General features: G+C 37.0%; 6 non-coding genes across 6 annotated transcripts; all 6 read right to left on the minus strand.

Moving 5' to 3' along the window:
- Positions 1-25,266: 25,266 nt before the first annotated feature.
- Positions 25,267-25,403, minus strand: LOC126828912 (U4 spliceosomal RNA). Its single transcript, XR_007683295.1, has one exon. It is a non-coding gene; the product is annotated as a U4 spliceosomal RNA (small nuclear RNA).
- A 2,421-nt stretch (positions 25,404-27,824) lies between these two features.
- Positions 27,825-27,961, minus strand: LOC126828916 (U4 spliceosomal RNA). Its single transcript, XR_007683299.1, has one exon. It is a non-coding gene; the product is annotated as a U4 spliceosomal RNA (small nuclear RNA).
- Positions 27,962-62,834: 34,873 nt separating this feature from the next.
- LOC126828922 (U4 spliceosomal RNA) lies at positions 62,835-62,971 on the minus strand. Its single transcript, XR_007683305.1, has one exon. It is a non-coding gene; the product is annotated as a U4 spliceosomal RNA (small nuclear RNA).
- A 3,514-nt stretch (positions 62,972-66,485) lies between these two features.
- LOC126828921 (U4 spliceosomal RNA) lies at positions 66,486-66,622 on the minus strand. The gene has a single exon (XR_007683304.1). It is a non-coding gene; the product is annotated as a U4 spliceosomal RNA (small nuclear RNA).
- Positions 66,623-68,704: 2,082 nt separating this feature from the next.
- Positions 68,705-68,841, minus strand: LOC126828920 (U4 spliceosomal RNA). Its single transcript, XR_007683303.1, has one exon. It is a non-coding gene; the product is annotated as a U4 spliceosomal RNA (small nuclear RNA).
- A 703-nt stretch (positions 68,842-69,544) lies between these two features.
- Positions 69,545-69,681, minus strand: LOC126828919 (U4 spliceosomal RNA). Its single transcript, XR_007683302.1, has one exon. It is a non-coding gene; the product is annotated as a U4 spliceosomal RNA (small nuclear RNA).
- Between the last annotated feature and the right edge of the window lie 2,408 nt (positions 69,682-72,089).

Here is a 72,089-nt window from a genome sequence, read left to right on the forward strand (position 1 = left end):
TGAGTAAACAACAATATATTATGACGTGCAAAATAATGTATCTTTTGGACATTAACATATATTTAAAGTTTTTATCAAAATCTGATAAAAAAAAAGTGAATTCCTAAAGTATGTAATATCAAGGTCGCAATTGTTTTTCCGATTTTTATAATTCTCATAAAAATCGGAAAAAAATTGTGACCTTTAGAAGGCCCACAACCTTGGTATTACATACTTTTACACTATTTGCGCACAAGGAGCGGCCATTTTGTCAGGCAGTGTCGGTCCAATTTTCACGAAATTCGAACTCAGCAATGATAAATTTTAAAAAATGTTCAAAATCGAACAAAAGTTGCGACCTCAAGGTGACCCACAATCTTAAAACGTGATTTTTCGTAAAATCAGGTGCCATAATCGAAGAAGTTACGATTCGATATGCGCGAATATGGAAAGGATCCGAGATCTTTGGTTTATAGCCATACATTTTAACTTTCATCTAAATCGGATAACAATTGTGACCTCTAGAGTGTTCACAAGCTAAAAACGTGATTGTTTTCGTACAATCTACAACGAAGTACAGAATGAAGTAATTTGAATAAAAGTTTTAATAGTCTCATTTTACATTATCTATTTCTGAGCTGTTATAGCAAGAATGGTCAATTCTTTACCTAAATCTTACATAATGTATTTTTAATTTCAAATTAGATTTATGAAGAATCGTGTCAAATTGTATGCCTGTCTTATTTAAAGCGATAATTTCATATTTTCTAAGTAAGTCAAAACATAATTATTTCTATGTCTTTTGCTCAATAGGTTGTCAACTCACTATTATACGATCATAGGTATTATTCTCCCTCTTAAAAATCCTTTGACCCCGGAAATAATAACACAATAACCTCCCTTGTTTTTCTATCCACCCCCCATGGAATAGCTATCTTCAAACGTTTGAATTTGAAGTTGAAAATGATATTTTTGCCAATTTCTCAACTGGCAATAGTGAATTATAGGATTAATAGGATTATTCTTTAACAAGGTAGGACTGTTTATAAATACCATCTATTTTAAGGCTTTATTTTAATAAATTTTAAAAATATAGCTTAAAAATATGAAATTGCAACTTTAAACTTACCTGTCAAACTTTGATCAACATGTAGAGAATTTATGTTGATGGAGTCCAACCCTTTATCCACCATATTTAAAATATAACACGTACCATCACCACCATAGTGGAATAATTTACATCCAGGGTTAGAGGCACATTTCATGCCACATTTGGTCAGAGATACATCTTTAAATGAAACAGAGTAATCCACTCTAACGGTATTTTCTAATTCGATTTTTTTGTATAAATTATCTTTCGCGTCTGTTGTTGAAATGAATAAACAAAACAAGCTAATAAACGAAAGGCCGAAGCCTGACATTTTTAATTGAGTTTGATTATAAAAATTATCTTTTGCACGAGTCAATTAATACACTTAGTGACCATATGTAACAGTTATTATCAAATGATCTATCGAAACACTTAGTGACCATATGTAACAGTTATTATCAAATAATCTATCCAAACACTTAGTGACCATATGTAACAGTTATTATCAAATAATCTATCCAAACACTTAGTGACCATATATAACAGTTATTATCAAATGATCTATCCAAACACTTAGTGACCATATATAACAGTTATTATCAAATGATCTATCGAAACACTTAGTGACCATATGTAACAGTTATTATCAAATGATCTATCCAAACTCTTAGTGACCATATGTAACAGTTATTATGAAATAATCTATCCAAACACTTAGTGCCATATATAACAGTTATTATCAAATGATCTATCCAAACACTTAGTGACCATATATAACAGTTATTATCAAATGATCTATCCAAACACTTAGTGACCATATATAACAGTTATTATCAAATGATCTATCCAAACACTTAGTGACCATATATAACAGTTATTATCAAATGATCTATCCAAACACTTAGTGACCATATATTACAGTTATTATCAAATGATCTATCCAAACACTTAGTGACCATATATAACAGTTATTATCAAATGATCTATCCAAACACTTAGTGACCATATATAACAGTTATTATCAAATGATCTATCCAAATACGAAATGTCAATTTAACAACGACACAGAAACAATATCCCGGCAAAGGTTAATGAAGCTGAGCAAACGACTTACGTATTGAAAACATAATCAATCAGAACATCTCCACTATAGATGAATGCGCTGGTGACAGATCAATAAAATTTTATAGGTTGTAACCATCTTTTTTCACATCTTTAAAAATTGATGCGGTCCTTTGTTATATTAAAATTAAATCTTCTGAGAATAGCTGGGAAGAGTTGCTATATAATAATATAACACGTCTTGAATACAAAGTAAAGGAACCCGCGGGAAATCGAATTATTACCAGTCTTATTGAGAAGGGCATTATATTCGAAACTGAGTCGTAATCCCCTTATGGTCGGTGCACAGAATGGGATGCATAGATGAACCATATATTACACATGGTAAAGCATAGAGTTGTATATAGAAACTAGAGTCCGCAATGATCACGACACGAATGGGTAGCAAAACATATAATAATGTAATCTGATTGTATATAAACTGATTTACATTAAGTTGTTTGTGTTTTGACTCTAATTTCTAATCAGTTACGTACAGCGAAATACGGCATGAGCCTCAACCGAATGGCAATTTCTAGAGTCTGGTTATTCCAGTCTATTGCGCATGTTCTCCAGATAAGATATGGCGTGACCGTTTGACATGAGATGTGGAATATGTCTCGCCTCATTCTTTCTGGTCACTTGTTACAAATGACGCCGAAACGCACTGTGGTACACGATCACAACATCAATGTTGATTTGAATTGACAAATAATTCGCGTTTTCGACGTGTAAGACTTTAGATGACATTGAGTTAGAGACTTAGGTACTTTAAGCTTATTGGGGGAGAGGTCAAGTCTCCACATAAGCACTGACCTAGGATGATGTAAATTTGGCAAGTTGGGATTAGCGCCAACCCTGGTTACATCTCGTGACCTTTGACCAAACTTGATGCTGGCCTTACGACTATTTTAGAACGTGCACAAATATTAAATTTTCTCACCCACATATTTAGTGATCTCGACCGCAGTGTCTCTACGCCTAGGCCTACTTCGCTTTATAATTAAAATACTGAACTGTTAAACGTAGTGCAATGTGTACAATATGTATTCCCATGGAACTAATTTATAAAGAGTCAATAGAAATGAATGTTCTTTTAACAGTAAATGTGAACAGAAATCAATATCCCGCAGAATTGTGTACCGGTTTTTTTATTTGTTTGTTAATTATTTATTATTATTTTTTTTTTATTTAGAAAATTAGGGAATAAAAGGTGAAGTAAGATAAATAATAGCCTACGTAAAAGTTTTATTTCTTTTTACCGGTATTAATATAATTTTTAAAGATAAATTATGGGAGATAAGATAAAGAGATGGCAGTTCTCGCTATAATAGTTAAAAACTAGATAGTGTAAAGGTAATTTGCTGAAAATTTCAGTCAAATTGATCCAGTATGGGCCGAGAACGAAGCGGGTGAAGTTTTCGCATTGTCTCGGTCATCATTACTAAAATCATTAATATAAACAGCATAGTCTCGATTATCCACTGTTTTGATTTAATCATCAATGGCCGTTAAGCGGCTAGCCTTGACATCGAGAGTTTATTATGGTCTGGATAAGTTAATTAATGTCCAATTGATAATTTAGATAACATTTCATGCCTAAAGAAAGACTTGTAATAAGCAGATTTTGCTCTTGCATAATGCATGTTTAATTATTTTAAACATACATTATGCAAGAGCTAAATCTGCCTATTGCAGGTCTTTCTTTAGGCATGAAATGTTGTATAAACTATTAATTGGACATTTATTAACAAAACAAGACCATAATCGACTCTCGATGGCATCGGATCCTCGAGATTTTAACTAGATTGAAACGGTTCGCCATTTAAAAATTTAATTTAAAAATGGGAAAGCGAGGCTAAGTCCCGATCATACCAGTGCCCTGGTTACCACTGTGCACAGATCTTGTCAAACCTACAAACAATGGTAACTTGGCTGAGAATGAAGTAATTTGAATGAAATTTTCAATATTTTCTTGTTTTATCATCTATTTTTGAATTATTATAGCAAGAATGACCAACTCTTTATTAAACTCGTAACTAATGTATCTTTAAGAATTTATGGAAATGTAAAGGGAATAGAAATGACAAACACCCGGCAAAAAATGTTGTAGTTCTATTTATTTATATCTGAATTTCTTTTAGAAAATTATGGAATGAAAAGTTTTGATAAATTAATAACCCGCAGAAAATATATTTTTATTTGTCGATTTATTAATATAGAATGAAAAGACAATGCTGTATTTTTATTTATTCATTAGTCCCGATGCGCCATTTTATCGCTATAGGAATTACTTGCAATCTACAATGTTGTGTAAAATGAATCTCTAATAGGTATGTTAATCAAAAATGGTTAAATTACGTTCAGTATTTATAAAGATATGTGTAATTGAAATGTCATCGATGTATGCTGCTTCGTTATGTTCTGTCAATATATTGGTTGGCCTCTTTGAAATCTGACTGAATCCAAACTGGGACATTATATTTTATTTTCGATTCCTTTATTCAATATCAAATAATCTGAGTACATATTAGCAACCCATGAGAAATTTTGATGTTATAAGATACGCCCACATTTAGCAAGAGATAGATAGAGAACAAATGAAATGGGGTTTAACGTCCTACTGTTCTGCTCCAAAGCTGGGCTAATGAAGACGGGCATACGCCATACAGTGTGCTATAAGGGAAATTTTGCCCGGGCAGCGGTGCTACGGCCTACTCTTATATCGAATTCAAACTGCCAAGGGATCTTTTACGTGCACACCAATATGTACACGGGACCTCAGTTTTTTGTCCCATCCAAACGACTAGACAGCTGTCCTTGGGTTGGGATATAACGAAATAGATAATTGGACAAAAAATGGTGACCTCTAGAGGGTGCACATCATTCGTATAACATACTTTTACACAATTTGCGTACAAGGACCGGCCATTTTGGAAATATGCTAAATTGGTATACATACCATCATTGTATATGACAGAAATCGAATCTACCCCCCCCCCCCCCCAAAAAAAAAACCCACCATATATTGACACCAAACACCACTACTTAATCAAAGTCAGTGGCCACTATCTTGGATATATCTTCATGAATTGATGGGAAAAAATCTAAATTAAAATCACGACCCCTGCCAAATCCTAAAGGGAGGTGATTGAGGACATTATTTCTTTATAGAAGTCATGCACAACTGGTTTCATTTTAATGCAGGAACGTCATCGTGCCCCGTATTGTATGATTTTGTGTGATATCTAATCCACCTAAACCACACGAGAATAATGACATTTATGATGTTGAATTTATATGGTATGTGCATCATTAAAGATGTATAAATTTATTATCTAGAGCCCGATTAAAGGAAGAAAGTCTTGGGATATATCTGTATAGGAAACATCAACCTTGACGTAAAATGAAATGATATGAGGTTTAACGTCCTATTGTTCTGCGCCCACTGGGCTAATGAAGACGGGTAACCGTGACATAAGTACTCAATGATTATCGAATAATCAAGAAATAAACCATGTATCATATATCACAAAACAGTAAATGGATTGACGATTGGTATTACTAATTAAGCGTCGTCTGTTCGAATGCTGTGATGCTGAACAGCAGAGCTTAAATACAGCATTCCCAGATGCCCAACTCCTGCTCTGTGTCTTCCACCTGCTTCAAGCAATGTGACGTTATGGGACAGTAAACATCGAATCTGCAAAGAACATAGACCACATCTCCTCGGCCTGGTAAAAGCTATGGTTTATGCCGATACTATTGACCTCTTGGAACAATCATATGCTGAACTTTGTGCTCATCCAAATGCGACACACTATGACCAGTTCCTTGTACACGCTGAAAAGTTTATGATCGTATTGGGCGATTTGTGTGCACAAGGACATTCCGATTCGTGGTAATAACACAAATAACTATGTTGAGGCGCGATGCGAATTCTGAAGGACCAGATATTCAAGCGTGTCAGGGCTTATAGACCAGTGCAACTGTTAAGACTTTCTCCTTGTCCGCTTGACTAGATATTATAAGAGGAGACTGGCAGACTTGGCAAACGGTAGACTGAATGTGACTATTATTCAGTCACATTACGAATGGGTTCTAGTCTCATTCATCCAATTCAAAAGGCGAAAAACATAGGTTATGTCATGGATGACTCTATGTCTGCAACTCCCCAAATAAACAATATTATTAGGAAAATATACTTTAAAATGAAACCAATAGCAAGTATTCGATGTTATTTGAACAAATCAGTCTGTGTGAGGACTGTGACTTCATTAGTTATTTCCTAACTTGACTATGCAAATGCTCTTCTAGCCGGAGCACCTAAATTCTCTCTGGATAGGTTGCAAGTTGCACAAAACAATGCTGCTAGACTAGTGACTAAAACACCGAGACGTGAACACATCAGTGACAAACTAAAGGAATTACATTGGCTACCAGTTAGATCGCGAATTGAATATAAAATCCTAACGACTGTATATAAAAGTCTCTTCTCTATATCCGCTCCCAGCTATATGAAACAGATGTTTACACTGTATAGTGATGTACAGATACGCCGCAACCTCAGATCCTCGAATGATAACACAGTACCGAAATATAATAAGCTACGTGGAAAATTTTCTTTCCCTGTTAATGGTGTAATTCTCTGGAATGATCGCCCAAAAATAATGCGGGAACTACCTACATTTACAGAATTTAAATCTGTTTTAAAAACTTATCTATTTAATAAGGTGTGATCATAAATATACTCTAGAGATATTTTCTATATAATATACAATGGACATAATGTAGCGCTATATAAGACATTTATTATTATTACTATTTCTAAGAGGTATCTTCCCCGAAAAGGGCATATTATGTCAGACTCGATCACTTCTGTACTGGAAGCATCACTGCTCTTCAACGTGAAGACTGCGACAGTCTCAGACAAAGTATGGTATGTGTACGTGTGCTGTTGGGTTGAACAGTGCTCCGTGTAAGCACCAATGTGCAGTCATGAAGCACCGAAACATAGCGTCAAACAATTTCTTTCCTATTCATAATGAAAGTCAGCGGCGTCATTTGTTCCACATGGCGACAGGATTGGAAAACTGCGTGTCAGATGGCTGGTTCACTCCACAGCAAGGCCTGTAGGAGGCAATAGTAATGTGGATGATTGTTTTGAACCAATGGATTGCGCTGATCCTGACGAACCCCCGTGCTGGGACACTGTAGTAGACTCTCTGAATGTTCAAAGGAACATGCAAAACATGTTTTAAAGTAGACATTGCTAGGGGATGTCACTAACAGGTCAACACTTGACTTTGAACCACTAGAAGATGAAATTAGGTTGACAGCAGACAAATTGATAAGTATGTTGAGTCAAGATCCATACGAACTCAAAGGGCCCATTAAAACATTCATATTCAGTTCAATGGTCTAAAAACAGAGACTTCTCTCATCTCCAACCCGAAAACAGAGTGGGACGATTTACCCAATACCACCCCAATATCACCACATACTACCCATTACTACAACATTTGGGAAGTACACTGGAGCAGCAGAAGCACTTGTGACAAAAAGCAATGACGAATTCAGGCAAGAACCGGTTAAACAGCAAATGTTTTTCCATTAATTTGTATGCTTGCTTAAAATTGATGCAATCAGTAAAACTAACACCCATTACATGTACTTGGTTTGTCATATGTTGTGTTAAATCTTAGTTTCTGTGTTTTACCAAAGTGGTCTCCATTTACCCCGGATAGATCATGTATACAAAGAAAAGAATTTCACCCCCCTCTTTCTCCCAGAAGGATCTCTGTTCGCCGTGTTGCTTGACCCAATGCCCGGAGGCCCTGTCGCGGGCCCTGTGTGCAAGGTTTCATTGACACCATAGTAGTCACTCTCAAAACCACAATGTTGCTCAACTTATTGCATGTTTATATCTGACCTCGAGTACAATTTGGTAGATGATTTATTGGGGTTTTATTAGTTAACATCCTACTTTTCTGCACCAACTGGGCTAATGACGCCAAGAAATTACAATTTAGTTTCGTTCTTTGCTGATAGAACTCAGCAAAGTCCCTTCAATGTCAAAAGAACGCATTTTAATCAAGGAAATGCGGTTACGTGTCCCAAAACAGGACATTGGCCTATTTCTGAACATAAAAATACAGTTTTATTCAAATAATTAGAGGTAACTAACACCAATCTATTATCGTCGGTTAAAACCTACAATTTTTTCTCTCGGTTGGCCTATATATTACATCTTTCATCTTGTTAATTAATTTGTTGCTTAATAGCTTCCAAAGTGTTCATCTATATATTGCACCACATTTTTGTTAACTATCATTATTGGCTTGATAACGATACCTGTATGTGTATTGAAACGTAGCATGTTAATAAATTTCTGAAGTAGTATATCTATATAAGTGTGTTTATCGCCATATAATTATATCTTATCATTGAGTTAGGACCTACTTTGTCTAGAAGGATCCAAAACAATATTAATATTATGCTATCATGTCTAGTTACCACTCGGCAAACCTCTGCAGATTCCATTACTCTACATCTAGCCTCGGCTGTATGACGGTAAGTGATATGTACCTACGCCTATACAATTGCGATGCGACACCGGTTTACTTATTAGGAAAAATTGCCGCTTTTTAAAAGAAGTTATCAAAATTGCGTCGTTTGAAGCGTGTGTAGAATGTTTAGTGCAAAGTTGGCCTTGTTCGAAGAAAATCGGATAAACTTGAAAGAAAAACAGCTTCAGACTTTGAAATATTTGTATGATAAAACATTCTTCAAAGGCGTCGTCATGGGCAACGCCGTTGGTAATCCGGGAACTTCAAAGTAGTTCCCATATACCTTACTTTAAGGATGATATCATTTTAGTTCGTTTAATACATATCAATTGTTTACCCCTTTAATGGAATTTCATCCGATTTATGAATTGTCTATTTGATGAACACTTGAATCAGTAAAACCCCCAGTCGAGCTTTTATAATATTTCCACCACGCCATTCATCTAAAAGGTTTGATTACAGTACAGGTTTGATTACAGTACTTAAAATAGTCTCTCAATAACTGAAAAACAACATGCCATTGTCGTCAACTGGTTTCGTGGAAGTGGGTGACCTTAAAGATACAGTATTAATCTTCCCGAAACATTAAACATACATTATGCAAGAGCTAAATCTGTCTATTGCAAGTCTTTCTTTAGGTCTGAAATGTTATCTAAATTATTAATTAGACATTAACTTATCCAGACCATAATAAACACTCGATGACATCGCTAGTCTGCGATATTTATTGGATTAGAACCCGGTCTGCTGTTCCTGATTCAAACAAAAAATGGATAATCGAGACTTTAATAATGATTATCGTGGCTAGGCCCAAAATTCAATCGCTAACAACTCGGTTCCGGGTGGATCAATTTGATTGAAATTTTCAGCAAATCCCCTTTACATTATCTAGTTTTTAACTATTATAGTGATAACTTCCAACTCGTTATCGAACTCCCATAATGTATCTTTATTGGATTGAAACTACAATTAGACTACGCTAATTACCGCAATTACAAGCTCTGGCTTTGTTAGACAAACCGTATGTGACAGCATCTTCAACAGCGGACTTGATCTCGCTTTACCTCCGTACATCTTATCGAACCCTGCATAATTCGGCACTAATTTCGATTGGCTACTAACCCAGCTGCGGCCCATCAGACTCCTCGATCATCACGAATACCATGTCCAGCACTTTCCCGCTAAAATGTCTACCTATGATAATCGAGATGCAAAGTTCAAGAGTCGTTCAATGTCAAGGTTTCCGTGGAGGTCTCCATGTTTGATTTGAGTGTGTTATGTCATCACATAAAAAATAATTTTTTGCTCACCGGCATTGGTATTAACGCGAGCTGAACCTTCGAATTCGGCGATATATTTGTGTATTTATCTCAAATTTTGCAAATAATTAATTTGAAAATGCTATATTGCACTGTACCGTTACATCGGAGGAAACCCATTTTCAGGTAATTCCCCTTTAACTTCCCCACTTCTAAATGTTCTATTTTTTGCTGTATATTGATTTTACTTTTTTTTTTTTACATCAATCGATTTTTCCGATATTATAATATAAATTGTATTTTGTGAGCATTGCGGACCTGAGGATAAGACGTACGTATATTATTCTAACGGCAGTTTGGATCATGGCGGCTGGGGATTATTCTAGAAATTCGGCCTGCATGTTTTTCTGATGTTATAATATGAATTGTATTTTGTGGAAATGGCGGGCCTGATGATAACACGTACGTGTATTGTGCTAGCCTTAGTTTGGATCCTAGCGGCTGGGGATTATTCTAGAAATTCGGTCAGTAATGCACAATTAGATTTTAGCAAGGACAGGACTTGGTTTTGTTTTGATAATATCTTAGAGTCGTTAAATATTATATTTACAACATTGAACTGGCAAGATGTCAATATTTTATACGAAACTATAGATGAGGAAATAGTTCAAAGAATAATCCGTTATATTGAACGAGAACGTGTGGGTTTCCAAACAACAGTTTATGACATCACAAGGGTGAGCTCATCAGACATTGAGAAACTTCTAGATCAAATTTATAAATTACGATTCAAGGAAGTTCGCATTATTCTCTTCCTTAGCAACGGAACTTTTGAACTTCTAAAAATAGCCAATAGTTTTGACAGCAATTCAAACAAAACAACGAATTATCGGACCTCTTCAAAGTGGATTATTTTGTCATCTCTAATTGTAAAGAAGAAATTGGTGGATTTTGAATTACAGAACGTTATGGTTTTGTCGTGTTGTCGCCATCTTGTTTACCATTGTACAATATCTGGCGGGGAGATAACTATGATAGACTGTTTAAACTATCGTAATACTCATGAAAAGAAATGTTCAGTGAATTACTTGTTTCCAAATATTAAATACAAATATTGCAGTCGCCATTTGCTGATAGGAAGTATGGTATCACACGTTCTGTACAGACATGTTGACAAAAACAATAAGACAACTTATTCCGGTGTTATTGCAGAATTGGCCGACATGTTGGCTGAACAATTAAATTTTACTTATACCTTTATTCAACCGTATGATGGAAAGTATGGAGGCATAACCGACGACGAAGCACAGGTGGGATTGGTCGGATTGCTACATCGTAAAGAGGTCGATATGGTCATTGCTGATTTTACTTTTACTGAGAGCAGGTCGAAGGTCATAGACTTTGTTCTCCCGCCATTTTTGGTCGATACATGGTCAGCTGTGGGTAAAAGAGGAATTCATATGGAGAGTAACTGGTTGAAAATATTTCGGCCATTGGATGTTTATGTTTACATAGCAACCATAGCAACAGTTTCTGGTGTAGCCATTTTGCTGTTCGTTGTACAAACGTATTCTAATGAAGAAAACAGGAACCTCGACGTCATTTTGGGACACGTTCTTATTAAAATATTCTCAAATATTATATTTTTAATTGGTTTTTTGACTGTTCGGGGAGACGGTGTTTCCACTAAGAAGGCTTCGGTTCGAGTATTAGTGACTTTTTTATGGTTGTTTTGTGTCGTGTTAACGGGTGTTTATATGGGTAACTTGACCGCGTCACTAACTGATATTAAATATAACAAACAATTTAATAATTTGGAAGAACTTGTTGAACTACCGGATTGGAAATGGGGTATGCGGGGATATGGATTAGCGAAGAAACTTTTGACAGAGTCTAAAAACACATTAATGAACACATTATGGAACGGTATGTTGGAGTTCAATAAAACAGACGAAAATATTTTTAATATGGATGCTGATGTCCATATTAACAGAATATTGGCCGAAGGTGAAAAGTATGTTTATATAGGTGTTGATGCCAAATATCGGATGTTGAAAAGAAACGACTGCAGTTTAGAAATTATCGACAGTCTCTACTCGAATTTCCCAATGTGCGTAGCAGTCACGAATAATTCCTATTTGACTTTCGATCTGGAATCAGTAATGGTAAGATTATCTGACAATGGATATTTAAAGAATTTGGATGACAGATTATTCGAGTATAACAGTATTGCACATTGTAAGACATCAGACACAAAACGGACTTGGCGATTGGAGGATTTAATGGGTGCTTTTTTGATAGCTTTAATTGGATTGGTCACCGCAGTGTTTGCTTTATTGATAGAAAAATGGCACAATTATCATCAACAGCGGACACTGGGAATTACATAATTTGTTTGGATAAGATTGAGATATAACTATGGAAACTGCCACCAGTTGACATATGGACAGAGAGAGTAAGATCTACGGTTAAACGCCCACTCAATATAGCTAGTTTAACGTCCACTCGACACGGACTAGGTGATTTTGAGACTAACACGGTTGAATTTTATATCAAAATATCCCTTGTGCGGGGGGGGGGGGGGTCTGTAGCAGTGGGGGTAAACAGGAAATGGGGCATGTGACCCTACCCATTGACACGTAGAAGTGTGAGATCGAAACAACACCACTTTACTCGACAATCTAGAGTACATAAACTAGCCCCCTCCCCCTAAACTGTTTGACATATGGATAGACGACAATAAGTAGGTGGTTGACTAACCGTTGTATTGTTTGTCGAGATTTCAAGGTGATTTATTTAATTTTTATATGTAATCCGTCGTGGACGAGGAACTAGTGTAGTAATATGGATGGCATCGATTTGTGCTAAAGATAACACATATGTAAAATAATATTATGGTCTTGATTATTCTCCATTGTCAAAATATTATCTATGGTATAAGTCTATTTTGAAACGCAAATTAAATTGTTTGTGAAATATTGTGACAATAGAACATGGGGTCTAAAGACAAATAATGGAGAAATATGACGACTAAAACAATATTGTTATCTTTCATATTATTGATTCTAATTTCATAACCAAAAATATAGAAAGTATATGCCGGTTATTTTGATACGTTAAGTGAGCTATAGATTAATGAACATGTTGGTCATTTCCATGTTTCTTTGTTTTTAAACATATATCAAATTTGTTGACTAAATTAGGTAACAATCCCTGTCCATATCAAGGTTGGGGTGCATGTCCATTCCATATTTGGAATTTAGCTGTTATCAGTCTTCTACGTAAACACCACAGACAAAAGGAAAGGCACCTATAAATAAGAGGGAGTGAGGGCTAGAATGGGCAGACTCGCATTGGATTCTTTAGACGACCATTTCACGATGTAGTGGTTTCCTGAGTCTAGCCTCGCTGGTTAGACTTTTACAGGAGTGAGGTTGAGAGAAAGAGATGTTAATTTTAAATATTGTAATGTAGACTATTGTGCAACTGTTGTGACATAAAAACGTATTGCAAAAAAAACCTATTATCGTTCCTGTTCGGTATCGTAAGAAAACACAATGGTGAAGTCCTTAAGAATAAAGATACAACAGTAGCAAGTCCATAGCCAGCCAACCCCCTACACGATCAAGGACTGTTGCAAAATATGTAGTAAGAAATGATGCATGGGTATACACCGGATGTGGCGACCGGTTTAGCAGTGGTCCACTCTCCACGTATGACGAGACGACCCATGGTGCCACATTAGTTCGCAAGCGCTACTCGTTTTGGTTTTTTTTACTCTTGATCGACGATCTTTGAAAAAAAGGGGCCTCCCTAATTTGCATGACGAATGACAAATGACAAGGAATTTCGAAGTAATAACTGCTCCCTTTAGGCCAATATAATTCAACTACAGTATTGGATTTAATAACTATAAACTTCATTTGTATTTTTTAAGGTAATTAATATTTTATTTCAATTTGATGAAACTGATCAGGGAACAGCCATAGCCTGTTTGCCCGAAAATTTTCTTTGTCTTCCGACATTTTAGAATGAGTCGATCTGAAACTAAAACGAGTTGTGCACAAAGCTCCACTTACGTTTTTGATTTTTGTCTTAATAATGAGTAATTGCTTCACCAATCTTCAAGACATTCAGTAATTCGTCGTGGCATGCTCCGATTTAACCGTCCAATACCGGTTTTAGGACAATCTGGCCAACTCATATGGCAGTGCCACGGCCAATTCTTGCAGAGTTGTCGGTTGACGTTGACGTCGACGAACACGTCTCTCGATCATGTCCCAGACATGCTCTATAGGGGAAAGGTCAGGACTCATGGTTGACCAAGGTATATGGACAATATGGTGACGCTGGAGGTAGTCCTTCACGACACGAGCGCGGTGGGCACGGGCATTATCATCTTGAAACATGAAACGTCGACCTGCACGTTGAGCAAAGGGCAGAACTATCGGTGCCAGGATGTAATCACGGTAGTACACATCAGTGAGCCTTCCTTGAATAATATGCAAGTCCGTTCTGCCAGTCATGGTCATTCCTCCCCACACCATAAAAGACCAACGCCCAAATATGTCATGCTGTCTGACGTTAACCTTAGCATGACGCTCATTTACACGCCTCCACACGCGAGCATGCCTATCGGTGAAATCCAGAGTAAATCTGGACTCATCTGAAAACATTACACGCCCCCATCGACGATTTCCCCAATTTCTACGCGGCCTACACATTTAACGCCTGTTTGCCATGTCCTGGCGAGTTAGTGGAGGCACAACACACTGTCGTCGCGCAGGACCTGTGTACGAATGTATCGATCCTGGGCTTCTGTAGTAGCTCTAGGACGACCCGAACGAGGTCTATCATCAGAATTGTGTTTGTTGGTACCGGGTCCACTGTCTGCTGATCACAGACTCTGACACATTAAGCATGTTGGCTACTGTTCGCTGTGTAGAACCCATTTGAAGCATGCCAATAGCAGATAGACGTTCATCATGTTGAAGACGTCTCATTGCAATTTAAACGTAACAGACTAAAGCAAAGACACGCTAAACATCAAATCTTATGCAGGAACCGATAGAAAAGCAAACATGGATAGGATACACCAGCACGCGGCAGTTTTCATCAATCCTTCCTTGAATTGTCAAATTTGACAATGAACCCCTTCTACGTGTATGCCGCTATTGCACGTCGCACATGCAGCTCAGTGGTTCTGTTGGGGAGATAAGTTCTTCATCTGTGACCATACTCTCAAAGCATGTCAAGTGTCCATGACTATTTATCATATCACAACCTGCATAGATATTTGCATTTTAATATTCCATACTTTGTTTTTTGAAGAGTATAGTATTTAAAAAGTAAACCGCGAGCGATTTCATTTGTCAATTATATGGTCTTATTTACTAATGTTTCTGCCCGAAGAACGGAAATACATTGCCCATTAATGGAACTGTATTACTACTGACATCCAACAAGTGCCACATGTTCACTAGTACAAGATGAAGATGATTGTAAAACTATGTCTTGTTGTATCCCGAGTATTGGTGACACAGGAGAGGAGAATTTTTCAATCAACAAGATAGTTTAGCTGTTTATAAAACCTGTTCGAATCTGCAATCATGTGCCATCATATCTCCTTACAGCCCTACTACTGGTTATAACTATGTATTGTATAACTATGTAAGTGAAAAAGGTAAGTGAACTATTTATTATAGTGGTGTTATGGCGTGTGTTCGTGTCTAAACACACTCCCGAGGGTTTGGGATCTCATATTATAAAACAGGCAACAGCAATGACATACATTTTATTCCACCAAATTCCGGACTATTTCAGGGCTAACGTGTGAACTTTACGTTGTGAAATATATCGACAAAGGCTATTAGCGATATAGAACCCTACATTGAAAATTCTGGGCTGGCTGCTCCCTATACAAGACGATTTTAACGCGAACCAGAAATCCGATTCAATCTATTCTGGGAAATTATCTACCGTTTATATTCCGATTTTGTTGTATTAATTAAATGTTACCTACTCAATCTGCACTGTAAAAGGGACATGTAAAAATGCGACCAAAAATTGGCAACCTAGTAATTCCTATGAACTCTAAATGAAAACACATTAATAAACCTGTCATCCACAAATCCATGTTTTTAGCACATTGGATCAAGAACAAGTTGGTGTTATAATATGGATAATAAGTTTTGCGTAAAAGATTTATGATTTTCCAGTCAATAAATTCTTAATGGTTTTAACTTATATAGACTATGAAGCCAAGAAATGTTAGCCCTCCATATAATTATATCTATCATTGAGTTATGACCTACTTTGTCTAGAAGGATCCAACATAATATTAATATGCTATCAGTCTAGTTACTATGTCAAAAATCAGTTACATTTTAACGACGGTGAGAATCGGTCTGTGTGAAAATAAGATATGTGTCTACTGTATAAACCTAAAACATCAATATTTTTGTATTGTGCTGGAAGCAGATGAATTTCTCTTCGCCGCTATAATAACGGTACTATGCCCGTTTTCATTAGCCCAGGTTAGGAGCAGAACAGTAGGACGTTAAACTCCATTTCATTTCATTTCATTTCTATTCAGGTTGCAGTAATTGTGCCAAGGAAAAACGTTAACGTTAGTCTAATTTAATAAGATTTACGGAAGACGATCTTAGGAAGATAAACCTAATGAAGACGGGCATAGTACCGTTATTATAGCGGCGAAGAGAAATTCATCTGCTTCCAGCACAATACAAAAATATTGATGTTTTAGGTTTATACAGTAGACACATATCTTATTTTCACGCAGACCGATTCTCACCGTCGTTAAAATGTAACTGATTTTTGACATAGTAACTAGACTGATAGCATATTAATATTGTGTTGGATCCTTCTAGACAAAGTAGGTCATAACTCAATGATAGATATAATTATATGGAGGGCTAACATTTCTTGGCTTCATAGTCTATATAAGTTAAAACCATTAAGAATTTATTGACTGGAAAATCATAAATCTTTTACGCAAAACTTATTATCCATATTATAACACCAACTTGTTCTTGATCCAATGTGCTAAAAACATGGATTTGTGGATGACAGGTTTATTAATGTGTTTTCATTTAGAGTTCATAGGAATTACTAGGTTGCCAATTTTTGGTCGCATTTTTACATGTCCCTTTTACAGTGCAGATTGAGTAGGTAACATTTAATTAATGCAACAAAATCGGAATATAAACGGTAGATAATTTCCCAGAATAGATTGAATCGGATTTCTGGTTCGCGTTAAAATCGTCTTGTATAGGGAGCAGCCAGCCCAGAATTTTCAATGTAGGGTTCTATATCGCTAATAGCCGTTGTCGATATATTTCACAACGTAAAGATCACACGTTAGCCCTGAAATAGTCCGGAATTTGGTGGAATAAAATGTATGTCATTGCTGTTGCCTGTTTTATAAGATGAGATCCCAAACCCTCGGGAGTGTGTTTAGACACCAACACACGCCATAACACCACTATAATAAATAGTTCACTTACCTTTTTCACTTACATAGTTATACAATACATAGTTATAACCAGTAGTAGGGCTGTTAGGAGATATGATGGCACATGATTGCAGATTCGAACAGGTTTTTATAAACAGCTAAACTATCTTGTTGATTGAAAAATTCTCCTCTCCTGTGTCACCAATACTCGGGATACAACAAGACATAGTTTTACAATCATCTTCATCTTGTACTAGTGAACATGTGGCACTTGTTGGATGTCAGTAGTAATACAGTTCCATTATTGGGCAATGTATTTCCGTTCTTCGGGCAGAAACATTAGTAAATAAGACCATATAATTGACAAATGAAATCGCTCGCGGTTTACTTTTTAAATACTATACTCTTCAAAAAACAAAGTATGGAATATTAAAATGCAAATATCTATGCAGGTTGTGACTATCGTAATACTCATGAAAAGAAATGTTCAGTGAATTACTTGTTTCCTAATATTAAATACAAATATTGCAGTCGCCATTTGCTGATAGGAAGCATGGTATCGCACGTTCTGCACAGACATGTTGACAAAAACAATAAAACTTCTAATTCCGGTGTTATTGCAGAATTGGCCGACATGTTGGCTGAACAATTAAATTTTACTTATACCTTTATTCAACCGTATGATGGAAAGTATGGAGGCACAACCGACGACGAAGCATAGGTGGGATTGGTCGGATTGTTACATCGTAAAGAGGTCGATATGGTCATTGCTGATTTTACTTTTACTGAGAGCAGGTCGAAGGTCATAGACTTTGTTCTCCCGCCATTTTTGGTCGATACATGGTCAGCTGTGTGTAAAAGAGGAATTCATATGGAGAGTAACTGGTTGAAGATATTTCGGCCATTGGATATTTATGTTTACATAGCAACCATTGCAACAATTTCTGTTGTAGCCATTTTGCTGTTCGTTGTACAAACGTATTCTAATGAAGAAAACAGGAAACTTGATGTCGTTCTGGGGCACGTTCTTATTAAAATATTCTCAAATATTATATTTTTAATTGGTTTTTTGACTGTGCGTGGAGACGGTTTTTACACTAAGCAGGCTTCGGTTCGAGTATTAGTGACTTCTTTATGGTTGTTTTGTGTCGTGTTAACGGGTGTTTATATGGGTAACTTGACCGCGTCACTAACTGATATTAAATATAACAAACCATTTAATAATTTGGAAGAACTTGTTGAATTACCGGATTGGAAATGGGGTGTGCGGGGGTATGATTTAACGAAGAAACTTTTGACAGAGTATAAAAACACATTAATGAACAAATTATGGAACGGTATGTTGGAGTTCAATAAAACAGACGAAAATATTTTTAATATGGATGCTGATGTCAATATTAACAGGATATTGGCCGAAGATGAAAAGTATGTTTATCTAGGTGTTGATGCCAAATATCTGATGTTGAAAAGAAACGACTGCAGTTTAGAAATTATCGGCAGTCTCTACTCGAATTTTCCAATGTGCGTAGCAGTTACGAAGAATTCCTATTTGACATCCGATCTGGAATCATTAATGGTAAGATTATCCGACATTTGATATTTAAAGAATTTGGATGACAGATTATTCCAGTATAACAGTTTTGCACATTGTAAAACAACGGACACAAAACGGACTTGGCGATTGGAGGATTTAATGGGTGCTTTTTTGATAGCTTTAATTGGATTGGTTACCGCAGTGTTTGTTTTATTGATAGAAAGAGGACATAATTATCATCAAGAGCGGACACTGGGAATTAAATAATTCGTTTGGATAAGAGTGAGATATAAGTATTGAAACTGCCACCAGTTAACATATGGAGAGATTAAGATCTACGGTTAAACGCCTACTCCACACAACTAGGTGATTTTGAGACGAGAACACGGTTCAATTCTATATCAATAATTCCCTTGTGCGGAGGGGTCTTTAGCAGTGGGGGTAAACAGGAGATGGGGCATGTGACCCTACCCATTGTCACGTACAAGTGTAAGATCGAAACAACACCACTTGACTCAAGGATCAAAAGCACATACGCTAGCCCCTCCCACACCTATTTGACATGGATAGACGACAATAAGTAGTAGGAAATTGGTGGTATGGCTTAACGTTGTACAGTCTGATTAAAACACAGATTCAATTTCCTTTCGTTTTTTATAGTTAAGAATTTCTATTTATTTGTCTGTACTGCACTAGGATCTGGAAGTGTTGTTATATAACCCGCGTTCTTGGTGGCGTGAGGGATTAGCCAATGAAACCATTTGTTACGGCGACTTCTTGGCGTGCGATGGACGGAACTACGGGTAAACCGCTAGAAGCATCAACATTGATGGATTAATCACCAATGCCTGACGTCATTGGGTCAAAAGCCGTTCGTGCGACCTTTTACTACAACCGGTCAGATCTTCCTGTGTAGGCCATCGAAAGTATAAAAAAAAATGGAACTAAAAATAGCTCTTTATTTTAATCAGATTGACAGGTGTATTGTCTGTCTTAGTTTGTCGAGATTTCAAGGTGATTTTAATTAAGGTAATCCATCGTGGACGAGGAACTAGTTCGCGAGCGCTACTGGTCTTGTTCTTTTTCTCTTGATCGACGATCTTTAAAAAAAGCCCAAGGCTCGGGTAATTGGAAGTACGATCGTCATGCAACTGAAATTACAATTGATATATAGGTCACAACAATGGCCACGATAACGTCAGGCTCGGTTCTTGGTACATATGGTACATGTTCAAACAATATTCTAAACGCCTATCCAACTAACGTTGTTATTATGTGCTCACGATATAATATTACCGACAATGTCGTCTCTCGGACGTCCACAATCTTGTGAACACTTTATAGATCTGAGTTCTTGACTAATTGTTCATTTGAGCATATGGAAGAATGTGACAAAGTAAATTATAATTCATAAACTTTAACAAACTTAAAGTGATTCATAATTCAGAAATGTTTATAAAAATCAGATTATATATTTCATATATAAATATAGTAACATTTATTAGATTCATTGCACTTGAAACATGTTTTTGATAAATGCCAAGATGTGCCCCCTTGTAGTCTATTATATTTATGCACTTTAAAGGGCTATATTTTTTTTTTTTAAAATACAACATGATTGTTTGGTGAGAATAAATGCGGAAAATCCAGCTAAGGCGTAAGGGGGTGGGCGTGCTGGAGACAAGGTCAGGGCTGGTCTGGTCTAAAATGAGATGGTCTGAGACAATATTTCTGTTTATTTCTTTACAAACTTGTAAAGGACTAGACTGGAGCGTGGCCAAACCGACGTGTTTTCTGGAAATCTGATTAAAACACGGATCCTTTTTACTTTCGTTTTACTACAATATCATCTGGGAAAGTTGTTATATAATCCGCGTTCTGGATTAGCCAATGAAACGGTCTGTTAAGGCAAGTTTTTGGCATGAGGTGAACTGTGGGTAACGTACTAGAAACATTAAAGCTGATTGGTTAATCAAATGTCTGGCGTCATAGGGTCAAAAGCGACCCGTGTGACCCCTGACCGGACTTCCACTAAAACCAGTCAGATCTTCACGTACTTTAAGCCATCGAAAGTATAAAAATAACGAAACGAAATATAGATCTGTATTTTAATCAGATGGTTTTCTGATGAATGTAGGAGACACCCCCTCTCCCCCTCCTCACACACTCTAGAAACGCATCTGGGCTTGTTAGCTACATATAGCTATATTTATCGATATAACGGAAATATTGGTTAACAATAGTTAATTTAAGTTATGTACATCCAATCACAAAAGCTTTAATATTATTGTAGAGATATACTTTATTGTTGATCTTCGGTAACGTTTTGTGAACGAACTGCACAGTCGCATACCACATTTTTTAGTTTTAGTCACCCGTCTTTGGAATGCCAATGAAATCGCTAATCGCTACTTAAGCTAGCTTGGTCGAGAACTGGAAGGTTTCTTAACGTAATATCGGCAAACAGTTTGCTCCTAAGATGAATGCGAGAGCATTATTGAGAGAGAGAGAGAGAGAGAGAGAAATGGGGTTTAACGTCCACTCGACACAAACTAGGTCATTTCGGGACTAACATGGTTTAATTTTATTTCAATAATTCGCTTGCACGTAGGGGTCTTTAGCAGTGGGTGGAAACCGGAGGACCCGGAGAAAACCTACGAGGTTGGACAGGCGACCCTACTCCTTTTCGCGTATAACCGGGGATTCGAAACCACGCCAGTTGACTCAATGACAGGCCTTATGATACAGCGCGCTCACGTGCTAACCATTCGGCCATCCAAACCCCGCGCATTATTTTACCATATATCTTATTCCCGAAAAGACATAGTTGGTGTTTAGTGAGCATTATCCCCTCTCCCTATCGCTCTCTCTCTCTCCCTCTACAGGCAATAAACCTGGTCTCGGGTCCCCCCCCCCCCTCGGTGTTGGCCGAGACAGTTCCTCGCGATTTTCCGGTGTGGTGCCGGACGGGGTGTGTGTGTGTGTGGGGGGGGGGGGGCCTGACAAGGAATAGTTTCTTGTGGTTCGATAGGGACACGTTAAAGAATCATTGACAGTTGGAATTCGAAATAAGAGTAGCCCGTACTGCCACTTGCTGAACTAAATCTCCCCTCATAGCACACTGTATGGGTTATGTCCATCTGCATTAGCCCAGTGGAAGGACTTAAACCTCATTTTATTTCTTTCTAGATTTAGACGAGATATATACATCACGTTTCATCTACGGGTATATCTAGAGGTATGTCAATGTCAATCAAAAACTAATACTAAAGCCACATGTCACGCCAACTAAAAAATCATCCGTTACCCATACACCTGTCATCCACCGACCAATCATATTACTCTATTTCTGTAAACTAAGATACGATTGGTTGATATCAATATGAAATAATAAAGCGTGAAAAGTGTTGTAATAACCGTTACTGTAAGCTGGAACTATTCAAGGTTGGAATGTGTTTGATAAACAGTAATCCTATCTGTTTAGACACGTTACGGTATAAAAGATTGATTGATATTGGGGAGTGGAACAAGTTGCTGATATATAGGCGTGTGATATGCACCATTGAACCGTTAAACGATGGACGCCAAGTGTCATAATTTAATGGCAGTAATAGTCGGGGTTAAATACATTTAGATAACGATCTCCTCCTGGCGCCATCTACATCAGCTGATGTTTATCAGGTACTTTTAGTTTGAAAAACTAATCAACAGTATTTATTCGCTTGGCTGTTACTATTACTCAGAGAGATGACACCGGGGCCAGTTAATTAGCTCTCAATGTTATTTTTTTTCTTCTGTAAATTAAATCGAAATCAATTTTTTTTTAAATAAATAATAAAAAAAAGTCCTCGAAGAGTATCTGGATACAAAATGTTTTCCTGTTTAGTGTAAATGGGAAAGTTAGTATTACTACGACCGATGTAAACAAAATGCATGTGTTATCGAAGCCGTTTGATGTGACGGCACACGAACATGAAGGTCAGTCATCTTGCACAAAGTCAACAGAAGGCTTTCGCATCACCTCTGTGAAACCTTTAAATTGTCAGTCGGTAAATAGTAGCTATACCCATACCATATATGTAAGGATTTATGTTGTCGCCCGCTCCGTCCTTTAGTTGAACGGTTCACAATGCGAGAGAGAGAAACGGGGTTTAACGTCCGCTCGACACAAACCACGTCATTTCGGGACTAACACGTGGTTCAATTTTCTTTCAACAATTCACATGCGCGTAGGGGTCTTTAGCACTGGTAGTAAAACCGGGGAATCGAAACTACTTCAGTTGGCCTTATGATACAACGCGCACGCGCTAACCATTCGACCATCCAACCCCCCAGTTTTTAAGGCATTAATGTGGTGATAGATATCGATCATGATTCAAATATAATAATAATATACTTAACCTTGTTTAAATACTAGATTCGAACAACATTTAAAAAAGACTTATTGTCAGTTAAATATTTTAAAAATCAAGTAGTGACACTTTCATACACGTATATTCCAACATTATATTCTAAAATATTTTAAAATTGTATTAAGTTTATTTTTCCAAAAAAATGAAAAAAAAAAACAGTTTAAGCGGCACTTAGTTAGTGAACGAAAATGACACATGACACACTTATATGGAATAAAAGATGCTAAAAAGTTCAATATGAAATAATATATAAACTTTGAAACTCGTTGTACTGTATAATCAATCCAAAACAACCATCGATATCCACCTGTCGTATGACCTAAGGTTGCTTAGTCTGACTTCCTTGTAAACACCGTTATAATAATTATCTACTTGATGTCATATCTACTACACACGCCAAGTGTCACGCCAACTTTCTCCATTAATCTCGTCTTCTAGATTGTGCCAGACAATTAGGATGATCCTAACCTCTGTCTAGCGCCTAATCTACTCGCGTGCCGATACACTATCAACGTCACTGATTGGCTGATTGTAACGGCATGCTTCAATGGCGTCGAGTAGTCACGTGATATTATTGTTTACAGTTATGTGAAGGAATGGTATAAAATAACTGATTTCTAAATAATTCATCAGTTAAACTTGAAACATTTTACCTAAACACATCTACGTGATTAAACTTTAATCATGGAATCTCGTTCTTATACTTCTTTTAGAAAAGGACGAAAATTGTTGGCTGAAAAGAAAAGACGGAACCGAATCAAGGAATGTTTGGACCAGATTAAAAACTTGTTATGTAAAGACTCAGTTTCTTATCAAACGGTAAGTTGTTTTAATCTTTACTTGAGATATAACTGTACTATATCAATATTTTAAATTTATAAGATTGGATTTATTTGTGAAAGTGAAGTTTCTTATGAACCCGTAAGTTGTTATAAACCTTACTTCAAATATAAATGTATTCTATTAATAAATTATTTTAATGTACTGTATCAGCATTTTAAATTTAATGACGCTTATTCATTTGTTACCTAAATCTTATGAATGTGTTTATGGTTTCAATATTGTAGGATCTTGATGCCAATAAAATGGAAAAGGTCGAAATTCTGGAGTCTGCTGTTGAATTCCTCAAGAAAACTAAAACCTCGTTTACAAGTTTTCCAAGAGAAGAACAAATCAAATATCAGAAAGGATTTACTCGATGTTTCCAGGAAATGACGTCATTTCTAAACGGTGTAACGGAAGTGTCGGACAAAGTGAAATGTGCTCTGATACAACACGTGTCTAGAAATATCCAATCAACACATTATAATCATACTCTAAGTTATATTCAATATCCTGGAATATCAACAAATATATCTGGACAATATTCACCGAGAAGTGAAAACCAGAATTACATTAAATATAACCCATCATTAGCAGTACCATTAGATAGACACAATTATAGACAGAATATTAAAACTGAAACAACAGAAGACTCTAATAATAACAATAGCAGTTTTATTAGTAATAATAATAATATGAACAATAACAGTAGTGTTTGGAGACCTTGGTGAATACAACAGTAGACTCTAATAATAACAATAACAGTTTTATTAGTAATAATAATAATATGAACAATAACAATAGTGTTTGGAGACCTTGGTGAAATCGGACATTTGGTTATTAGTGCGGGTTTATATTTAAAAAAGTATTATTATGAACAATAAGTTTATTAATTTAAGATAATATGTTTATATTTGTTAAGTTTTTGTTTTCATATATTCTGTTAATAAACGTGATATTTTGATGAATAAATCTATTTCGGGTCGTCTGTCCAGAAATGTCTTCTAGATTCTTTTTTGTAATTCGCTCCCGTAGAAGCCGACAAAAATTGCGCATGCCGACCAATAGGTCGTCAGCGCGGGGTATTGGGTATAGTTTTCAACTAGCAATAACCACGCCTCGGAAATTCCTCACTGGCTATGGTACCGCCACTGCGCAAAGCTAAAGAGATTGGAAAGAAATCAGACTCACTTGAAACACGTTTACTTATAAATATGATTCAAGTTAACAATTTATACAGGAATATTTACATCAAATCAATTTTATTTTATGATACACTATTCAACATGAAACGATGCCACAAACAAATCCGATAATTTAAAATTATGGCATTTTATATTCTAAAAAATTTATATTGTAATATTTAACAATTGATTCAAATGAATAATCTTCGCGGTGTCTGCAGTATTTATCTCCCTTGAAAACATATTTGGACACAGCTCACCAAATATTTCTAATGTAGGGCGAAAGTTATATTTAGTCATTCTTTCCCTTTCCCCCTTTTGCATGGCGATTTTTGTTGACTTTTTGGTGTAGAATCGAAGAAAAGGGTTTGAAAATACATTTTCTGTCAGGTTTTGGTGAATATTCATGATTTTGAGGCGGAAGGATACAAGAGTTGAGAGGTTGGTTAGGTTGAAATTTAGGGACCAAAATTGCATGTTTTCTTATCTCTACTTCCAGCTTGTGTATCTTAAGTTTTCCATGGTGAACCTCATACATGCTTTTGGGCAAGAGGTTGCCATATGTTGCTCCATCTGTGGTAGAAAGCGTTCTACCCAACGAAAATTAGGGAAAAAGTTAGAATACTGCGAGAATAGATGTGTTCTCAAGCGGTGGAGTGAAAATGTATTATCATAAACCACACACATTTATTTATTTTAGAAATTTGATATTTTTCATTCCGTTCAATTCGTGTAAATTTTGCCATGATTATCAGATTATTCTACATTTTTGCATAATTAAACGTTTACAGAGTTTAAAAGTTTTTGTCCCATTTTAGATGTCAGGATTCTAAACTCCATGTCAAGTGGGGACTACATATTCTCAAACGTGTGAGGTTTGTCGCAAGGTCCAACAACACTTGTAAAGATAGCCTTTCCAAGTCCAAGAGAGAGCGAGAGAGAGAGGTGGGTGGGGGGCAACGTCCACTCGACACAAACTAAGAGTTATTCAGTGACTAACATGGTGCAATTTTATTTTAAAAATTGGCGATGAGAGTGAGAGAGAAAAAGAGAAATTAAATGAAATTGGGGTTTAACGTCCTACTGTTCTGCTCCCACCTAGGCTAATGAAGACGGTCAAACGCCATACAGTGTGCTGTAAGGGAAATTTTGCCCGAACAGCGGCAATACGGCCTTCTCTTATATCGAATCCCAACTGTCAAGGGATCTTTTACGTGCACGCCAATGTGTACACGTGTCCTCGGTATTGGTCCCATCCGAACAACTAGACAGTTGTCCTTGTCAGCCCCCCCCCCCCTCCTGCATCACTGCCAAGGGGGGAGCCGCCGGAAAATCTGAATGAACTTTCTCGGCCAATGCAGGGATCGAAAACCCGACCTCCAGACTGGCTTAACATTCACTCGTTGCGAACTAAATCATTTCAATAATTCGTTTGAACGTAGGGGTCTTTAGCAGTGGATAGAAACTGGGGTATCCGGAGAAAACCCAAAAGGTTGGACAACGACCCTACTCCCTTCTCATGTTTAAGCGGGGAATCAAAACCACACCACTTGAATCAATGCCAGACCTTGTGATTTCACGCGCACGTGTTAAACCACTAGACCACCCAATCCCCATGTAAGACGGATTTTGTAAGTTGCTGTATATTGTATATACCGGTACGGGAAATTTGTTTTATAATAGGGATATATAATGAATTAAATTGTTGTAGCCTAAGGTGGGTTTTTTTTGGAGGGGGTAGGGGTTATCAGACATTTTTGGCAGATAAAATATCCCAGTTGACGGAAAAAAAATATGAATATTTTTTTTTTATATAAAAATTATTATCCATTTTGACGGAAAAGAATGAAATACAGCGTGAGCCCCGATTGCACGTATTCAAATGCGACCTGGAAAATTGAGACTACAACAACTTCCGAGGTGAAAGTCAAAATGATAGGTCTTTAATAGCGCGGTGTGTTAATTTCCTAATTTCTACTTTTCAAATTGCATTTTGGCTTGGTATGCGTGTTGATGCCTTCTTACTGACATCAATAAATACAAAAATATGACGAAGTCGACAAGACGGTATACATGCCAAAATGCAAGTCGAAAATAAGAAATTAGGAAAAAACGAGGGGCGCTATTATCGCTGTGTGTTATTTCTTAATTTCCTATTTTCGAGTTGACTTTGGCTTGTATAGCGTGTTGTCGCCTCACATTTTGTCGTAACTTCTACTTTTCGACTTTCGTGTTTTGAAAAGGCGAAAAGTAGAAATTATGAATGGTAGTTATATGCTTCGATAGCCACTCAGTGATTATATTGTTGTAATAAACATCGAAATACCAAGTTGAATAAATTAGCTTTCAATCGACAATTGAAAAGGCGTCCCCTTTTATATTCTTTTTGGTTTGTGTTAGCTCCCGTAGAAGCCGGCAAAAATTGCGCATGCCGACCTGCAGGTCGTCAGCGCGGGGTATTGGGTATAGTTTTCAACTAGCAATAACCACGCCTCGGAAATTCCTCACTGGCTATGGTACCGCCACTGCGCAAAGCTAAAGAGTTTGGGAAGAAATCAGAGTCACTTGAAACAAGTTTACTTATAAATATGATTCAAGTTAACAATTTATACATGAATATTTACATCAAATTAATTTTATTTTATATTTTAATATTCAACATGAAACAATGCAGTGAACAAATCTAATAATTTAAAATTATGGCATTTTTTATTTCAAAGTAATATATATTGTAATATTTTTAAACTGATACAAATGAATAATCTTCACGTTTTCTGCAATAGTTATCTCCCTTGAAAGCATATTTATAAACATAAATGAAAACCAGCATTCAGCAGAGTCAGTCTACTACGAGAATAGATATGTTCTCAAGCGATGGAAAGTAAATATATTATCATAAACCACACACATTTATTTATTTTAGAAATTTATTTTAAGTCTTAGCGACTCCGGAGGTTCAAAGGTGAAATTTCCAGTTTTTGCAGTAGGAAGATTTGAAATGAAATGAAATGGGGTTTAACGTCCTACTGTTCTGCTCCTAACCTGGGCTTATGAAGACGGGCATACGCCATACAGTGTGCTATGAAAGAAATTTTGCCCGGGCAGCGGCGCTACGGCCTACTCTTATATCGAATTCCAACTGCCAAGGGATCTTTTACTTGCAAGCCAATGTGTACACGGGACCTCGGTTTTTCGTCCCATCCGAACGACTAGACAGCTGTCCTTGTCAGGCCCTCCATCCTGCATCACTGACAAGGGGAAACCACGCAGGAAGATTTGAAGCAATAACATGTCAGCGTATAATATAAAAACAAAAGCGAAAACTTATCTTTAGGTGATCTTAGCACCGTATATTTACTTTGGAACGTTGAAAAAGATCTTGCATAACAGGACAACACTTTAAAACCTGTTTCAAAAATACGTAAAAACTGTCAAATCGAAATCTCCCCAATTTAGTTTAACAACGATTGTTAAACATAATGAAACTAGTTGTCCGAAAAACAATGCAATAGTTACATCTCCCCACTCGGCAAACATCAGCAGACTCCAGTACCCCACATCTAGCCTCGGCTGTGTGGCGAATTCTGCCATTGGAAATTCTTTCAACTTCCCGGATTACAAATGGTGGGCCCATGACGACACCTGTGTGAATGTTTTACCATGCAAAGCTTTCAATGTCTGATGCTGGCTTTCTTTCAAGTTTATCCGATTTTCTTTTAAAAAAAAGGACAACTGAGCAATGAAAAGTAAACACACTCTTCGGACGACGCCATTTTTAGAATTTCTTTCTACAAGTAAACCGATAGCCGCATCACAATTGTATGGATGTGGGTAAATATCCCTTCTACAAGGGATGGGTGCTGAGTGTACCCCCCCCCCCCCTTTGGAGATTGGCCCAACTCCTATAGGCCCAGCAGTATGGAGGTGTTCAAAGCAGAAAATCATAAGCAAAAGAGACAATATTGTCGGCTTGTTCGTTGCCGAAAATATTGATGTGGGAAGGGATCCATGCAAGGGTCACCTCCTTTTCACAGATTTTTATGTTTTGGTTTAGGTTCGTGGATTAAGGCCTGCCTGCTTTTGGAGGAGCTCGATACTACTCAGGGAGTCAGACAGGATAACGGCTTTTTGGTGTGTAAGCCTAACTAGCTATTCTAGTGCAGTTTTAATGGACATTAGTTCTGTAGCCTTTTCCTACAGTTCAGCTTTGATTTTGGTATGTATATGCCATATCCCGTTATCCCCCTTGTATGATCTCTTGATCTGTTTGTGTAAATTTTGTAGTGGCTAGTCCATCTAGTCTATTAATTCCATTGCTAGTGCTCTAGCCTCAATGGGATTGTGACGTTTATTTGTGACGTAACTTTGCTACGTTTTCGTGATTGGATCACTTTATTGCCAAGGCGGAGTGTCCGGCAAGGTTTTTCTCTCAATAATCTTCCTTTCAGACTGTGTGCTATCTTTTGATATTTTCCCGAATGCCATGGGACTGTTGTTGTTCTTTGGAATTTTCTTTTAGCATTTGCAGCGTGCCCCACTACTTGGGTAAGTCCCTTCAACTGTGTGTGAAATAGCTTTATTTAACGTCAGGTGATATCGCTGACAACCACGTATGCAAGTTAAGTAATAATAAACATAAGGGAATGGTTATGGTTTCTGAAGCATTTAAGATAAAGAACGAATATTAATAATTATAACCAATTCGAAACATACATATTATACATATTTGAAAACCGCGAAGTATACTACAGATTTTGATAATACAATCATAAAAACAAACACGAAACAAAGATCGTCAATTATCACAAGTAAGCCGATGGTGGCGGGTATGACTATCACCCCTAAAGAAATAAAAATTTATTGGTCATTATCAAACCAAGTAAAGACGGATGCCCATCACGTAAAATAAAAGATTCATTCAATTACGTGGCCAGTCCATGTTGTATAGTACAATCAATTATCCACCGTCGCCCACTTCAAAAAGAACTATATTTTTATAGAACCAGATATTATTGAGGTAAACCTATGCATCCATTCTTTAATAGAGTTTTATTTATCGATAAAGTTAAGAACTACATTTTTATAGAACCAAATAATTATTGAGGTAAATCCGCCCTTCATTACTTTAATAGAGTTTTAGTGTTTTATTTATCGATTAAGTCATTTACTGTATTATACATGCATAATCAAAGCTGGTGGAATTCACTCAAATATACGTGCACATGTACACATACCGTACAGGCATTTAAACCTATTTAAACAATGCTTATCATTTTAAATAAACTACAGTCTTGATAAATAGTGTTATTCTTAAAGGAGAATGCTATGGTAAAAGTTTAATTTTATCATTCACTTAGTTCATTGTGTAACACATTTCATATTTATTTTTTAAAGAAAAAAGGTTTTAGTAACAAATAACATTAAAACGCAATTTTTCTTACAGTCAGGGTCCATAATCAATGAAGTTACGGTCCGATATATTCTATGGTGAAAATGTAATATACGTCCATATATTATTGTGATATCATTTCGTAAGTTTATTGCCATCTACGAACCCAGTGACGAATATAAAAATAAATCGTAGAAGACTAACTTGCCTGGGATATATTGTGGACGGAAATTCACAAATCCAGTGATTGGAATGCCAACATAAATATCGAACAAGAACTTTCAAGGGATATATTATATTTTTTCTTTTACATAAGGTAATAAAAACAAAACTTTAGTAAAGATCTTCTCAAATATTTAAAATGTAAACATGAAAGGAAATTCACAAAGAAAGTGATAAGAATACGAACATGGTACATCGTTCAGATTCAATGAAGGCGTTATCAAAACACAATTTTCTATTCCATAATCGTTGTTTGGTTCATTGATACTCCAAATGTTGATATCGAGAGTCGAACCATCCACCCAGATCATCTCATTCTCTGTAATGATATCATTCAGCCCTATCCAGTACTTGACACCTGAAAACAAGAGAGAAGGGGATAAAGCGGCACATTTTATATATGTATAGGGGACATGTCAAATGCATCTAAATCGACTATTTGCCGGGAAGTTAATGTCATTGATATATTTATAACTCTATGCAGCCGACCAATTAATACGTAATTTGCATATCAAAATTGTTTTATGACGTTAGAGAGCATCGTAGTCTCAGATTACCAGTCACAATGTACTTAGACTCATACTTGACTTGTGTTCACGCAAGAACTGTCTTGAGAATTTTCTAGAGTCAGTATTTTATAAAGTTTCTCACGTAAGCAAAAGTGAAGCATGACTTTGGGCTTACTTTTAAGAATATTCTAAGAACCGGGCCCTGGCGTATATGGGGGGGGGGGGGGCAATAGTCCGCCTTTATACGAAATACTATAAATATGGGTATCAAAAAACATAAACCTAACCCTAACAATAGATATTGGTGGACTAATGAACCCGCGGACTAGTCCACCCTAACCCAACCCCTATAATTGATATCGGTAGACTAATTAACCCGCAGACTAGTGAGCATTCCCCATTAACAAAAAATATGGGACCCTTTATGGTTATACACGTTAATAAGAATTAATAAAGATTTGTTGATAGAGTTTTGAAAAACAGAAAATTTGTTCCGTCACCAAAAGATTTCTGTCAAAAGGAAATTAGACAAGTAACAAAACAACTACGATGCATTATGTATGATTTCTATTGTACAGAGCTGTAGAATCAGTTTTTGTAAAACTTCCTATTAAGTGAAAACCTTCTAGACCAATATCATAATCACGATAGATATTCATGGTATTGGGTATTTATCAAAATTTCCTGCACAACACCCAACAATTGCCCCCCCCCCCCCCCCGCCTAACCTGTTGTCGATATGTTGGGCACTGGACCATCATCACCAGTTTTACCCACTGAATTTTGATGGGTTTATGTGACTGGGTTATCGGTTTAAAGTTCCCCAGAAACAGAAACCATCATGCTTAGTATACAACTTCACACAAGTTTACAACCCTACGTACACCTTAAATCACGGAGTTGTATTCTGTCATTTTAAGGCCCCTGTATTTTTTTTACGCAAGCGCCGGTGTTGGTTAGCGGGCTATGCCTGAAAAATAAATGAAGGCTTCTTAAATTAGATTTAGCAGGCGATTGGTAGTTTTATAATTTTGTTTAACTTTGTTATGGGGTCATCACTATATCAAATATCTTAGGGTTCAAAGTATCGTACTTACGAGACAACGTCTTTATTGCTGCAAGTTTTAGAGCTAATTCAACTTGCTTCAAGATTACCAAATTTCCACCATCTTGCTCACATTTTGCTTTAGCTGTCGACCATGGTAAGGCATTGCTGGATGCTTTCATACAAAATGTTCCACCAATTAATGGCAGGTATCCAGGCTGGTTGTTGCATCGTTCTGTAATATTGATATAAAAAAGATAACTGTGATGTCACCTTTAAAAATTGTGCTTGTAAAAGGCTATTGTCTGTCGAGTAATATACCCAAACCGCCACAAAAGTAATTCGTTATTAATGAACTGCGGCCCCGAGCGCTAGTTTTCTTCTTGTTCTCCTTGACGACGACGCTCTTCAAACAAACCAAATCCCAAAATAAATAAATGACACATATTGATTAATTGAACATTTATCTTTTTTACAGGTTTTAACCTATCAAACTGATTATCTATACTTAGTCTTAGCAGGAAATGTTTACGATCAAACTCAGTCAGTCATCTATACACTAAATTTCATCACTCTCCACCAGTTAGAATCAAAGTTATCTAGTCCCAAAGCGACGTCGCATGGAATTTACCAATGTTTGAAAGAAGGCCTGGGGCAAATTGTTCCATTCTTGTACACGAGCAGCTTCTAAAGCAGCAATGGTGTGCATCTGTGGTCTCCGATACAGACGGCGTCCAATCTCATCCCAGACATGTTCTATCGGTGCCATGTCCGGAAACATGGCTGGCCAGTCCAAGACATTGATGTTGTTAGCAGCCAGGTAGTCCATACTTAAACGGGCGGTATGCGGACGTGCATTATCCTGTTGGAAGTGCTGAAGTTGTGGGTGCGCTCGAAACATCGGAACAACAATTGGTTGCAAGACATCATCACGGTAGGCTACAGCATTAACGCGACCCCTGCAAATGTGTAGGGCGGTCCGGTGATGAAATGTGAAGCCTCCCCACACCATTACACTTCCCCCACCCCATCTCCACACACGTTGACGGCCACCAGCGTGATAAAGATGAAAGCGACTGAAGAGCACACTTTGCCAGTCTACTCTTCTCCATGTCTGGTTTCCTTGAGCCCGTATCAAACACCGCTAACGGTGATGATCCCTGAGGGTAGCCCCAACATAAGGTCGTCGTGCACGGAGTCCTACTTCTCTTAGACGACGTCTTACGGTGTTGGCATCTACTGGTCCTTGTCTTCCGAGGACTGCCGCACCTGTTCGAGTCGCTGGGCGGAATCTGTCACGCAGATGAGTGACCCGGATGTAGCAGTCTTGAGCCTGGGTTGTAACGCGTTGTGGACCAGGACGTTGACGGTCACGTGTTGATCCAGTAAATCGATCACGTTCCACCAACCTTACAATAGTGGACTGATGACAAATGAAGTGTCTGGCAATAGCACGTGTAGACATGCCAGCCCTGGACATTCCCATGGCTTCATTCCGTTGATTTTCAATAAGTCACGACATCTCTAGCTCGATTCCTTCACACGTCCAACAACAAATTACGACAGATTGACGTTTCACAGTTCATGTACTGCACATTAAGTTGAAAACATGCTTTTAATGGGCTCACACACAATGCTGCACGTGAATATTGGGTTTTTCATGTGCATCTCGTGCAATTTTGTTTTGTGTACACGGGCCGATATTTTTTGCGTTTGGGAGCATTGTGTGAAACGATAGTTCATAGTATTGCATAATATTATACATACAAAACCACCTAGTAATAAAATATTTGGGAAAAAAAAGTGATGGGTTTTCCATGGCGCTCAGTATATAAATGAACACCCCAGCATACTAACCCGGTGATGGTCAAAACAAACCACGCATTTTCGTGCGTGCACTGTATTAGAAATAACAAGGAACACGTGTTAATTAAAAAGATAAATACATGTAGTTAAAACAATAAATAAATATTTTTTCACTGTTCACTGTAGATTGTGAAATAGTATCATTAGTTAGAAAACGCATCCAATATCCATTAGTTAGAAAACGCATCCAATAGTATAAGGAACAAATACACAAAACCTAGGAAACTGGGATAAATTTCTGTTTGGTCATGTTTTAGATAATTGTAATCTTGTAAAATACCTTTCCTACATCATCGCACATGGTTAGTTTGTTCTGTGGCTGACAATTCGTGAATGTAAAACGTATTCCAGTCAATGCAGCATACCCCATTCACACCAAATTGATATTACAATATTCATTGGCCTGTTGTGGATTTTAAAGATAGATTGCCAGGCAACGAAACATACGCCCACAGTAGCTAAGTCGTCCGTGCAGTCAATAAGGGGTGTCGCATATTTATTTCTTTTGTCGGTAAGGAGAGAGAAATGGGGTTTAACGTCCACTCGACACAAACTAGGTCATTTCGGGACTCTCATGGTTCAATTTTATTTCAAAAATTTGCTTGCGCGTAGGGGTCTTTAGCAGTCGGAGGACCCGGAGAAAACCCACGAGGTTGGACAGGCTATCCTACTCCTTGTCACGTACAACCGGGGAATCGAAACCACGCCAGTTGACTCAATGACAGACCTTATGATACAACGCGCACGCGCTAACCATTCGGCCATCGAACCCCCCTTGTCGGTAAGGAAAACATTTACAACACACTAAAATATAATTACGAATAACAAACCTATTAAGTAATTGTCAAACTTGTTTGGCCTCTAATTCTGCCCTATACTGACGTTGAGTACTAAAAACATTAAAGGAGCTAAATCACTAATATTTGGGACCTAGAAATTGACACAAATGGGTCGCAACGCATATAATAATGTAATACGAATGTATATGAACTGATCTGCCCTATACTGATCATTTGTTTCCGTTTTACTCTAATTCCAAATCAGTTATGTTCGGCGAAATACGCCAGAAGTCCCAATCGAATGGCAATCTCTAGCGTCTGGGTATTCCAGTCTACATCGATAATATTTATTGCGCATACTCCCCAGATAGGAATACGGCGTCACCGTTTGTCATGACTAATTGTGGAATATGTCTAGCCTCGTTCTTCGAGTCCCTTGTTATAAATGACGTTGAAACGCATTATGGTACACGATTCGTGTACCAATGGTAAAATGTTTATTTTGTGTTAAATATTGAATATCAGAAGCCCATCTTTTCCTGGTAAAATCACAACATCAAAGTTGATTTAAATTGACAAATGATTAGTGTTTTTAATGTCGAAGACTTTGCATGATATTGTGTTAGAGACTTAGCTACTTTAAATATCAAGGGCCATAAATATGGAAGTCATTATCGGAAATTATTGAAAATCAATAGGATTCTTAGTCTCATGACCATAATTGTTTAGCCTCCAGAGCGTGGACACCGGACGGGAGCGACGACAATATACGACATGTTGGCGTATAAAAAGTGCCGAAAACCGGAAATCAGCAAATAGGCTTAAAATACATTTATCCATATACTAATCCACATTTCGTAAAATTGTATTTCAAAAACCTGACATTGGAATGATCTGATTTGTATGCATCGTAAATAAACAGGTATGCACATATTCAGGTTATTGACCCACTCCCCAATCTGCTGAGTAAACAACAATATATTATGACGTGCAAAATAATGTATCTTTTGGACATTAACATATATTTAAAGTTTTTATCAAAATCTGATAAAAAAAAGTGAATTCCTAAAGTATGTAATATCAAGGTCGCAATTGTTTTTCCGATTTTTATAATTCTCATAAAAATCGGAAAAAAATTGTGACCTTTAGAAGGCCCACAACCTTGGTATTACATACTTTTACACTATTTGCGCACAAGGAGCGGCCATTTTGTCAGGCAGTGTCGGTCCAATTTTCACGAAATTCGAACTCAGCAATGATAAATTTTAAAAAATGTTCAAAATCGAACAAAAGTTGCGACCTCAAGGTGACCCACAAGCTTAAAACGTGATTTTTCGTAAAATCAGGTGCCATAATCGAAGAAGTTACGATTCGATATGCGCGAATATGGAAAGGATCCGAGATCTTTGGTTTATAGCCATACATTTTAACTTTCATCTAAATCGGATAACAATTGTGACCTCTAGAGTGTTCACAAGCTAAAAACGTGATTGTTTTCGTACAATCTACAACGAAGTACAGAATGAAGTAATTTGAATAAAAGTTTTAATAGTCTCATTTTACATTATCTATTTCTGAGCTGTTATAGCAAGAATGGTCAATTCTTTACCTAAATCTTACATAATGTATTTTTAATTTCAAATTAGATTTATGAAGAATCGTGTCAAATTGTATGCCTGACTTATTTAAAGCGATAATTTCATATTTTCTAAGTAAGTCAAAACATAATTATTTCTATGTCTTTTGCTCAATAGGTTGTCAACTCACTATTATACGATCATAGGTATTATTCTCCCTCTTAAAAATCCTTTGACCCCGGAAATAATAACACAATAACCTCCCTTGTTTTTCTATCCACCCCCCATGGAATAGCTATCTTCAAACGTTTGAATTTGAAGTTGAAAATGATATTTTTGCCAATTTCTCAACTGGCAATAGTGAATTATAGGATTATTCTTTAACAAGGTAGGACTGTTTATAAATACCATCTATTTTAAGGCTTTATTTTAATAAATTTTAAAAATATAGCTTAAAAATATGAAATTGCAACTTTAAACTTACCTGTCAAACTTTGATCAACATGTAGAGAATTTATGTTGATGGAGTCCAACCCTTTATCCACCATATTTAAAATATAACACGTACCATCACCACCATAGTGGAATAATTTACATCCAGGGTTAGAGGCACATTTCATGCCACATTTGGTCAGAGATACATCTTTAAATGAAACAGAGTAATCCACTCTAACGGTATTTTCTAATTCGATTTTTTTGTATAAATTATCTTTCGCGTCTGTTGTTGAAATGAATAAACAAAACAAGCTAATAAACGAAAGGCCGAAGCCTGACATTTTTAATTGAGTTTGATTATAAAAATTATCTTTTGCATGAGTCAATTAATACACTTAGTGACCATATGTAACAGTTATTATCAAATGATCTATCGAAACACTTAGTGACCATATGTAACAGTTATTATCAAATGATCTATCGAAACACTTAGTGACCATATGTAACAGTTATTATCAAATAATCTATCCAAACACTTAGTGACCATATGTAACAGTTATTATCAAATAATCTATCCAAACACTTAGTGAACATATATAACAGTTATTATCAAATAATCTATCGAAACACTTAGTGGCCATATGTAACAGTTATTATCAAATGATCTATCCAAACACTTAGTGAACATATATAACAGTTATTATCAAATGATCTATCGAAACACTTAGTGACCATATGTAACAGTTATTATCAAATGATCTATCCAAACACTTAGTGACCATATATAACAGTTATTATCAAATAATCTATCCAAACACTTAGTGCCATATATAACAGTTATTATCAAATGATCTATCCAAACACTTAGTGACCATATATAACAGTTATTATCAAATGATCTATCCAAACACTTAGTGACCATATATAACAGTTATTATCAAATGATCTATCCAAACACTTAGTGACCATATGTAACAGTTATTATCAAATAATCTATCCAAACACTTAGTGCCATATATAACAGTTATTATCAAATGATCTATCCAAACACTTAGTGACCATATATAACAGTTATTATCAAATGATCTATCCAAACACTTAGTGACCATATATAACAGTTATTATCAAATAATCTATCCAAATACGAAATGTCAATTTAACAACGACACAGAAACAATATCCCGGCAAAGGTTAATGAAGCTGAGCAAACGACTTACGTATTGAAAACATAATCAATCACTCCACTATAGATGAATGCGCTGGTGACAGATCAATAAAATTTTATAGGTTGTAACCATCTTTTTTCACATCTTTAAAAATTGATGCGGTCCTTTGTTATATTAAAATTAAATCTTCTGAGAATAGCTGGGAAGAGTTGCTATATAATAATATAACACGTCTTGAATACAAAGTAAAGGAACCCGCGGGAAATCGAATCGAATTATTACCAGTCTTATTGAGAAGGGCATTATATTCGAAACTGAGTCGTAATCCCCTTATGGTCGGTGCACAGAATGGGATGCATAGATGAACCATATATTACACATGGTAAAGCATAGAGTTGTATATAGAAACTAGAGTCCGCAATGATCACGACACGAATGGGTAGCAAAACATATAATAATGTAATCTGATTGTATATAAACTGATTTACATTAAGTTGTTTGTGTTTTGACTCTAATTTCTAATCAGTTACGTACAGCGAAATACGGCATGAGCCTCAACCGAATGGCAATTTCTAGAGTCTGGTTATTCCAGTCTATTGCGCATGTTCTCCAGATAAGATATGGCGTGACCGTTTGACATGAGATGTGGAATATGTCTCGCCTCATTTTTTCTGGTCACTTGTTACAAATGACGCCGAAACGCACTGTGGTACACGATCACAACATCAATGTTGATTTGAATTGACAAATAATTCGCGTTTTCGACGTGTAAGACTTTAGATGACATTGAGTTAGAGACTTAGGTACTTTAAGCTTATTGGGGGAGAGGTCAAGTCTCCACATAAGCACTGACCTAGGATGATGTAAATTTGGCAAGTTGGGATTAGCGCCAACCCTGGTTACATCTCGTGACCTTTGACCAAACTTGATGCTGGCCTTACGACTATTTTAGAACGTGCACAAATATTAAATTTTCTCACCCACATATTTAGTGATCTCGACCGCAGTGTCTCTACGCCCAGGCCTACTTCGCTTTATAATTAAAATACTGAACTGTTAAACGTAGTGCAGTGTGTACAATATGTATTCCCATAGACATTTATGGAACTAATTTATAAAGTGTCAATAGAAATGAATGTTCTTTTAACAGTAAATTTGAACAGAAATCAATAGCCCGCAGAATTGTGTACCGTTTTTTTTATTTGTTTGTTAATTATTTATTATTAGTTTTTTTTTATTTAGAAAATTAGGGAATAAAAGGTGAAGTAAGATAAATAATAGCCTACGTAAAAGTTTTATTTCTTTTTACCGGTATTAATATAATTGTTAAAGATAAATTATGGGAGATAAGATAAAGAGATGGCAGTTCTCGCTATAATAGTTAAAAACTAGATAGTGTAAAGGTAATTTGCTGAAAATTTCAGTCAAATTGATCCACTATGGGCCGAGAACGAAGCGGGTGAAGTTTTCGCATTGTCTCGGTCATCATTACTAAAATCATTAATATAAACAGCATAGTCTCGATTATCCACTGTTTTGATTTAATCATCAATGGCCGTTAAGCGGCTAGCCTTGACATCGAGAGTTTATTATGGTCTGGATAAGTTAATTAATGTCCAATTGATAATTTAGATAACATTTCATGCCTAAAGAAAGACTTGTAATATGCAGATTTTGCTCTTGCATAATGCATGTTTAATTATTTTAAACATACATTATGCAAGAGCTAAATCTGCCTATTGCAGGTCTTTCTTTAGGCATGAAATGTTGTATAAACTATTAATTGGACATTTATTAACAAAACAAGACCATAATCGACTCTCGATGGCATCGGATCCTCGAGATTTTAACTAGATTGAAACGGTTCGCCATTTAAAAATGTAATTTAAAAATGGGAAAGCGAGGCTAAGTCCCGATCATACCAGTGCCCTGGTTACCACTGTGCACAGATCTTGTCAAACCTACAAACAATGGTAACTTGGCTGAGAATGAAGTAATTTGAATGAAATTTTCAATATTTTCTTGTTTTATCATCTATTTTTGAATTATTATAGCAAGAATGACCAACTCTTTATTAAACTCGTAACTAATGTATCTTTAAGAATTTATGGAAATGTAAAGGGAATAGAAATGACAAACACCCGGCAAAAAATGTTGTAGTTCTATTTATTTATATCTGAATTTGTTTTAGAAAATTATGGAATGAAAAGTTTTGATAAATTAATAACCCGCAGAAAATATATTTTTATTTATCGATTTATTAATATAGAATGAAAAGACAATGCTGTATTTTTATTTATTCATTAGTCCCGATGCGCCATTTTATCGCTATAGGAATTACTTGCAATCTACAATGTTGTGTAAAATGAATCTCTAATAGGTATGTTAATCAAAAATGGTTAAATTACGTTCAGTATTTATAAAGATATGTGTAATTGAAATGTCATCGATGTATGCTGCTTCGTTATGTTCTGTCAATATATTGGTTGGCCTCTTTGAAATCTGACTGAATCCAAACTGGGACATTATATTTTATTTTCGATTCCTTTATTCAATATCAAATAATCTGAGTACATATTAGCAACCCATGAGAAATTTTGATGTTATAAGATACGCCCACATTTAGCAAGAGATAGATAGAGAACAAATGAAATGGGGTTTAACGTCCTACTGTTCTGCTCCAAAGCTGGGCTAATGAAGACGGGCATACGCCATACAGTGTGCTATAAGGGAAATTTTGCCCGGGCAGCGGTGCTACGGCCTACTCTTATATCGAATTCAAACTGCCAAGGGATCTTTTACGTGCACACCAATATGTACACGGGACCTCAGTTTTTTGTCCCATCCAAACGACTAGACAGCTGTCCTTGGGTTGGGATATAACGAAATAGATAATTGGACAAAAAATGGTGACCTCTAGAGGGTGCACATCATTCGTATAACATACTTTTACACAATTTGCGTACAAGGACCGGCCATTTTGGAAATATGCTAAATTGGTATACATACCATCATTGTATATGACAGAAATCGAATCTACCCCCCCCCCCCCCAAAAAAAAACCCACCATATATTGACACCAAACACCACTACTTAATCAAAGTCAGTGGCCACTATCTTGGATATATCTTCATGAATTGATGGGAAAAAATCTAAATTAAAATCACGACCCCTGCCAAATCCTAAAGGGAGGTGATTGAGGACATTATTTCTTTATAGAAGTCATGCACAACTGGTTTCATTTTAATGCAGGAACGTCATCGTGCCCCGTATTGTATGATTTTGTGTGATATCTAATCCACCTAAACCACACGAGAATAATGACATTTATGATGTTGAATTTATATGGTATGTGCATCATTAAAGATGTATAAATTTATTATCTAGAGCCCGATTAAAGGAAGAAAGTCTTGGGATATATCTGTATAGGAAACATCAACCTTGACGTAAAATGAAATGATATGAGGTTTAACGTCCTATTGTTCTGCGCCCACTGGGCTAATGAAGACGGGTAACCGTGACATAAGTACTCAATGATTATCGAATAATCAAGAAATAAACCATGTATCATATATCACAAAACAGTAAATGGATTGACGATTGGTATTACTAATTAAGCGTCGTCTGTTCGAATGCTGTGATGCTGAACAGCAGAGCTTAAATACAGCATTCCCAGATGCCCAACTCCTGCTCTGTGTCTTCCACCTGCTTCAAGCAATGTGACGTTATGGGACAGTAAACATCGAATCTGCAAAGAACATAGACCACATCTCCTCGGCCTGGTAAAAGCTATGGTTTATGCCGATACTATTGACCTCTTGGAACAATCATATGCTGAACTTTGTGCTCATCCAAATGCGACACACTATGACCAGTTCCTTGTACACGCTGAAAAGTTTATGATCGTATTGGGCGATTTGTGTGCACAAGGACATTCCGATTCGTGGTAATAACACAAATAACTATGTTGAGGCGCGATGCGAATTCTGAAGGACCAGATATTCAAGCGTGTCAGGGCTTATAGACCAGTGCAACTGTTAAGACTTTCTCCTTGTCCGCTTGACTAGATATTATAAGAGGAGACTGGCAGACTTGGCAAACGGTAGACTGAATGTGACTATTATTCAGTCACATTACGAATGGGTTCTAGTCTCATTCATCCAATTCAAAAGGCGAAAAACATAGGTTATGTCATGGATGACTCTATGTCTGCAACTCCCCAAATAAACAATATTATTAGGAAAATATACTTTAAAATGAAACCAATAGCAAGTATTCGATGTTATTTGAACAAATCAGTCTGTGTGAGGACTGTGACTTCATTAGTTATTTCCCAACTTGACTATGCAAATGCTCTTCTAGCCGGAGCACCTAAATTCTCTCTGGATAGGTTGCAAGTTGCACAAAACAATGCTGCTAGACTAGTGACTAAAACACCGAGACGTGAACACATCAGTGACAAACTAAAGGAATTACATTGGCTACCAGTTAGATCGCGAATTGAATATAAAATCCTAACGACCGTATATAAAAGTCTCTTCTCTATATCCGCTCCCAGCTATATGAAACAGATGTTTACACTGTATAGTGATGTACAGATACGCCGCAACCTCAGATCCTCGAATGAAAACACATTACTATCTGTACCGAAAAATAATAAGCTACGTGGAAAATATTCTTTCCCTGTTAATGGTGCAATTCTCTGGAATGATCTTCCAAAAATAATGCGGGAACTACCTACATTTACAGAATTTAAATCTGTTTTAAAAATTTATCTATTTAATAAGGTGTGATCATAAATATACTCAAGATATACTTCCGATATAAATGAAATGAAATGAAATGGGGTTTAACGTCCTACTGTTGTGCTCCTAACCTGGGCTAATGAAGACGGGCATACGCCATACAGTGTGCTATGAGGGAAATTTTGCCCGGGCAGCGGCACTATCGCCTACTCTTATATCGAATTCCAACTGCCAAGGGATCTTTTACGTGCATTCCAATGTATACACGGGACCTCGGTTTTTCGTCTCATCCGAATGACTAGACAGCTGTCCTTGTCAGGCCCTCCGTCCTGCATCACTGACAAGGGGAAACCACGCCGGAAAATCTGGATGAACTTTACTTTCGAAATAACATACAAGGTGACTAAACAGCGCTTAGAAATGACCATTGGACATAATGTAGCTCTATATAAGACATTTATTATTATTATTATTACTATTTCTAAGAGGTATCTTCCCCGGAAAGGGCATATTATGTCAGACTCTGTACTGGAAGCATCACTGCTCTTCCACGTAAAGCCTGCGACAGTCTCAGTCAAAGTATGGTATGTGTACGTGTGCTGTTGGGGGTATGCCGAGTAATGTTTTCAATTTGAGACTCTCGTCACCGGGTCTACTCCGGGCCAGTAGAACGCCACAATGATGGTGGGCGCGCCACTAGTTCGCTTTCAAGTGTGCGCGAAAAGTTCTGTTTGAATCCAGTTGAACATGATTTGGGGTATTGAAAAAATAAACAAAATATTTTATGTGATGAAAGGAATTTCTTTCTTTTATGTTGGCGTCTGATGGTCACGGTTTACGTGTACATCTGATTATTATGTAATCAGTAAAACTAAAACCTATTACATGTACTTGGTTTGTCATATGTTGTGTTAAATCGCAGTTTCTGTGTTTTAACAAAGTGATCTCCATTTACCCCGGATATACGCCAAAGAGATCATGTATCTGTGACAGTCAATGTCTACAATCAGGCAATGTGTACAATGCCTGAAATATACCAGTGAAATGTGTACATTGCTGGGTTAGGGTTACAAAGGCATTGTACACATTGCCTGATTGTAGACATTGACTGTAACATATACAAAGAAAAGAATTTCACCCTCTCTCTCTCCCATAAGGACCTCTGTTCGCCGTGTTGCTTGCCCCAATGCCCGGAGGGCCCTGTCGCGGGCCCTGTGTGCAAGGTTTCATTGACACCATAGTAGTCACTCTCAAAACCACAATGTTGCTCAACTTATCATTGCATGTTTATATCTGACCTCGAGTACAATTTGGTAGATGATTTGGGGTTTTAATAGTTAACATCCTGCACTAACTGGGCTAGTATAGCAATATTTTATATTGTGCTGGATGCACATGAATTCATCGTCGCCGCTATAATAACAGTACTATTCAGATAGCAGTAATTGTGCCAAGTAAAAACGTTAACGTTAGTCTAATTTAATCAGATTTACAGAAGACGATCTTAGGAAGATAAACCTATATTTCAAGTTACCTCAAAATCGGATAAAAATTGTTACATGTAGACTGTCCCGAAACAAATTGTGGACGGAAGTCCGGACAATATACGTTACTTTAGGGATGATATCCTTTTAGTTTGTTTAATACATATCAATTGTTTACCCTTTTAAGGGGTTTTCATCCGATTTATGAATTGTCTATTTGATGAACACTTGAATCAGTAAAGAACCCGGTCGAGCTTTTAAAATATTTCCGCCACGCCATTCAGGTTTGATTACAGTACAGAGTTGACTACAGTACTTAAATAGTCTCTAAATAACTGAAAAACAACATGCCATTGTCGTCAACTGGTTTCATGGAAGTGGGTGACCTTAAAGATACAGTATTAATCTTCCCGAAACATTAAACGTACATTATGTAAGAGCTAATTCTGTCTATTGAAGGTCTTTCTTTAGGCCTGAAATGTTATCTAAATTATTAATTAGACATTAATTAACTTATCCAGACAATAATAAACACTCGATGACATCGCTAGTCTGCGATTTTTATTGGATTAGAACCCGGTCTGTTGTTTCTGATTAACACAAAACATGGATAATCGAGACTGATTGTCGTCAACTGGTTTCATGGAAGTGGGAGACCTTAGATACAGTATTAATCTTCCCGAAACATTAAACATACATTATGCAAGAGCTAAATCTGTCTATTGCAAGTCTTTCTTTAGGCCTGAAATGTTATCTAAATTATTAATTAGATATTAATTAACTTATCCAGACCATAATAAACACTCGATGACATCGCTAGCCTGCGATATTTATTGGATTAGAACCCGGTCTGCTGTTTCTGATTAAAACAAAAAATGGATAATCGAGACTTTGTTTTTCATCGTACCGACTTTAATAATGATTATCGTGGCTAGGCCCAAAATTCAATCAAATCCCCTTTACATTATCTAGTTTTTAACTATTATAGTGATAACTTCCAACTCGTTATCGAATCTCCCATAATGTATCTTTAATGGATTGAAACTACAATTAGACTACCCTAATTACCGCACTTGCACGCTCTGGCTTTGTTAGACAAAGCGTATGTGACAGCATCTTCAACAGCGGACTTGGTCTCGCTTTACCTCCGTACATCTTATCGAACCCTGCATATTTCGGCACTAATTTCGATTGGCTACTGACCCAGCTGGGGCCCATCAGACTCCTCGATAATCGCGCATACCACATCTAGCACTTTCCCGCTAAAATGTTTACCTATGATAATCGAGATGCAAAGTTCAAGAGTCGTTCAATGTCGAGGTTTCCGTGGAGGTCTCCATGTTTGATTTGAGTGTGTTGTGTCATCACATAAAAAATAATTTTTTACTCACCGGCATTGGTATTAACGCGAGCTGAACCTTCGAATTCGGCGATATATTTGTGTATTTGTCTCAAATTTTGCAAATAATTAATTTGAAAATGCTATATTGCACTGTACCATCACATCGGAGGAAACCCATTTTCAGGTAATTCACCTTTAACTTCCCTACTTCTAAATGTTCTATTTTTTGCTGTATATTGATTTTACTTTTTTCATCAATCGATTTTTCCGATATAATATAAATTGTATTTTGTGAGCATAGCGGACCTCACGATAAGACGTACGTGTATTATTCTGACGGCAGTTTGGATCATGGCGGCTGGGGATTATTCTAGAAATTCGGCCTACATGTTTTTCTGATGTTATAATATGAATTGTATTTTGTGAAAATGGCGGGCCTGATGATAACACGTACGTGTATTATGCTAGCCTTAGTTTGGATCCTAGCGGCTGGGGATTATTCTAGAAATTCGGTCAGTAATGCACAATTAGATTTTAGCAAGGACAGGACTTGGTTTTGTTTTGATAATATCTTAGAGTCGTTAAATATTATATTTACAACATTGAACTGGCAAGATGTCAATATTTTATACGAAACTATAGATGAGGAAAAAGTTCAAAGAATAATCCGTTATATTGAACGACAACGTGTGGGTTTCCAAACAACAGTTTATGACATCACAAGGGTGAGCTCATCAGACATTGAGAAACTTCTAGATCAAATTTATAAATTACGATTCAAGGAAGTTCGCATTATTCTCTTCCTTAGCAACGGAACTTTTGAACTTCTTAAAATAGCCAATACTTTTGACAGCAATTCAAACAAATCAACGAATTATCGGACCTCTTCAAAGTGGATTATTTTGTCATCTCTAATTGTAAAGAAGAAATTGATGGATTTTGAATTACAGAACGTTATGGTTTTGTCGTGTTTTCGCCATCTTGTTTACCATTGTACAATATCTGGCGGGGAGATAACTATGATAGACTGTTTAAACTATCGTAATACTCATGAAAAGAAATGTTCAGTGAATTACTTGTTTCCAAATATTAAATACAAATATTGCAGTCGCCATTTGCTGATAGGAAGTATGGTATCACACGTTCTGTACAGACATGTTGACAAAAACAATAAGACAACTTATTCCGGTGTTATTGCAGAATTGGCCGACATGTTGGCTGAACAATTAAATTTTACTTATACCTTTATTCAACCGAATGATGGAAAGTATGGAGGCATAACCGACGACGAAGCACAGGTGGGATTGGTCGGATTGCTACATCGTAAAGAGGTCGATATGGTCATTGCTGATTTTACATTTACTGAGAGCAGGTCGAAGGTCATAGACTTTGTTCTCCCGCCATTTTTGGTCGATACATGGTCAGCTGTGGGTAAAAGAGGAATTCATATGGAGAGTAACTGGTTGAAAATATTTCGGCCATTGGATGTTTATGTTTACATAGCAACCATAGCAACAGTTTCTGGTGTAGCCATTTTGCTGTTCGTTGTACAAACGTATTCTAATGAAGAAAACAGGAACCTCGACGTCATTTTGGGACACGTTCTTATTAAAATATTCTCAAATATTATATTTTTAATTGGTTTTTTGACTGTTCGTGGAGACGGTGTTTCCACTAAGAAGGCTTCGGTTCGAGTATTAGTGACTTTTTTATGGTTGTTTTGTGTCGTGTTAACGGGTGTTTATATGGGTAACTTGACCGCGTCACTAACTGATATTAAATATAACAAACAATTTAATAATTTGGAAGAACTTGTTGAACTACCGGATTGGAAATGGGGTATGCGGGGATATGGATTAGCGAAGAAACTTTTGACAGAGTCTAAAAACACATTAATGAACAAATTATGGAACGGTATGTTGGAGTTCAATAAAACAGACGAAAATATTTTTAATATGGATGCTGATGTCCATATTAACAGAATATTGGCCGAAGGTGAAAAGTATGTTTATATAGGTGTTGATGCCAAATATCGGATGTTGAAAAGAAACGACTGCAGTTTAGAAATTATCGACAGTCTCTACTCGAATTTCCCAATGTGCGTAGCAGTCACGAATAATTCCTATTTGACTTTCGATCTGGAATCAGTAATGGTAAGATTATCTGACAATGGATATTTAAAGAATTTGGATGACAGATTATTCGAGTATAACAGTATTGCACATTGTAAGACATCAGACACAAAACGGACTTGGCGATTGGAGGATTTAATGGGTGCTTTTTTGATAGCTTTAATTGGATTGGTCACCGCAGTGTTTGCTTTATTGATAGAAAAATGGCACAATTATCATCAACAGCGGACACTGGGAATTACATAATTTGTTTGGATAAGATTGAGATATAACTATGGAAACTGCCACCAGTTGACATATGGACAGAGAGAGTAAGATCTACGGTTAAACGCCCACTCAATATAGCTAGTTTAACGTCCACTCGACACAGACTAGGTGATTTTGAGACTAACACGGTTGAATTTTATATCAAAATATCCCCTGTGCGGGGGGGTCTGTAGCAGTGGGGGTAAACAGGAAATGGGGCATGTGACCCTACCCATTGACACGTAGAAGTGTGAGATCGAAACAACACCACTTTACTCGACAATCTAGAGTACATAAACTAGCCCCCTCCCCCTAAACTGTTTGACATATGGATAGACGACAATAAGTAGGTGGTTGACTAACCGTTGTATTGTTTGTCGAGATTTCAAGGTGATTTATTTAATTTTTATATGTAATCCGTCGTGGACGAGGAACTAGTGTAGTAATATGGATGGCATCGATTTGTGCTAAAGATAACACATATGTAAAAATAATATTATGGTCTTGATTATTCTCCATTGTCAAAATATTATCTATGGTATAAGTCTATTTTGAAACGCAAATTAAATTGTTTGTGAAATATTGTGACAATAGAACATGGGGTCTAAAGACAAATAATGGAGAAATATGACGACTAAAACAATATTATCTTTCATATTATTGATTCTAAGTTCATAACCAAAAATATAGAAAGTATATGCTGGTTATTTTGATACGTTAAGTGAGCTATAGATTAATGAACATGTTGGTCATTTCCATGTTTCGTTGTTTTTAAACATATATCATATTTGTTGACTAAATTAGGTAACAATCCCTGTCCATATCAAGGTTGGGGTGCATGTCCATTCTATATTTGGAATTTAGCTGTTATCAGTCTTCTACGTAAACACCACAGACAAAAGGAAAGGCACCTATAAATAAGAGGGGGTGAGGGCTAGAATAGTCAGACACGCATTGGGTTCTTTAGACGACCATTTCACGATGTAGTGGTTTCCTGAGTCTAGCCACGCTGGTTATACTTTTACAGGAGTGAGGTTGAGAGAAAGAAATGTTAATTTTAAATATTGTAATGTAGACTATTGTGTAACTGTTGTGACATAAAAACGTATTGCAAAACAAAACCACTATCATCGTTCCTGTTCGGTATCGTAAGAAAACACAATGGTGAAGTCCTTAAGAATAAAGATACAACAGTTGCCAGTCCATAGCCAGCGAACCCCCTAGACGATCAAGTGCTGTTCCAAAATATGTAGTAAGAAATGATGCATGGGTATACACCGGATGTGGCGACCGGTTTTAGCAGTGGTCCGCTCTCCACGTATGACGAGACGACCCATGGTGCTACATTAGTTCGCAAGCGCTACTCGTTTTGTTCGTTTACTCTTGGTCGACGATCTTTGAAAAAAGGGGCCTCCCTAATTTGCATGACGAATGACAAGCGAATGACAAATGACAAGGAATTTCTAAGTAATAACTGCTCCCTTTAGGCCAATATAATTCAACTACAGTATTGGGTTTAATAACTATAAACTTAATTTGTATTTTTTAAGGTAATTAATATTTTATTTCAATTAGATGAAACGGATCAGGGAACAGCCATAGCCTCTATCACACTAGATAAGAAACCTTCATCTCTCAACTTCCGTCAGTATCTCAACGTTTTTACCTACGTTACCGTAGCCAGTATCAGACCGTTTTTTATACAAAGTCCGGCGACTTGTCATTCGTCCGGTGAATTTGTGTCATTCGCCTGGGGATTTGTCCTTCACTTTGTCATTCGTCTGGTGAACCTGTGTCATTCTCTAGATCTGTGTTAGGCACTTTGTCATTCCTCCGGCCGGTGGATTATGTCATTCAGTTTGTCATTCATCCGGTGAACCTGTGTCATTCTCCTGGTGATTTCTGTGTTACTTTGTCATTCTTCTGGCGAAGCTCTGTCATCCAATTTGTCAGTCGTCTTGTGAACCTCCGTATACGTATAGGTGTAGGGGAGGGGGGGAGGCTGTTTGCCCGAAAATTTTCTTTGTCTTCCGACATTTTAGAGAATTTGTCGATCTGAAACTATAACGAGTTTTGCACAAAGCTCCACTTACGTTTTTGATTTTTGTCTTAATAATGAGTAATTGCTTCACCAATCCTCAAGACATTCAGTAATTCGTCGTGGCATGCTCCTAATTAACCGTCCAATCCAGATTTGGGACAATCTGGCCCACTACTCTGGCAGTGCCACGGCCAATTCTTGACGTCTCTCGATGTTGTCCCAGACATGCTCTATAGGGGAAAGTTCAGGACTCATGGCTGGCCAAGGTATATGGACAATATGGTGACGCTGGAAGTAGTCATTCATGACACGAGCGCGGTGGACACGGGCATTATCATCTTGAAACATGAAACGTCGACCTGCACGTTGAGCAAAGGGCAGAACTATCGGTGCCAGGATGTGATCACGGTAGTACACATCAGTGAGCCTTCCTTGAATAATATGCAAGTCCGTTCTGCCAGTCATGGTCATTCCTCCCCACACCATAACAGACCAACGCCCGAATCTATCATGCTGTCTGACGTTAACCTTAGCATGACGCTCATTTACACGCCTCCAAACGCGAGCATGCCTATCGGTGAAATCCAGAGTAAATCTGGACTCATCTGAAAACATTACACGCGCCCATCGACGATTACCCCAATTTCTACGCGGCCTACACATTTAACGCCTGTTTGCCATGTCCTGGCGAGTTAATGGAGGCACAACACACGGTCGTCGCCCATGCAAATGGGCTGCATGTATCCGATTTCTAATCGCAGGACCTGTGTACGAATGTATCGATCCTGGGCTTCTGTAGTAGCTCTAGGACGACCCGAACGAGGTCTATCATCAATATTGTGTTTGTTGGTACCGTTTCCACCGTCTACTGATCACAGACTCTGACACATTAAGCATGTTGGCTACTGCTCGCTGTGTAGAACCCATTTGAAGCATGCCAATAGCACGTAGACGTTCATCATGTTGAAGACGTCTCATCGAAATTTAAACGTAACAGACTAAAGCAAAGATACGCTAAACAGTAAATCTTATGCAAGAACCGATAGAAAAGCAACCATGGATAGGATACACCAGCACGCGGCAGTTTTCATCAATCCTTCCTTGAAGTGTCAAATTTGACAATGAACCCCTCCCACGTGTATGCCGCTATTGCATGTCGCACATGCAGCTCAGTGGTTCTGTTGGGGAGATAGGTTCTTCATCTGTGACTATACTCTCAAAGCATGTCAAGTGTCCATGACTATTTATCATATCACAACCTGCATAGATATTTGTATTTTAATATTCCATACTTTGTTTTTTGAAGAGTATAGTAGTCTAATTTACTAATGTTTCTGCCCGAAGAACGGAAATACATTGCCCAATAATGGAACTGTATTACTACTCACATCCAACAAGTGCCACATTTTCACTAGTACAAGATGAAGATGATTGTAAAACTATGTCTTGTTGTATTCCGAGTATTGGTGACACAGGAGAACTTTTCAATCAACAAGATAGTTTAGCTGTTTATAAAACCTGTTCGAATCTGCAATCATGTGCTATTATATCTCCTTACAGCCCTACTACTGGTTATAACTATGTATTGTATAACTATGTACATGTAAGTGAAAAAGGTAAGTGAACTATTTATTTTAGTGGTGTTAGGGCGTGTGTTCGTGTTTAAACACACTCCCGAGGGTTTGGGATCTCATCTTATAAAACAGGCAACAGCAATGACATACATTTTATTCCACCAAATTCCGGGCTATTTCAGGGCTAACGTATGATCTTTACGTTGTGAAATATATCGACAACGGCTATTAGCGATATAGAATCCTACAATTGTGTTAAAATTGAAGCATTGAAAATTCTGGGCTGGCTGCTCCCTATACAAGACAATTTTAACTTTACTTTACTTTAATAGTAAATGCAGGGGGACTGCACCAGACATAATTTACACAAAAACAAATATATGGACAAAACATATTACATAGAACTCACAAACAAACGCACAATTCAAATAAAGTGAATGGATCCGGGGGGCTAGCGGTAAGCGTCCACTGCGCTGTACAGTACCGGGCCTGCAGTGACACAGACTTCAAAAAATTTGAATACATATCAATTGTTTACCCCTTTAATGGGATTTCGTTCGATTTATGAATTGTCTATTTGATGAACACTTGAATCAGTAAAACAGCCGGTCGAGCTTTTATAATATTTCTGCTACGCCATTCATCTAAAAGGTTTGATTACAGTACAGGTTTGATTACAGTACTTAAATAGTCTCTAAATAACTAAAAACCAACATGCCATTGTCGTCAACTGGTGTCATGGAAGTGGGTGACCTTAGATACAGTATTAATCTTCCCGAAACATTAAACATACATTATGCAAGAGCTAAATCTGTCTATTGCAAGTCTTTCTTTAGGCCTGAAATGTTATCTAAATTATTAATTAGATATTAATTAACTTATCCAGACCATAATAAACACTCGATGACATCGCTAGCCTGCGATATTTATTGGATTAGAACCCGCTCTGCTGTTTCTGATTAAAACAAAAAATGGATAATCGAGACTTTGTTTTTCATCGTACCGACTTTAATAATGATTATCGTGGCTAGGCCCGAAATTTAATCGCTAAAAACTTGGTTCCGGGTGGATCAATTTGATTGAAATTTTCAGCAAATCCCCTTTACATTATCTAGTTTTTAACTATTATAGTGATAACTTCCAACTAGTTATCGAACTCCCATAATGTATCTTTAAAGGATTGAAACTACAATTAGACTACGCTAATTACCGCAATTACAAGCTCTGGCTTTGTTAGACAAACCGTATGTGACAGCATCTTCAACAGCGGACTTGATCTCGCTTTACCTCCGTACATCTTATCGAACCCTGCATATTTCGGCACTAATTTCGATTGGCTACTAACCCAGCTGCGGCCCATCAGACTCCTCGATCATCACGAATACCATGTCCAGCACTTTCCCACTAAAATGTCTACCTATGATAATCGAGATGCAAAGTTCAAGAGTCGTTCAATGTCAAGGTTTCTTGGAGGTCTCCATGTTTGATTTGAGTGTGTTGTGTCATCACATAAAAAATAATTTTTTACTCACCGGCATTGGTATTAACGCGAGCTGAACCTTCGAATTCGGCGATATATTTGTGTATTTGTCTCAATTTTTGCAAATAATTAATTTGAAAATGTTATATTTCACTGTACCATCACATCGTTGGAAACCCATTCTCAGGTAATTCCCCTTTAACTTCCCCACTTCTAAATGTTCTATTTTTTGCTGTATATTGATTTTACCTTTTTTTTACATCAATCGATTTTTCTGCTATAATATAAATTGTATTTTGTGAGCATGGCGGACCTCACGATAAGACGTACGTGTATTATTCTAACGGCAGTTTGGATCATGGCGGCTGGGGATTATTCTAGAAATTCGGCAAGCATGTTTTTCTGATGTTATAATATGAATTGTATTTTGTGAAAATGGCGGGCCTGATGATAACACGTACGTGTATTATGCTAGCCTTAGTTTGGATCCTAGCGGCTGGGGATTATTCTAGAAATTCGGTCAGTAATGCACAATTAGATTTTAGCAAGGACAGGACTTGGTTTTGTTTTGATAATATCTTAGAGTCGTTAAATATTATATTTACAACATTGAACTGGCAAGATGTCAATATTTTATACGAAACTATAGATGAGGAAATAGTTCAAAGAATAATCCGATATATTGAACGAGAACGTGTGGGTTTCCAAACAACAGTTTATGACATCACAAGGGTGAGCTCATCAGACATTGAGAAACTTCTAGATGAAATTTATAAATTACGATTCAAGGAAGTTCGCATTATTCTCTTCCTTAGCAACGGAACTTTTGAACTTCTAAAAATAGCCAATAGTTTTGACAGCAATTCAAACAAAACAACGAATTATCGGACCTCTTCAAAGTGGATTATTTTGTCATCTCTAATTGTAAAGAAAACATTATTGGATTTTGAATTACAGAATGTTATGGTTTTGTCGTGTTGTCGCCATCTTGTTTACCATTGTACAATATCTGGCGGAGAGATAACTATGATAGACTGTTTAAACTATCGTAATACTCATGAAAAGAAATGTTCAGTGAATTACTTGTTTCCTAATATTAAATACAAATATTGCAGTCGCCATTTGCTGATAGGAAGCATGGTAATGCACGTTCTGCACAGACATGTTGACAAAAACAATAAAACTTCTAATTCCGGTGTTATTGCAGAATTGGCCGACATGTTAGCTGAACAATTAAATTTTACTTATACCTTTATTCAACCGAATGATGGAAAGTATGGAGGCACAACCGACGACGAAGCACAGGTGGGATTGGTCGGATTGTTACATCGTAAAGAGGTCGATATGGTCATTGCTGATTTTACTTTTACTGAGAGCAGGTCGAAGGTCATAGACTTTGTTCTCCCGCCATTTTTGGTCGATACATGGTCAGCTGTGTGTAAAAGAGGAATTCATATGGAGAGTAACTGGTTAAAGATATTTCGACCATTGGATGTTTATGTTTACATAGCAACCATTGCAACAATTTCTGTTGTAGCCATTTTGCTGTTCGTTGTACAAACGTATTCTAATGAAGGAAACTTGATGTCGTTCTGGGGCACGTTCTTATTAAAATATTCTCAAATATTATATTTTTAATTGGTTTTTTGACTGTGCGTGGAGACGGTGTTTACACTAAGCAGGCTTCGGTTCGAGTATTAGTGACTTTTTTATGGTTGTTTTGTGTCGTGTTAACGGGTGTTTATATGGGTAACTTGACCGCGTCACTAACTGATATTAAATATAACAAACCATTTAATAATTTGGAAGAACTTTTTGAATTACCGGATTGGAAATGGGGTGTGCGGGGGTATGAATTAACGAAGAAACTTTTGACAGAGTCTAAAAACACATTAATGAACAAATTATGGAACGGTATGTTGGAGTTCAATAAAACAGACGAAAATATTTTTAATATGGATGCTGATGTCCATATTAACAGGATATTGGCCGAAGGTGAAAAGTATGTTTATCTAGGTGTTGATTATTCCAGTATAACAGTTTTGCACATTGTAAAACAACGGACACTAAACGGACTTGGCGATTGGAGGATTTAATGGGTGCTTTTTTGATAGCTTTAATTGGATTGGTTACCGCAGTGTTTGTTTTATTGATAGAAAGAAGACATAATTATCATGAAGAGCGGACACTGGGAATTAAATAATTCGTTTGGATAAGAGTGAGATATAAGTATTGAAACTGCCACCAGTTAACATATGGAGAGATTAAGATCTACGGTTAAACGCCCATTCCATATATTTAGTTAAACGCCTACTCCACACAACTAGGTGATTTTGAGACGACAACACGGTTCAATTCTATATCAATAATTCCCTTGTGCGGATGGGTCTTTAGCAGTGGGGGTAAACAGGAGATGGGGCATGTGACCCTACCCATTGTCACGTACAAGTGTAAGATCGAAACAACACCACTTGACTCGAGGATCAAAAGCACATACGCTAGCCCCTCCCACACCTATTTGACATGGATAGACGACAATAAGTAGAAGGAAATTGGTGGTATGGCTTAACGTTGTACAGTCTGATTAAACACAGATTCAATTTCCTTTCGTTTTTTATAGTTAAGAATTTCTATTTATTTGTCTGTACTACACTAGGATCTGGAAGTGTTGTTATATAACCCGCGTTCTTGATGGCGTGAGGGATTAGCCAATGAAACCATTTGTTACGGCGACTTCTTGGCGTGCGATGGACGGAACTACGGGTAAACCGCTGGAAGCATCAACATTGATGGATTAATCACCAATGCCTGACGTCATTGGGTCAAAAGCCGTTCGTGCGACCTTTTACTACAACCGGTCAGATCTTCCTGTGTAGGCCATCGAAAGTATAAAAAAAAAATGAAACTAAAAATAGCTCTTTATTTTAATCGGATTGACCGGTGTATTGTCTGTCTTAATTTGTCGAGATTTCAAGGTGATTTTAATTAAGGTAATCCATCGTGGACGAGGAACTAGTTCGCAAGCGCTACTGGTCTTGTTCTTTTTCTCTTGATCGACGATCTTTAAAAAAAGCCCAAGGCTCGGGTAATCGGAAGTACGATCGTCATGCAACTGAAATTACAATTGATATATAGGTCACAACAATGGCCACGATAACGTCTGGCTCGGTTCTTGGTACATATGGTACATGTTCAAACAATATTCTAAACGCCTATCCAACTAACGTTGTTATTATGTGCTCACAAACTAATATTACCGACAATGTCGTCTCTCGGACGTCCACAATCTTGTGAACACTTTATAGATCTGAGTTCTTGACTAATTGTTCATTTGAGCATATGGAAGAATGTGACAAAGTGAATTATAATTCATAAACTTTAACAAACTTAAAGTGATTCATAATTCAGAAATGTTTATAAAAATCAGATTATATATTTCATATATAAATATAGTAACATTTATTAGATTCATTGCACTTGAAACATGTTTTTGATAAATGCCAGGATGTGCCCCCTTGTAGTCTATTATATTTATGCACTTTAAAGGGCTATATTTATTTTTTTAAAAATACAACATGATTGTTTGGTGAGAATAAATGCGGAAAATCCAGCTAAGGCGTAAGGGGGTGGGCGTGCTGGAGACAAGGTCAGGGCTGGTCTGGTCTAAAATGAGAAGGTCTGAGACAATATTTCTGTTTATTTCTTTACAAACTTGTAAAGGACTAGACTGGAGCGTGACCAAACCGACGTGTTTTCTGGCAATCTGATTCAAACACAGATCCTTTTTACTTTCGTTTTACTACAATATCATCTGGGAAAGTTTTTATATAATCCGCGTTCTGGATGACCTGGCGCCTGGTACGTTCGGGCATTTTTTATGCGCGAACTCTTAGGTTTTTTTTTACTGGCATGCGCACAGGTACTATTTCTTTTTCTTTTAACAAGTACCCAAATCGGGGATTTCGTGCGGAGGTAGTTCGGAGGTAAACAGTCTGTGAAGTACAACATTTGCCACTGTACCTGTGTATCGCTAATTATAAACCGAATGTGTGAAGACAGTTCATACATATCACTCAAAAATTTTTCAGTACAAACTCAGTTGATTCACGCTCGATTTGCTACTAAACAAACCCATCGGTTTATTTTCTCAACAGTGTGACCCGAAGTGACCGCGGATTTATTGACCTTGTATGAACTTATCCATAGCTATATCCTTACACCGAGAGATATTATGTAGTCTCGGTGAAAAGAACCATGGTCATCTGGTAGAAAATTACTTTTGTATTTTTTGGAACGGAAAACAGTGTTTTTAGAAGCAAACTAACCTGCCGCACATGAGGAAGTCATTATACTAATAATAAAAGGCGAGACCTCTTTTTGCGGCGCAGGCTTATCACTGAGTAGTAAACCGTCCACAAACAATAATATAGGAAGCCTAGTGACAGTGTAGTAAGTGGGCTATAGACTATAGGTTTGAGTCTAGATTACTGGCTTTCAGTTTACTCTGTTTTTGCGATAACCAATTATGTGAGAAATACCATACTGACATTCGGTTTTTAAAAGTTGTACGCGAACTAAATGCGTTTGTTAGATACTGACAGAGCAGCCCCGAGTCGAACAATCGCCGCCCGAGCTGTCTTCGTCAGCTAGTTTCACAATATCGTGCAATAGGTGTATTAATGTGATTTTTAGGTTTAACCCCGCAAACAATGCCAAAATAGTGTTTTCAATGCTTACAGAAAACTGAAATTTAAAAAAAAAATTTTTTATGAGGGTGACACTCCCTATCGAGCTGCCGCTCGGTCTGCGCAGCCTCATGCCTGGCACATACTGTCAACATTGTATATTTTTCCGTTTCCGCCCTTCCCCCCCACAATATATATTTCACGGCTACGTTGCGACGGTACCAGCATACCCAGTTGTTGACACCCATTACATCACTCCTGTCTAACAAATCATAAAGCTGTGGTGTTACGGTGGCGGCATAGTATTTCACCGTAACACCACAGCCACTCTAACCATTCATAATACATCTAACTATCCCTTTACAGCACTCCCTACAAATTTCCCCTCGTCCTACTTTCCCAAACGTCAACAACACATCTCATACATCCAGTTCGCTGATTAACCCTTGTACCACGTCTACTGGATCAGCCAATGAAACGGTCTGTTACGGCAAGTTTTTGGCATGAGGTGAACGGAACTATGGGTAACGTACTAGAAACATCAAAGCTGATTGGTTAATCAAATGTCTGGCGTCATAGGGTCAAAAGCGACCCGTGTGACCCCTGACCGGACCTTCCATTAAAACCAGTCAGATCTTCACGTACTTTAAGCCATCGAAAGTATAAAAATAACGAAACGAAATATAGATGTGTATTTTAATCAGATGGTTTTCTGATGAATGTAGGAGACACCTAACACCCCCCTCCCCACACACTCTAGGCACGCATCTGGGCTTGTTAGCTACATATAGCTATATTTATCGATCTAATTGGAGATATAACGGAAATATTGGTAAACAATAGTTAATTTAAGTTATGTACATCCAATCACAAAAGCTTTAATATTATTGTAGAGATATTAATAAAATATACTTTATTGTTGATCTTCGGTAACGTTTTGTGAAATAACTGCACAGTCGCATACCACATTTTTTAGTTTTAGTCACCCGTCTTTGGAATGCCAATGAAATCGCTAATCGCTACTTAAGCTAGCTTGGTCGAAAACTGGAAGGTTTCTTAACGTAATATCGGCAAACAGTTTGCTCCTAAGATGAATGCAGGCGCATTATTTCTTTTGTCGGTAAGGAGAGAGAAATGGGGTTTAACGTCCACTCGACACAAACTAGGTCATTTCGGGACTAACATGGTTTAATTTTATTTCAATAATTCGCTTGCGCGTAGGGGTCTTTAGCAGTGGGTGGAAACCGGAGGACCCGGAGAAAACCCACGAGGTTGGACAGGCGACCCTACTCCTTTTCGCGTACAACCGGGGATTCGAAACCACGCCAGTTGACTCAATGACAGGCCTTATGATACAGCGCGCTCACGTGCTAACCATTCGGCCATCCAAACCCCGCGCATTATTTTACCATATATCTTATTCCCGAAAAGACATAGTTGGTGTTTAGTGAGCATTATCCCCTCTCCCTATCGCTCTCTCTCTCTCTCCCTCTACAGGCAATAAACCTGGTCTCGGGTCCCCCCCCCCTCGGTGTTGGCCGAGACAGTTCCTCGCGATTTTCCGGTGTGGTGCCGGACGGGGTGTGTGTGTGTGGGGGGGGGCTGACAAGGAATAGTTTCTTGTGGTTCGATAGGGACACGTTAAAGAATCATTGACAGTTGGAATTCGAAATAAGAGTAGCCCGTACTGCCACTTGCTGAACTAAATCTCCCCTCATAGCACACTGTATGGGTTATGTCCATCTGCATTAGCCCAGTGGAAGGACTTAAACCTCATTTTATTTCTTTCTAGATTTAGACGAGATATATACATCACGTTTCATCTACGGGTATATCTAGAGGTATGTCAATGTCAATCAAAAACTAATACTAAAGCCACATGTCACGCCAACTAAAAAATCATCCGTTACCCATACACCTGTCATCCACCGACCAATCATATTACTCTATTTCTGTAAACTAAGATACGATTGGTTGATATCAATATGAAATAATAAAGCGTGAAAAGTGTTGTAATAACCGTTACTGTAAGCTGGAACTATTCAAGGTTGAAATGTGTTTGATAAACAGTAATCCTATCTGTTTAGACACGTTACGGTATAAAAGATTGATTGATATTGGGGAGTGGAACAAGTTGCTGATATATAGGCGTGTGATATGCACCATTGAACCGTTAAACGATGGACGCCAAGTGTCATAATTTAATGGCAGTAATAGTCAGGGTTAAATACATTCAGATAACGATCTCCTCCTGGCGCCATCTACATCAGCTGATGTTTATCAGGTACTTTTAGTTTGAAAAACTAATCAACAGTATTTATTCGCTTGGCTGTTACTATTACTCAGAGAGATGACACCGGGGCCAGTTAATTAGCTCTCGAAGAATATCTGGATACAAAATGTTTTCCTGTTTAGTGTAAATGGGAAAGTTAGTATTACTACGACCGATGTAAACAAAATGCATGTGTTATCGAAGCCGTTTGATGTGACGGCACACGAACATGAAGGTCAGTCATCTTGCACAAAGTCAACAGAAGGCTTTCGCATCACCTCTGTGAAACCTTTAAATTGTCAGTCGGTAAATAGTAGCTATACCCATACCATATATGTAAGGATCTATGTTGTCGCCCGCTCCGTCCTTTAGTTGAACGGTTCACAATGCGAGAGAGAGAAACGGGGTTTAACGTCCGCTCGACACAAACCACGTCATTTCGGGACTAACACGTGGTTCAATTTTCTTTCAACAATTCACATGCGCGTAGGGGTCTTTAGCACTGGTAGTAAAACCGGGGAATCGAAACTACTTCAGTTGGCCTTATGATACAACGCGCACGCGCTAACCATTCGACCATCCAACCCCCCAGTTTTTAAGGCATTAATGTGGTGATAGATATCGATCATGATTCAAATATAATAATAATATACTTAACCTTGTTTAAATACTAGATTCGAACAACATTTAAAAAAGACTTATTGTCAGTTAAATATTTTAAAAATCAAGTAGTGACACTTTCATACACGTATATTCCAACATTATATTCTAAAATATTTTAAAATTGTATTAAGTTTATTTTTCCAAAAAAATGAAAAAAAAAACCAGTTTAAGCGGCACTTAGTTAGTGAACGAAAATGACACATGACACACTTATATGGAATAAAAGATGCTAAAAAGTTCAATATGAAATAATATATAAACTTTGAAACTCGTTGTACTGTATAATCAATCCAAAACAACCATCGATATCCACCTGTCGTATGACCTAAGGTTGCTTAGTCTGACTTCCTTGTAAACACCGTTATAATAATTATCTACTTGATGTCATATCTACTACACACGCCAAGTGTCACGCCAACTTTCTCCATTAATCTCGTCTTCTAGATTGTGCCAGACAATTAGGATGATCCTAACCTCTGTCTAGCGCCTAATCTACTCGCGTGCCGATACACTATCAACGTCACTGATTGGCTGATTGTAACGGCATGCTTCAATGGCGTCGAGTAGTCACGTGATATTATTGTTTACAGTTATGTGAAGGAATGGTATAAAATAACTGATTTCTAAATAATTCATCAGTTAAACTTGAAACATTTTACCTAAACACATCTACGTGATTAAACTTTAATCATGGAATCTCGTTCTTATACTTCTTTTAGAAAAGGACGAAAATTGTTGGCTGAAAAGAAACGACGGAACCGAATCAATGAATGTTTGGACCAGATTAAAAACTTGTTATGTAAAGACTCAGTTTCTTATCAAACGGTAAGTTGTTTTAATCTTTACTTGAGATATAACTGTACTATATCAATATTTTAAATTTATAAGATTGGATTTATTTGTGAAAGTGAAGTTTCTTATGAACCCGTAAGTTGTTATAAACCTTACTTCAAATATAAATGTATTCTATTAATAAATTATTTTAATGTACTGTATCAGCATTTTAAATTTAATGACGCTTATTCATTTGTTACCTAAATCTTATGAATGTGTTTATGGTTTCAATATTGTAGGATCTTGATGCCAATAAAATGGAAAAGGTCGAAATTCTGGAGTCTGCTGTTGAATTCCTCAAGAAAACTAAATACTCGTTTACAAGTTTTCCAAGAGAAGAACAAATCAAATATCAGAAAGGATTTACTCGATGTTTCCAGGAAATGACGTCATTTCTAAATGGTGTAACGGAAGTGTCGGACAAAGTGAAATATGCTCTGATTCAACACGTGTCTAGAAATATCCAATCAACACATTATAACAGTAATATAAATTATCATCAATATCCTGGAATACCCACAAATATAAATGGACAATATTCATTGAGAAGTGAAAACCAGAATTACATTAAATATAACCCTCCATTAGCAATACCATTACATAGACACAATTATAGACAGAATATTAAAACTGAAACAACAGTAGACTCTAATAATAACAATAACAGTTTTATTAGTAATAATAATAATATGAACAATAACAGTAGTGTTTGGAGACCTTGGTGAATTCGGACATTTGGTTATTAGTGCGGGTTTATATTTTAAAAAGTATTATTATGAACAAAAAGTTTATTAATTTAAGATAATATGTTTATATTTGTTAAGTTTTTGTTTTCATATATTCTGTTAATAAACGTGATATTTTGATAAATAAATCTATTTCGTCTGTCCAGAAATGTCTTCTAGATTCTTTTTTTGTAATTTGCTCCCGTAGAAGCCGGCAAAAATTGCACATGCCGACCAATAGGTCGTCAGCGCGGGGTATTGGGTATAGTTTTCAACTAGCAATAACCACGCCTCGGACATTCCTCACTGGCTATGGTACCGCCACTGCGCAAAGCTAACGAGATTGGAAAGAAATCAGACTCACTTGAAACACGTTTACTTATAAATATGATTCAAGTTAACAATTTATACATGAGTATTTACATCAAATTAATTTTCTTTTATGATACACTATTCAACATGAAACGATGCCACAAACAAATCTGATAATTTAAAATTATGGCATTTTATATTCTAAAAAATTTATATTGTAATATTTAACAATTGATTCAAATGAATAATCTTCGCGGTGTCTGCAGTATTTATCTCCCTTGAAAACATATTTGGACACAGCTCACCAAATATTTCTAATGTAGGGCGAAAGTTATATTTAGTCATTCTTTCCCTTCCCCCCCTTTGCATGACGATTTTTGTTGACTTTTTGGTGTAGAATCGAAGAGAAGGGTTTGAAAATACATTTTCTACCAGGTTTTGGTGAATATTCATGATTTTGAGGCGGAAGGATACAAGAGTTGAGAGGTTGGTTAGGTTGAAATTTAGGGACCAAAATTGCATGTTTTCTTGTCTCTACTTCCAGCTTGTGTATCTTAAGTTTTCCATGGTGAACCTCATACATGCTTTTGGGCAAGAGGTTGCCACATGTTGCTCCATCTGTGGTAGAAAGCGTTCTACCCAGCGAAAATTTGGGAAAAAGTTAGAATACTGCGAGAATAGATGTGTTCTCAAGCGGTGGAGTGAAAATGTATTATCATAAACCACACACATTTATTTATTTTAGAAATTTGATATTTTTCATTCCGTTCAATTCGTGTAAATTTTGCCATGATAATCAGATTATTCTACATTTTTGCATAATTAAACGTTTACAGAGTTTAAAAGTTTTTGTCCCATTTTAGATGTCAGGATTCTAAACCCCATGTCAAGTGGGGACTACATATTCTCAAACGTGTGAGGTTTGTCGCAAGGTCCAACAACACTTGTAAAGATAGCCTTTCCAAGAGAGAGCGAGAGAGAGAGAGAGAGAGAGAGAGAGCGAGAGAGAGGTGGGTGGGGGGCAACGTCCACTCGACACAAACTAAGAGTTATTCAGTGACTAACATGGTGCAATTTTATTTTAAAAATTGGCGATGAGAGAGAGAGAAATTAAATGAAATTGGGGTTTAACGTCCTACTGTTCTGCTCCGAGCTGGGCTAATGAAGACGGGCATACGCCATACAGTGTGCTGTAAGGGAAATTTTGTCCGAACAGCGGTAATACGGCCTACACTGTAACAAAAATTTCCGTGAAAAAACGTAAAAAATTCCGGAAACAAAAATTACCAGGAAAATTTTATCCGTATTTGTTTTTCCTGTAATTTACAGAAATTCCCTCAATTAACATAAATTCCATTTTCAAATACAGAAAAAAAAAATCCTGGTAAATTTTGTTTCCTGACCATATAGGTGATAAAAATTTCATTGAATTAACCATTGACTTTATACGCGTGCGTTAAATAGCTTTATTTAACGTCCGCTTCCACCGAAGTGATATCGCAGATAATCTTTAAACGTAACCTCTTTTCACTAATATAAGAATCGAGAGCAAGGTATCACAAACCGCTACTCGTCAGTGGTTGGATGCTTTCAGATGTAAGTTTGCGGTATTATCAATTCGCAGGTATGTAGAACCTGCCATAGAGACAAACCGACTTACACTGGCCAACCGGTTGTACTATCCGGATTTAAATGTGCTTGATTACCAGATATTACAACCTTAACACACGCAGGATTACAACATATTTTTACATATTTATGAAAATACTTACAATCTGATTAACGTATGATGAATAGCAATAAACATTATAGATCTTATAAATAATGGAAATTAGATATACACGTCAATTAATATACCAAACGTTACAAAATATGATTCTTCATATTATGGTTAATAAATTGAAATGAATACTATAACATGATGATTATTAGGAGTGATTATATATGTATACTATTACTTATCGTTGCACCGTTTATCCCGTAAAATAACAGAATTAAGTCCATTACAGAACGGAATAAAACATTTTATCCCTAAATTTCACGGAACTTCCTTGTCATTCCACCGTCTATTACGTAAAATAACAGAATTAAGTCCATTATAGAAGGGAATAAAACATTTTATCCCTAAATTTCAAGGAAATTTCCTGTTTAATACTGAATATTCCACAGAAATACATAAAACACGTAATTTGAAGAAATAATTCACACTATTAACACAATTTCTCCAAAAAATCCATCGATTAACAGAAAAAAGGTGTTAAATTACGGAATTCGGCCACATAAAAAATGGATATTTTTTACAGTGTACTCTTATATCGAATCCCAACTATCAAGGGATCTTTTACGTGCACGCCAAAGTGTACACGTGACCTCGGTTTTGGTACCATCCGAACAACTAGACAGTTGTCCTTGTCAGCCCCCAACCCTGTCCTGCATCACTGCCAAGGGGAAAGCCGCCGGAAAATCTGGATGAACTTTCTCGGCAATGGCAATGCAGGGATCGAAAACCCGACCTCCAGACTGGCTTAACATCCACTCGTTGCGAACTAAATCATTTCAATAATTCGTTTGCGCGTCTTTAGCAGTGGATAGAAACTGGGGTATCCGGAGGAAACCCAAAAGGTTGGACAAGCGACCCTACTCCCTTCTCATGTTTAAGCGGGGAATCAAAACCACACCACTTGAATCAATGTCAGACCTTGTGATTTCACGCGCACGTTTTAGACCACTAGACCACCCAATCCCTATGTAAGACGGATTTTGTAAGTTGTTGTATATTGTATATACCGGTACGGGAAATTTGTTTTATAATAGGGATATATAATGAATAAAATTGTGTTGGGTTTTTTTTTGGGGGGGGGGGGGTATCAGACATTTTTGGCAGATAAAATATCCTAGTTGACGGAAACAAAAGAATATGAACATCTTTTCTATATAAAAATTATTATCCATTTTGACGGAAAAGAATGAAATACAGTGTGAGACCTGATTGCACGTATTCAAGTGCGGCCTGGAAAATTGAGACTATAACAACTTCCGGGGCGAAAGTCAAAATGATAGGTCTGGAATAGCGCGGTGTGATTATTTCCTAATTTCTACTTCTCGAGTTGCATTTTGTCTTGGTATGCGTGTTGATGCCTTCTTACTGACATCAATAAATACAAAATATGACTAAGTCAAAGTCGATAAGACGGTATACAAGCCAAAATGCAAGTCGAAAATAGGAAATTAGGAAAAAACGAGGGGCGCTATTATCACTGTGTGTTATTTCTTAATTTCCTATTTTCGAGTTGATTTTGGCTTGTATAGCGTGTTGTCGCCTCACATTTTGTCGTAACTTCTACTTTTCGACTTTCGTGTTTTGAAGAGGCGAAAAGTAGAAGTTATGAATGGTAGTTATAGGCTTCGATAGCCACTCAGTGATTATATTGTTGTTATAACCATCCAAATACCGAGTTGAATCAACGAGTGAATAAATTAGTTTTCAATCGACAATTGAAAAGGCGTCCCCTTTTATATTCTTTTTGGTTTGTGTTAGCTCCCGTAGAAGCCGGCAAAAATTGCGCATGCCGACCAAAAGGTCGTCAACGCGGGGTATTGGGTATAGTTTTCAACTAGCAATAACCACGCCTCGGAAATTCCTCACTGGCTATGGTACCGCCACTGCGCAAAGCTAACGAGATTGGAAAGAAATCCTACTCACTTGAAACAAGTTTACTTATAAATATGATTCAAATTAACAATTTATACAGGAATATTTACATCAAATCAATTTTATTTTATATTTTAATACTCAACATGAAACAATGCAGTAAACAAATCTAATAATTTAAAATTATGGCATTTTATATTTCAAAATAATATATATTGTAATATTTAACAATTGATACAAATGAATAATCTTCACGTTGTCTACAGTAGTTATCTCCCTTGAAAACATATTTATCAACATAAATGAAAACCACCATTCAGCACAGTCAGATAGAACCATCTTGTACGAGAATAGATATGTTCTCAAGCGGTGGAGTGAAAATGTATTATCATAAACCACACACATTTATTTATTTTAGAAATTTGATATTTTTCATTCCGTTCAATTTGTGTAAATTTTGCCATGATTATCAGATTATTCTACATTTTTGCATAATTAAATGTTTACAGAGTTTAAAAGTTTTTGTCCCATTTTAGATGTCAGGATTCTAAACCCCATGTCAAGTGGGGACTACATATTCTCAAACGTGTGAGGTTTGTCGCAAGGTCCAACAACACTTGTAAAGATAGCCTTTCCAAATCCAAGAGAGAGCGAGAGAGAGGTGGGTGGGGGGCAACGTCCACTCGACACAAACTAAGAGTTATTCAGTGACTAACATGGTGCAATTTTATTTTAAAAATTGGCGATGAGAGAGAGAGAAATTAAATGAAATTGGGGTTTAACGTCCTACTGTTCTGCTCCGAACTAGGCCAATGAAGACGGACATACGCCATACAGTGTGCTGTAAGGGAAATTTTGCCCGAACAGCGGCAATACGGCCTACTCTTATATCGAATCCCAACTGTCAAGGGATCTTTTACGTGCACGCCAATGTGTACACGTGACCTCGGTATTGGTCCAATCCGAACAACTAGACAGTTGTCCTTGTCAGCCCCCCCCCCCGTCCTGCATCACTGCCAAGGGGGAAGCCGCCGGAAAATCTGGATGAACTTTCTCGGCCAATGCAGGGATCGAAAACCCGACATCCAGACTGGCTTAACATTCACTCGTTGCGAACTAAATCATTTCAATAATTCGTTTGCACGTAGGGGTCTTTAGCAGTGGATAGAAACTGGGGTATCCGGAGAAAACCCAAAAGGTTGGTTAAGCGACCCTACTCCCTTCTCATGTTTAAGCGGGGAATCAAAACCACACCACTTGAATCAATGCCAGACCTTCTGATTTCACGCGCACGTGTTAAACCACTAGACCACCCAATCCCCATGTAAGACGGATTTTGTAAGTTGCTGTATATTGTATATACCGGAACGGGAAATTTGTTTTATAATAGGGATCTATAATGAATTAAATTGTTGTAGCCTAAGGTGGGGGTTTTTTTGGAGGGGGTAGGGGTTATCAGACATTTTTGGAAGATAAAATATCCCAGTTGACGGAAAAAAAATATGAATATTTTTTTTATATAAAAATTATTATCCATTTTGACGGAAAAGAATGAAATACAGCGTGAGCCCCGATTGCACGTATTCAAATGCGACCTGGAAAATTGAGACTACAACAACTTCCGAGGCGAAAGTCAAAATGATAGGTCTTTAATAGCGCGGTGTGTTAATTTCCTAATTTCTACTTTTCGAGTTGCATTTTGGCCTGGTATGCGTGTTGATGCCTTCTTACTGACATCAATAAATACAAAAATATGACTAAGTCGAAGTCGACAAGACGGAATACATGCCTAAATGCAAGTCGAAAATAAGAAATTAGGAAAAAACGAGGGGCCCTATTATCGCTGTGTGTTATTTCTTAATTTCCTATTTTCGAGTTGACTTTGGCTTGTATAGCGTGTTGTCGCCTCACATTTTGTCGTAACTTCTACTTTTCGACTTTCGTGTTTTGAAGAGGCGAAAAGTAGAAATTATGAATGGTAGTTATACGCTTCGATAGCCACTCAGTGATTATATTGTTGTAATAAACATCGAAATACCGAGTTGAATAAATTAGTTTTCAATCGACAAGGCGTCCCCTTTTACATTCTTTTTGGTTTGTGTTAGCTCCCGTAGAAGCCGGCAAAAATTGCGCATGCCGACTAAAAGGTCGTCAGCGCGGGGTATTGGGTATAGTTTTCAACTAGCAATAACCACGCCTCGGAAATTCCTCACTGGCTATGGTACCGCCACTGCGCAAAGCTAAAGAGATTGGGAAGAAATCAGAGTCACTTGAAACAAGTTTACTTATAAATATGATTCAAGTTAACAATTTATACATGAATATTTACATCAAATTAATTTTATTTTATATTTTAATATTCAACATGAAACAATGCAGTGAACAAATCTAATAATTTCAAATTATGGCATTTTATATTCTAAAGAATATATATTGTAATATTTAACAATTGATTCAAATGAATAATCGTCACGTTGTCTAAGGTATTTATCTCCCTTGAAAGCATATTTATAAACACAAATGAAAATACAACCATTCAGCACAGTCAGATATAACCATCTATTATGAGAATAGATGTGTTCTCAAGCGGTGGAGTGAAAATGTATTATAATAAACCACACACATTTATTTATTTTAGAAATTTAGTCTTAGTGACTCCGGAGGTTCAAAGGTGAAATTTCCAGTTTTTGCACTAGGAAGATTTGAAATGAAATGAAATGGGGTTTAACGTCCTACTCCTAACCTGGGCTAATGAAGACGGGCATACGCCATACAGTGTTTTGAAGAGGCGAAAAGTAGAAATTATGAATGGTAGTTATATGCTTCGATAGCCACTCAGTGATTATATTGTTGTAATAAACATCGAAATACCGAGTTGAATAAATTAGTTTTCAATCGACAATTGAAAAGGCGTCCCCTTTTATATTCTTTTTGGTTTGTGTTAGCTCCCGTAGAAGCCGGCAAAAATTGCGCATGCCGACTAAAAGGTCGTCAGCGCGGGGTATTGGGTATAGTTTTCAACTAGCAATAACCACGCCTCGGAAATTCCTCACTGGCTATGGTACCGCCACTGCGCAAAGCTAAAGAGATTGGGAAGAAATCAGAGTCACTTGAAACAAGTTTACTTATAAATATGATTCAAGTTAACAATTTATACATGAATATTTACATCAAATTTTATTTTATATTTTAATATTCAACATGAAACAATGCAGTGAACAAATCTAATAATTTCAAATTATGGCATTTTATATACTAAAGAATATATATTGTAATATTTAACAATTGATTCAAATGAATAATCTTCACGTTGTCTAAGGTATTTATCTCGGTTATCGTCCCATCCGAACGACTAGACAGCTGTTCTTGTCAGGCCCTCCATACTGCATCACTGACAAGGGGAAACCACGCAGGAAAATTTGAAGCAATAACATGTCAGCGTAAAACTAAAATGAAACCTGATCTAATTTATAGTAGGAACATTTAAAACTTATCTTTAGGTGATCTTAGCACCGTATATTTACTTTGGAACGCTGAAAAAGATCTTGCATAACAGAACCAACACACTTTGAAACCGGTTATACATAATGAAACGAGTTGTCCGAAAACCAATGCAATAGTTACGCCTCCCCATTCGGCAAACATCCGCAGACTCCAGTACCCCACATCTAGCCTCGGCTGTGTGGCGAATTCTGCCTTTGGAAATTCTTTCAACTTCCCGGATTACAAATGGTGGGCCCATGAAGACACCTGTGAAGAGTGTTTTATCATACAAAGCTTTCAATGTCTAAAGCTGGTTTTCTTTCAAGTATATCCGATTTTCTTTAAAAAAAAAAAGACAACTGTGCAATGAAAAGTAAACACACTCTTCGGACGACGCCATTTTTAGAACTTCTTTCTACAAGTAAACCGATAGCCGCATCACAATTGTATGGATGTGGGTAAATATCCCTTCTACAACCCAGGCTAGATGTAGGGTACCGGAATCCGCCGCGGTTGGCTGAGAGTACTCGCCCCACCCCCTTTGGAGATTGGCCAAACTCCTATAGGTCCAGCAGTATGGAGGTGTTCAAAATGCGATCTGCAGTAGAAAGCAGAAAATCATAAGCAAAAGAGACAATATTGTCGGCTTGTTGTGGGAAGGGGTCCATGCAAGGATCACCCTGCTTTTGGAGGAGCTCGATAATGGATTTGATACTACTCGGGGAGTCAGACAGGATAACGGCTTTTTAGTGTGTCAGCATAACTAGCTATTCTAGTGCCGTTTTAATGGCCATTAGTTCTGTAGCCTTTTCCTACAGTTCAGCTTTGATATGGGTATGTATATGCCATATCCCGTGATCTCTTGATCTATCGGTGTAAATTTTATAGTGGCTAGTCCATCTAGCCTATTAATTCCATTGCTAGTGTTCGTGATTGCATCACTTAATTGCCAAGGCGGTCCGGCAAGGTTTTTCTTTCAATAATCGTACCTTTCAGGATGTGCTTATTTAGCGTATCTTTAGATAATTGCCCGAATGCCATGGGCCTGTTGTTCTTTGGAATTTTCTTTTAGCATTTGCAACATGCCCCACTACTTGGGTAAGCCCCTTCAACTGTGTGTGAAATAGCTTTATTTAACGTCATGTGATATCGCTGACAACTGATTACAACGTATACAAGTTCAGTAATAATAAACATAAAAGAATGGTAATGGTTTCTGAAGCATTTAAGATAAAAGAACGAATATTAATAATTATAACCAGTGAAGTATACTACAGATTTTGATAATACAATCATAAAAACAAACACTAAACAAAGATCGTCAATTATCACAAGTTAGCCGATGGTGGCGGGTATGACTATCTCCTATTCCTAATTTTTATAAATGATCTCCCACTCAATATTGAATCAAGTCAGATAGATTTGTTTGCTGATGACAGTACCCTGCATTGTTCACACAAAGATATTTTATCCATCGCCAAAAATCTCCAAAATGATCTCTATTTGGTTGCTAAATGGTGTGAAAACAATGGGATGGTAATCAATCCTTCGAAAACAAAATCAATGCTGATTTCAACAAAACACAAAAGAAATCAGAAAAACCTAACTTTATCACTCCATGGTGAGAAAATTGAGACGGTTACTACCGCAAAATTACTTGGAATTCAAATTGACCAAGACCTTAATTGGGAAGCATACAGATAGCAGATATGTCTAAAAAACTTGCATCAAAAATATTTCTCCTAAATAAGATAAAAGATCATTTACCTTACGAGACAAGAATTTTGTTTTATAACAGTTACATACTACCAATATTTGATTATTGCTCTATTATTTGGGGAAATGCTACCAAAACTAGATTAGACATTCTTTTAAAATTACAAAAGAGGGCAGCAAGAGCTATTCTTGATGCACCGATTGAAACTCCTTCCACCTCTTTATTTACTAAACTCGGTTGGCTTACCCTTACACAGAGGATTCTTTACAATAAAATTGTCTTATCATTCA

This window comes from Patella vulgata, chromosome 7 (assembly GCF_932274485.2).
Source record: "Patella vulgata chromosome 7, xgPatVulg1.2, whole genome shotgun sequence".
Classification (NCBI taxonomy): domain Eukaryota; kingdom Metazoa; phylum Mollusca; class Gastropoda; family Patellidae; genus Patella; species Patella vulgata.